Source organism: Macaca nemestrina, chromosome 11 (genome assembly GCF_043159975.1).
Source record: "Macaca nemestrina isolate mMacNem1 chromosome 11, mMacNem.hap1, whole genome shotgun sequence".
NCBI classification, from domain to species: domain Eukaryota; kingdom Metazoa; phylum Chordata; class Mammalia; order Primates; family Cercopithecidae; genus Macaca; species Macaca nemestrina.
Window position 1 is genome coordinate 122,322,549 of NC_092135.1, and position 72,089 is coordinate 122,394,637.

At 39.8% G+C, this 72,089-nt stretch overlaps 1 long non-coding RNA gene across 2 annotated transcripts; it reads left to right on the forward strand.

Moving 5' to 3' along the window:
* The first annotated feature begins 8,579 nt into the window (after positions 1-8,579).
* On the forward strand, positions 8,580-47,035 carry LOC105481319 (uncharacterized). 2 transcript variants are annotated; one of them, XR_986897.2, is made up of 4 exons: positions 8,580-8,651; positions 8,743-8,842; positions 21,052-21,259; positions 45,747-47,035. It is a non-coding gene; the product is annotated as an uncharacterized lncRNA (long non-coding RNA). The 2 variants fall into 2 exon arrangements; XR_011610079.1 differs by lacking the exons at positions 21,052-21,259; positions 45,747-47,035 and adding an exon at positions 12,620-12,902.
* Positions 47,036-72,089: the final 25,054 nt, after the last annotated feature.

Sequence of the window (72,089 nt, forward strand, 5' to 3'; positions counted from 1 at the left end):
CCTATCTGGTCTAAGTACTTCCTACTCTCTCTCCCCACCTCCTTCTGTTCCAGCCACATTGTTCTTCAAGCTCCTTCTTAAACATGCCCCGCATATACCTGGGTCGTCAATGTTCCCTTTGCCTGGAACACTTTGCTATTATTTTCTTCATTCCTCACTTATTCAGGTCTTTTCTCCAAGGTCGTATCTTCAGAGTTAACTTCCCTAACCACCATGTGTAAGATAGACAGCACCCCAGTCATTCTCAAGCACTTTATCTTTTTAAAACATTGTATTATGTATTTACTTGTTCCATTGCCTGTTAGTTTCATTTCTCATCAGAAAGACACATCTTTCTCTTTTGTTCACAGCAGTATGCATAGAGCTTAAAACATTTCCCAGCTGAGTCAATGCTCAATCAATATTTGTTGAAGGGATAAATGGATGAATGGGTAAATGATTTTAAAACCCACGTGCAAATGAAGAAAGCAGTCATTAGAAGAAGAGCAATGTATCGTCTACTAGTTCTGCCTTGGGAGATGATCTGGAGAAGTGTCGGGGAACTGACAGAGAAAGAGATCACAAGGGGGTGGACTTGGATTTTGAATTTAAAGATTATATTGAACCTGCAAACTTACAAACACCCTGTATACTACAAACTTGTTGTGTCTTCTTATACAGTCGTAGTCAGTGCCAGTAAACTGAGAGTTTTGGCAAATCCTCAGTAACTCACCTATTCTCTGTAGTGGACACTGTCGCATGGAAGGAGATCCCAGGATTCCCCAGGCGTGTTCTCCTGGTATCGTGGCTTCTGACTTGCCTTGGGTTACTGAGCCAACTTGTTACCTTCGGTGCTCTGTCTGCTTTTTGCTTTTACCAAGGAGAATTGATTCCACTCGAGGAAGTTGCAACAAGTAGGAGAATCAACCAATGAAGAAAAGGATGAATTCACTCTCTGAGAAAATATTACCCTAACCAAGCCCATGGAGCTCTGAGTATTTGTGGTAGATTGTATGACTGTTCCAAACACTACACTCTCTCCCAGTAACACATCCGTACTCTTTGCCATGTGACTGTATGATGCCTCCTAGTAAGGTAGGTTGGGAAAAGCTTCTTGCCTCACTGACTTTCAGGTTGGCCATGTTACTTGCTTTGGCCAATGAAATGTTAGTGCAAATACCATGAACAGAACTTTCAGTGTACTTGTTTTGTTTGGCTTGCCCTCTTGTGCCGTATTCCAGGAGAGCTTCCCAGGGTGACAGATACATGCAACCGATTTAAGCCCAACCTGTAGGCAGAAGCAGAGCTACCCAGCTAATCTGCAGACTTATGGGTAAGAATAATATATGTATGTTATTGTAAACCACGGATATTGGAGTTGTGTTTTTATACCATAAAAACTTGATTAAGACAGTTGTTGGAACATTTTCAGTGATATTTCTGATAATTGTGCCTTGTATATCAAGCAAAGTTGCTATAGCTTAGTTATGTTGTGTTACACACCCATTTTGCCTAAATCCTACATCAAACTATGAGAGTCAGACTTTTCACCTCTGGGATGACTAGGAGGTAAGCTATCCTTCTTGTTCTGTTCCAGGGAGCCTGTCTGCTTTAGAAATGCTGCCTGATGGACCAGCACCAAGGACATTTCTTCAGAAGAAAAGCTCTGTGTCTTTCCCATTTCTCTCTTACATTCTTTTACGTAAGGCAGGTACTCAGTAAATTGAACTGATTAGTTGCACTGACCAATAAGGTAGTCATTATCACATCTGGCTATTTAAATTTAAATTATTCACAATTAGACAAAATAAAAATTCAAGTTCTCAATAGCCACATGTGGCTAGAGGCCACCATATTAGACAGCACAGATATGGACCATTCCTATCATAACAAAGTTCTGTTGGACAGTGGCTATGTCTAGATTCTAGAGGTGGGGTAATTTATTAATTTTGAAGGCTGGGAGAAGTAAATTCTTTGTGGTTTGTTGATATGAGTGCTGGGATGATAGGATGGAGAGAGGAGAAAGGGAATAAAAGAAAAAAAATGAGCTCTGTAATCTCCTTTTACCTTTGGTTTAGACATAAATAATCTTTATGAAACACTGCCTGGTGTGTTGGTTATATTCATTTTGCTGATTCTTCTAGAAACATTCTAGGGCACACAGTTCACCAGTCACATTTACTGATAAACGGGTATGTGTGTATGGTTCTTCCAGAGGGTATCTCAACAGAACAACCATGTTTCAATTCATCTCCCAATGCAGGGAATGTTTCAAGGTTTGTAATCATAACCTCCAACACCTCCAAAACTAGAGACAAAAAGAACAACAGAAATAATGAGAAAATGTGTTCAGTGCTGAAACGAGCACTCCCAGCCCCAGGTCAGTTACAGCAGTGGCAAGCATTATGTTTGTCTCCACAAGATTAATCAAGCTATATGGGCAAAGACTCAGCAAGTAGAAGGCAACAGAGCAGGGGCTAAGATCAGCAATTTATCTGAGGCCAAATACCACAAAACAAAAGGAGACTCATTATGTAAACTAGCTACAGGTGTATTAGTTCCATTTCTGAGACTTCCAACAGGTTTTCATACATTTCACATTTAACATCAGTATTAACCTTAATATAAGAGACACTGCAATAATTTTTTTATAGTACTTGGAAATGAAAATTCTCAGGAGGAACTTTTCAAAGGATTTTTCAGTTCCATTTTTCTTATAGGAAAAGTTTCATATCTAAGATAATACAATCTGCTCTTAAAATAGACTGAAGAGTCTCTATTCCTTTCTGAACTTTTGGGTCATCTTTGGTCATTGATCCCAAGGAGTGTATTTCTAAGTACTCAGGTTTTCTTCACTAGCAACAGTCCTTGGACTCTGTCATCCCTAGTAGCTGTCTTACACAGTATCCAGCACTCTTTAGCTAACGCTTGCCATCCTTCCAACCCATTTTGCCTAAATCTTATCAAACTGTGAAGGTCAGATTTTTCTAGACCTTCTAGGACTTCCACTGCAATGTATTTTGAGCCTCATCAAGACCACCAATCCAAGGACCCCATAACTTTCTTATTATTTTGACTTCCTTTCTTAGCGTCTATTACACAGTCCATTATTACAACTACTATCTTCTAAAAACCCTTAGATGCCATGCCCCTGTCTCTGATGTACATCTCTGATGTACCTTCCAGGGAAGACTCTGAACCTGGTTTTGCCCAGTTTTTGCTTCTTTTAACACTGCCAACTGGATGGCTGCGCTGGCCAACCTCTACTGTGCACTCAACACACTCAACATAGTCCAGGATTTATGCCACCTTGCTACATTTTAAGATAATAATTTCAACCATCCCATCTCTCCTCACATCAACCCTCCAGCCCCCTTAAATAACAGCAACAATGTTGCCCTATTCTTCATTAAGAAGGTAGAAATTATTGAATGGTGCTGGACTGAACTGTATTCCCCCAAAATTGATATGTTGAATACCCTCACCCCCACCTCCAGGGTGACTATAGCTGGAGATGGGGCCCTTAGAAAGTAGTTAAGGTTGCATGGGGTCACTAGTGTGGGGCCCTAAGTCAATGGGGCTGGTACTCTTATAAGAAGAGCAAGAGACCCCAGAGTGTTCACTCTATCATGTGAAGACAAAGCAAGAAGGCAGTCATCTACAACCCAAGGAGATAGCCCTTGCCAGACATCAATGCCACTGGCACCTTGGTTTGGACTTCCTGTCTCCACAACTGGGAGAAAATTAATATCTCTTATTTCTGCTACAAAGTCTATAGTATTTTGTTACAGCAGCCCAAGCAGACTAGCACAGATGGAAACCATCACCTTATCACCAACAAATCTACAAACCTCCACACACACCCATCTTCCTTTCCTTCTCACCTAGTGTAAGCAGAGGTCAATCTCATGACTACTGCTTCTCAAGAAGTCTTAAAGCTTCTCGAAGACTTTGTTCCTTTGATCTATTCTTTTTGCTCTTGTAAATCAATATCTACTTCTCTGCAGAATTATTTGCAACATCCTGCAAACGTGCTTCAGTATCTCTCATGTTAGAAAAAAATTATGTCCTCATCTTTCTCGTACTGCCACCACAGTTATTGATTTCCATTTCCAATTCAATCTCTTGAAAGAGATGACTACACATTGTTTTCATTTGCCCACCTCTCACTCACTCTTCCCCTACTGCAGCTCATGCTAATTGCTACATTTCCTTGATAAGTTCACTGTTGCAATTATCTAATGCTGCATATCAAAGCACGTTAACTTTGTGGCTTAAAACAGTAACAGCTCACAAATCCTCTCATTGGACAGGATTCAGTAGAACCATCTGGGTGGCTTGAGGCTGTAGACAAGAATCATCTGAAGGCTCACCCATTCCCATGTCTGGCAGTAGGGTCTGAGAAGGTCAAAACACATCGGACTCCGACAGCAGAGGCTCTTCCAGCATCTTTCTATAGCTCTGTGTGGTCTCCATGTGAAATGTCCAGTATGGCAGCTTCACTCTAGTCAGATTTTTTACATGTTAGCTCAAGAAAATGAAGGAACATGCCCCAAAACAGAAGTGCCAGCAACTATGTGTGTAAAAAATTAAACTAAAATTCAGTGGTGTAAAACTACCATTTCTTATGCCCACTAATTCTGTGCGTCAGGAATTCAAACAGGACAGAAGGATGTCCTATCTCCTTGCCATGTCTGGGGCCTCCTCTGGAAGATTCAAAGACTGGGAACTGGAGTAGTCAATGTAAGCCAAAACGTCCGTCAGAATATCCACAGAAAGCCTCTCCATGTGTCCCCACCCAAATCTCATCTTGAATTGTAGTTTCCATAATCCTCGCTTGTGGGAGGGAACTGATGGGAGGTAACTGAATCATGGGGACGGTTACCCTCATGCTGCTCTTCTTATGATAGTGAGTGAGTTCTCACAAGATCTGATGGTTTTATGGGGGCTTTCTCCCTTTGTTCGGCACTTCTCTTCCCTGCTGCCATGTGAAGATTACCCTGATTGTAAGTTTCGTGAGGCCTCCCCAGTCATGTGGAACTGTGAGTCAACTAAACCTCTTTCCTTTATAAATTACCCAGCCTCGGGCAGTTCTTTGCAGCAGCATGAGAACAGACTAATACACCTGGGCTTCCTCAAGATGTGATGACAGGGTTTCAAGCACGAGCCCTGAGAAAGAGAGAGAGAAAGAGAGAGAGAGAGAGAGAGAAAGAGAAAGAGAGGATTGAGACCAACTCACGCTAAGTCATTTTATGACCTAGCTTTGGAAGGCTGCATATCAAAGCTCCATTTTGGGACTGCAGCCATTTATAGGGCCTAAATATTATATTTGTCCTAATGAGTCCAAAATTTATTCCAGTTTCAAAGATTTACCCTAAGCTTTGATGTCTCCACTTACAACTGATAGGTTTTTCAAACTTATCAAACGTAAAAAAGGTAACTGTAGATTTCCCCTATCATCCTCTAGTCTTATACATTTCAGAAACTACCATGATCAAGCCAAAATTCTGAGAATTGACTTTGCATTTTCCATTTCCCTCTGTTCCTTCCCTCCAATTCATCAGTAAACCTGGGTTCTATCTACAAAATACGCTTCAAATACATTCTGTTTATTTTTTCATCATCACCTTAACCTGAGACACCAACATCTTTTTCCTGGATGACTAAGGTAGCCTCCTAACTTGTAGAAAGCAACAGGAACATGTTTGTGAACATGTAAAGTTTTTCATACCCTTTGATCAGCCTTCCCTCAATGTCATCTAAATAAAACACCCAGGACTGTGTTGGGGTGAAAGCTCCTTGTCTCTGAACACCACTGGCTTCCACCTTGCAATGCCTCTCTGATGATAGGAGCCCAGAGAAATGGCTCCCTATTACGTTTGTCTCAATGGAATTATGTACTATTAGTGAAAAAATATTCACCTTGCCTAGAAAAGCATGGTGAATGTAAAAGAGTATTACATCTTTTTCTCTGTTAACCTAACAACGTTTTTCAAGATACACAGATCTTGTTAATTAGGTACATTTCCCTTGATTTAATAATTTATCAAAAATTGCTTACTGAATGCCTTTTGTATGCCAGGCCTTATTCTCTAGTTGCTGGGGAAACGGGTAAACAAAACAGAGCTTCAAACAAGGAAAGGGCAGACAACAAAAATCAAATGTGAAACGTGTCAAGAGGTGATAAGAGCTGTGCAGAAAAATAAAGCAGAGAAAGGGAGGTGGAAAGTGGCAGGACAAGCACAGGGTGTGCACTGGTTTCCATCTGTTGGTCAGGAAATGCATCCTTTCAAGATGACGTTTGAGCAGAGAACTGGATGATGTGAAGGAGCAGTTATGTGGGTATCTCAAGACAAGTGTTCCAGGCAAAGGGAATAACAAGTCCAAGGACCCTGAGGCTGATGTGTGCTTGGCATATTCAAGGAACCACAAGGAGGCCAGTGCTGCTGGAGCAGTGTGACCAAGGAGAGGCTGGTGAAGGATGAGGCCGGAGAGGTAGATCAGAAGGACACTGATGGTTCATTGAGCAGACTGTGTAATAAGGCTAAGAGTATTTTAATGGAAGGGGTGCTCTTGTTTTCTAACCTTTGGTGCATGCCAGAGGTAGAGAGGGTGTGTTATCAGCCACAAAGAAACCTCCAGTGTAGTAGGCATATGTGTGACATTGGTTTCCCTTATGAACCCCAACATCTATTCAATATATGCAAAGCACAAGATGCAATACCTGGATGTAGCAGTTTCCCAATAAATGAAAACTGTTATTGTTTCTTATCAAGTTTGGAGTTCATTGGAAAGTCTAGGTTCAAGTCCCAAATCCAGCACTTACATCTTGTCTGTGTGACCTCCAGCAAATCACCTAACTTCTCTGGGCCTCTCTGACTATGGCGTCAATAAATGGATTGATTGACAAAATACATGGCATAGCATAGTGCTTGGTACATATTCAGGGCTCAATAACTTTCTTATTGTTATCATCAGGGAGTTTCTAAGCTCCTCCCTTTGTTGCAACAGCATGGAAATGAGAGATATCCTACAGACATAGTGGACATTTTTATGGGCATTTCTAGACCCTCTTCCCCACAACTGTTTTCCTTGCTTTATTAATGTCTCTGTTCACTGGGCCCCCATCACTCTGTATTCCTTGTCCTGCTTTATTTATCCTCCATCACAGTGATTGACACAAAATCTGCTGGACATCTACTTCAGTACTATATGTCTCTTTGGACTAAAATACAAGCTCCCTGGGGGCAAAAGGAGCCTTTTCTTCTTTAGTTCATTGACTTAGCTCCAATGCATAGAATAGTGCCTGGAGGATAGTAAGCTCACGAGTAACATTTGTTGAATAAATAAACAAACAAACAAAAAAAAAACAGATTTCAGGGGGGCTCTTCCATCAGAAAGAATGGGTAATACCCTAAGTCACATACCTTGACCTAGCCATTTAGCACTCTGATTTTCCTAATACAGAGCGACGTTCCTTTACATCATTATCATGAACATTAGGGAACCGAACATCTTGGATTTCAAGTCTGACAATTTGGAGAGCTCTAGAGTTAGACCAATTTACTTTGCCAGAACAAGCAGCCAACCCTATCTCTACACCAGCCTCATGTGGCCCCTTGGGGCCTCACTCTGCCAACCACCCTGTGAGCTGAGACCAGGTAGTGAGTGCTGTAAATTTCTTCCATTAGTGACTGCCAAACAATCCTTTCCTCCACAGAATTGGCTTCTTATTTAATTAAGTCACATATTTCTATTTGTAATTTCTCCAAGGGGTCATTTCAGATATTTCACTTCCTGAAATTATAGTGATTGTATATTTTAGGTTACTTGCAACCCTGCCTTATCCACCAGAGATTGGGCGTAGAAAGATGGAAGAGACGTAAGATTTCCTTTGGCTGCATTTGGTCTAATCAGTATGAACTTCACAAAGAACATCTTGCTCATTTCCCCAGAACCAAGAGAGACTTATGGAAGCTGTTCTACAAAATAGCAATTGTATTTTATTTGTCATCACTGTATTTTCTTGGGGAAGTGTGGCCTGGGGTTATTTTTGCACTGGGTGGCAGGTTTGACTTAAACCTTCACACATGCTGCCTGGGGGTAGGGATTTATTCCGGCAAATAGCAAAGAGCAGGTCTCTAACAATTCTTGTGATAAAAACTTCCACTTTGGAGCTGTAACGTTTTGGGTTCTTCTGGTTAACTTGAATACAGCTGTGTGACCCAGCTGGTCACCTTGTTTTTCCTCTAAGGTCTGCAAGTCAACCACTGAAACCACTGAGAGTCATCGATGGAAATTGCCAGTGTTTGCAAAATGTCTCAGAAAGAAATCTTACCTTTTAATTCTTCCTAAAGTAAAACGAATGAGCTGCATTCCGTTCCCACCTTGTTTGAGTATGAAAATTCAGCTTAGCAAAATGCTAACCCTCAGCCCGGTGGGATCAGAAATTTTGTGCCCCGGGAGGTATCCCAGGAAAGCTGCTTTTGGGGGAGCTCTGGCTGGCAAAGCATGGAAAAGCATGCAGGACACTGCTGCCTTCTTCCAGGCAGGCAGAGTGTAAGGGATGAGATCAGCTTTCCTGACTAGAGATCTAATTTAAATAATGGCGGATTTATATAATAGCAGATTCGTTTGCTGTCTCTAGATCAAGATTGCCAGAAACTGCAAGGGTAAGGTTTGCATTCATAATAAAGCTGGGGGCGGGGGCGGGGGTGGTGGTGGTTGTTTCCACTAAAAGAACTGTCACTCATCCTGGGACAGGAAACGTGGGCATCCCTTCGGAACTGAAATGGAGAGGGACTTCCTACACGCTTTATCCCGGGGCAAGAGGTCATGGGCGGAGTAGGAACAATTCTGACAGGTAAATGTGATCAGTGAAACCTCTAGGTGCACTGGGGATGTGCCCTGGGGACAATGGGGGTGTGTGTGTGTTGATTTCAAAAAGTTATGTAAGTAAAACACTACAATGCAGGCCCAGGCCCAAGGTGGTGGAAAGCAAGCCCAGGTGAGTGCAGCAATGAGAGTTAGCCTTCCTCCACCACCCCACCCCTGTGTGATCCAGGGAAGTCAGGAAGGGGTGGAGAGATGGGGGTCATCAATGTGTCCCTCCCATCTCTACTGGAAGTAAATCTTTCCCTTTCTTGATCTCCACAGTGGATAGTGGCCCAAGGGTAACAAATGTCCAGGATAATTCACTTAGATTAAGTTGACAGACAGGAAATAATAAAAAGAGATTAAATTAGCCGCAAGGTTGTGAGTGTGTGTATCTGTGTGACAGATAAGGTGGTCAAGAGAGAGCTATGGGGTAGCTGAGAAAGTTGACTGTGCTGACACTCTGGAAAGGTGAGCTTACCTTGAGAGAATCCCAGATATGTATGAGGTTCTTCCTAAATGGAAAGCATGCAGTACAAAACGCAGAAATGGCTTTTAGTTCTCATAACAGATGCCTCCCCCAAGCTGAAACCCAGGCTGGAGCCCTGCAGCTGATACTGGATCTTTTATGTTGTTCTAAATTAAATTCAGAGCAATTCAGCCTCTGCCACGAGTACTATTATGTGGGCTTTACTTTCACTAAATCTATGTTTATGGGAACATAAAATACATGTTGTTCCTATCGTCAGATTTTATTATTGATGATGATCTCTGATTCGTGCCCATCAACTGCCCTTTTAATCACTGTCAGTCATTTAAAATAAGGTCCTTCCTCCACTCAACTGTATTTAGGGCTAATTAAGAGTAAATAACTATTCCCAGCAAGGAAGGCAGAATCCAAGCAAATCTTTGACAAATGCAGCTTTCCCTTTGGAGAAACATATTCTTGTCTGCTGCCAGTAAATATTTCCATACAACCAAAAGAAACTCTGCATTTTCCCCCCATGGAGAATGTCATGCTGCTTTAATACAGGTAGGGAAAAATAAATACCATTGAAGGCCAGGAAGGAAAACACAAGCAGCATTTAATTGAGAAAAAATATGTAATTCTCCATCTCTTTCAGTGTATCCCAGCTCCATTTGCTTGCCGTCCTCAGCTGTATGAAGCAAATGAATGCAATCACAGGCTTTTAGCTCCCACTCAAGTCTGACATTTCCCCTAAATCTTCCCTCCTCCCTCCACTCCCACCCTCTCTGTGATGCAACACAATTCATTCATTATACTTTGAAGGTTACAGTCGATTGCTCCAAGACAAGAATGCAAAATGGATAGGACCAGACTTCCTGCATTTCGAAGGTTCATCTTGATTTCGGTTCCACAGGCTCTTCGGAATGTATTACCCAAAAGACTCTGTTAAATTTTGCTTTGACTGGACCTTTGAATTTCCCCTTTTCATTTAAAGATGAGACTTGTGGTTACTTTGCGAATTATAGATTTTAATATTTCTTATATTTCCATTTTCCATTGGACTCTTACAGCTATTTTTGTGAATTTCTTCTAACTGATAAAAGTTAAAATGAAATGCCTTCCCACCCAGGAGACGAAGAAGAAAGGAGTGCATTAAAAGACACATAAGCTCAGAAAAATTGGGCTGGATGAAGGAAAAAAAAAGTACACTTTGAGCTATCCATATGGAAATATAAGAAATATTTCTTATATTTATCCCTATTTATGGAAATGTAAGAAAGCTCTATTATAAAATGTAGAGTTGGAACAAATTAACATAATGAAGAAACAAGCAAGGGTTTTTTTTAAATGCAAACACATTTAAATAAGAAATTTTGGCCGGGTGCGGTGGCTCAAGCCTGTAATCCCAGCACTTTGGGAGGCCGAGACGGGCGGATCACGAGGTCAGGAGATCGAGACCATCCTGGCTAACACGGTGAAACCCCGTCTCTATTAAGAAATACAAAAAACTAGCCGGGCGAGGTGGCGGGCGCCTGTAGTCCCAGCTACTCGGGAGGCTGAGGCCGGAGAATGGCGTAAACCCGGGAGGCGGAGTTTGCAGTGAGCTGAGATCCGGCCACTGCACTCCAGCCTGGGTGACAGAGCGAGACTCCGTCTCAAAAAAAAAAAAAAAAAAAAGAAATTTTATATGCATTCAACAGAGTGGTTGAACATCAACAATGTAATGCTCTGTTCAGTCTTTCTTACTCATTTCTCCAGCTAGTTTCTTTTTTTATTAAACTTTTAAGTTCATGAGTACATGTGTAGGTTTGTTATACATTTAAACTGCATGTCACGGGGGTTTGTTGTACAGATTATTTCATCACCCAGGTACTAAGTGTAGTACCCATTATTTTCCCTGATCCTGTCCCTCCTCCCACCCTCTACCCTCAGGTAGGCCCCAGTGTGTGTTGTTCCCCTCTTAGTGTCCATGTGTTCTCATCATTTAGCTCCCACTTGTAAGTGAGAACATGTAGTGTTTCGTTTTCTGTTCATGTGTTAGTTTGCTAAGGATAATGGCTTCCAGCTCCATCCATGTTTCTGCAAAGGACATGATCTCATTCTTTTTTTTATGGCTTCATAGTATTCCATGGTGTGTATACACCACATTTTTTTAATTCAATCTGTCATTGATGGGCATTTAGGTTGATTCCACATCTTTGCTATGTGAATAGTGCTACAATGAGCATACATATGCATGTGTCTTTATGATAGAACAATTTATATTTCTTTGGGCATATCCCCACTAATGGGATTGCCAGGTTGAATAGTAGTTCTGTTTTTCCAGCTAAAGTTTCTTAACTCTTGTTTTTGTTGATTCTCCAAGGAGGCTAGAAACATTAATAATCTTTAGAATTATTTTTAATTGATTCACTTAAAAATCATAGGCAGATTCCAGCTTACTAAGTGATAGTTGGCACCAATGTGCTAAGTTTTGCTGCATATTGATTATGATATCCTGGTTCAATTATTCTTTCCACAACTCTTTGTTAAGTATGTATCATCTCTCAGGTAGAGCTCCAAATGCTGAGAATACAGAAGCAAAAAAAGCGAAATACAGACTCAGCCTGCAGAGCTTACATTCTGATAAGGAAGATATCCAGTAACAAATGGGCACATCATATTTCATGAGTCATTTGTGCTATGAATAAAGGCATAGATCTTATCAGGTGAGGCTGGCTATTTTACAGAAGGTCACTAGGAAAGGCCTTATCCAATAGGTGACTTTTGAACAAAGACTGTAATAGGAACGGCAGACAGTGGTAAGAGATAGGTTAGGGAGATGAACATGACCAGCCTTGTAGACCATGGCAAATATTTGGACCTTGAATTTGAGGGAGAATGAAAGGCTTGGCTCATCAAAGTTGCATGATTTCATGAAGATTTCTCTGGCTATATGGAGAACTGGCTCTTGGGTAAGATTGCCATGTAAAACTTAGGATGCTCAGTTTAAATCTGAATTTCAGATGAACAACAAATAATTTTAGTATAAGCATGTCCCAAATATGTCATGGGGCATACTTATACTAAAAACAATTTATTGTGAGGCCAGGACCCCTAAAATAAAATGCTGCAGTCACTGACCAACCTGAGAGTAATCCTTGCGTGGTTCATTATTCTCTTGTCTTTCCAATCCCTTTTCCTCCCACTCTCCAAGTAAACTCTTCCAGCTCATGGATTTCCAGTGAAGGTAAGGCTGCGACTTTGGCCAATGACTTTTTCCCCATCTATCTCTCTCTCTTTTTTCTTTTTTTTTAGATAGAGTCTCTTTCTGTTGCGCAGGCTGGAGTGCAGTGGTGCGATCTCGGCTAACTGCAACCTCCACATCCCAGGTTCATGTGATTCTCCAGCCTCAGCCTCCCAAGTAGCTGGGACTACAGGTGTGTGCCACCACAGCTGGCTACTTTTTGTATTTTTGGTAAAGACGGAGTTTCACCATGTTGGCCAGGTTGGTCTCAAATTTCTGAACTTGAGTGATCCGCCCATTGCCCCAAAGTGCTGGAAATACAGGTGTGAACCCAGTTTCATCTATATCTTTAACAAGCCCCTGCTTACTTCCTCATTGCACAGCCTCTATCTAGGCTTCTGACTAGTGGCTCTGTCCTCCCTTCAATGACATGCTAGCATCTCAGAGTATTGAGATTGTTCTCCTATCCCCAAGGCAATGCTGCTGGAACTTTGTGAGGACACACACACCCACAGACACACACACACACACACACTCAGAGAGAGAGAGAGAGAAAGAGAAAGAGAAAGAGAGAGAGAGAAATTGGGCCACTAGTCATTGTTTCCTAAGCACCCAGGGCTAACCTGCTAAGTGTACTTGTGTATACTTAGTCAGACCGTGACTCTCCCTGATCAGTAGTAGCTATGAGAACAAGATGATCCTCTACACAATAGCAACATGCATTAATAAATAAGATATCACAAACCGTTGCAGACAATGAAGGCTCATTCTTGAGACTACAGGTCAAAGATGGAGAGCCAAGCAGTAGTTTTTAACGAGAAATGTAAGAGGCAATTTTCTGTTTCTTAGCATTTAAGAAAGCCAAAGTTATAGACAGCTGAAGAACTAAAGCCGGTTTCCTAGTGTAACGTATTAGTAGGCTCAGGCCACCATAATGAAATCTCACAGATGGAGTGATTTAAACACCAAACATTTATTTTCTCAGTTCTGGAGACTGAAGTCCAAGATCAAGGTATGGGAAGGTCTGGTTTCTTCTAAGGCTGGTCTCCCTGGCTTGCAGATGTCTCTCTCTTTCCTCATGTGGTCCTTCCTCTTTGTGCACGCATCCCTGGTAGTCCTTGGTGTCCAAATTGCCTCTTCTTATAGGGACACCAGCCATATCAGATTAGGGCCTACCCTAATGGGCTCATCTTAACTCAATAACTTCTTTAAAGACCCATTCCAAATACACAGGAGTCACATTCGGAGGCACTGGAGGCTAGGGCTTCAATACTTGCATTTTGAAGTGACACAATTCAACTCATGACAAGTGAGGATACACTTATAAGGACAGTTGGAGTCCCCAACAGCTGAGTGACTGAAAATCCAAATCGGACTCCCGGAACAACAGAATAATAGGGCTCTCTACTAGTGGTCAGGACGAGAAACAAATGAATGGAACACAGGGTCAGATACTCACCTGGGCCTGGCATCCCTCCAGTCTCAAATGTGAAATATCTATTTTCTCAGTGGATGAGTAGTCACCTGCTCTTTTCTCATGGGGAGTCAACTAGTCCATAAGGAATACAGAAAGATTAGGAAAGCGTGTATAACACATCATTCAAAATTTAATTCTAAAGACCCCCTGATCTGTAAAGTTTGATAATCATCAACCATAGAATGTTAAAAGGGTTTGCAGTGGTTTTATGACATGGCAAAGGGTGTAATAAGCCTTTTGATAATGGGAGAGTAGTAAGCACAAAAGAAAAATTTGGAAACCACTATCCAGACTAGTGATTTTAAAACTGTTCAAATAATATTAATCTGATGGCAGAGGAGAGCAAATGCTGGCTGAGAGAAGAATGCCTCAGTCAGCTTGGACTGCCATAGCATAATACCATCACCTGGGTTGGTGCAGACATTTATTTCTCACTGTTAAGGAGCTGGAAGTTGAATTTCAAGGTGCCCAGTCAGGTCCTGGTAAGGGACCTCTTCCAGGTGGCAGTTAGCTGACTTCTTGCTGGTTCCTCCCATGCTGGAGAGATAGAAAGCTCCAGACTCGTTCTCTTCCTTATTTTATTTTATTTTATTTTATTTTATTTTATTTTAGACAGAGTCTTGTTCTATTGCCCAGGTTGAAGTGCAGTGGCGTGATCTTGGCTCACTGCAACCTCCACCTCCCAAGTTCAAGTGATTCTCCTGCCTCAGCCTCCCAAGTGGCTGGGATTACAAGCACACACCACCATGCCTGGCTAATTTTTGTATTTTTAGTAGAGACGGGGTTTCACCATCTTGGCCAGTCTAGTCAAGTGATCCACCCGCCTCAGCCTCCCAAAGTACTGGGATTACAGGCGTGAGCCACGGCACCCTGCCTCTTCCTCTTCTTATAAGGACACTAATCCCATCAAATGGGCTTCCCCCTCATGACTTTGTCTAAACCTAGGCGCCTCCCCAAAGCCCCACCTCCAAATACCATCACATTGGCCATGAGGGCTTCCACATGTGAATGTGGGGAAGGGGACACAAAATTTAGTCCATAATAAGAAAAGAGAAATGGGTGATTGTACTTTATCATAAAAATATATTTTAACTCTACATTCAGTTCTATAATATCCCGGCCCGCGGGATCGTCAAGGCAGGACCTGGAAGAGGGGGTGGGAATTTGGGGAACAAGAGACACAAGAAATGGAGACAAGACAGTGCTCTGATCAAGTCTCGTTTAATGGCGGTAATGCAATGCCTTATATACATTTGGAGAGGAAGAGGCGGGGCTAAGGCGGAAATGACCTCATTGCGGAGGGCGTGGCCAAGTAGGTTTCGGTTTCTCCGGTCGGACGTCATGTTGCGCTTGCGCTATCAAGTAACAATTTTTCCTGGGCTCAAGAAAAGTGAGTGAAGAAGCAGGAAGAGCGCCATCTTTTAATGGCGGTATTAATATAGGGAAGAAGGCAAAACTAGGGAGGAGGAGGTGTAAGGTGGAAATGAATATAGCTCAGGCGTTTTAATCCCTAATTATCATTCGCTATGGCCGGGGCGTGCAGCTCCGGACAGGTCCCCCTTTTATATTTTTATGACAAGAAAACCCCTCGGGAACTGCGCCTGTCTTAGGTTGGGTCAACTCACCCCCACCTTCTAGGCCCGTCATGGGATAAGGCAGCAGCAAAGGCAGCCCTCCTGTCTTAGGCTCCGATGGAGATAGTGTCCTCTTACCCATCATTGACTGTCCAGTTCAGCACACAGGGGAGGTGGTCTCATTAAGGTAAATAAGACTCACCATTCTCAGTCATCTCAAGGCGATGATAATGGACCTGTATAGGTTTGGCCTGGAAGGCCTCGATTTGTTGTCTGACAAATGTCATAAGTTTATTAAGGATTATAGGCCCGAGAGTGAGGAAAAGTAGAAGAGTGAGTAAAGGACCAAGAAATGGCAGGAGATAGGGGAGAAGTCCATTGAGTTCAGTCCATAGTGGATTAGCGGCCAGGTTTTTTCTGCGCTTTTCTAGTTCTTCCTGCAAAGTTTTTATCTTGTCTCTGACGATTCCGGATTTGTTGGCGTAGAAACAGCATTTTTCCTGTAAAGCCAAACATATCCCTCCCTGTTCTGCCGTTAACAAATCTAAACCTCTTTTATTCTGGAGAACTACTTTAGCTAGCGAGTCTACTTGGTCTTGTAAATTTTGTATAGTACTGGATAAGGTCTGTACATCTGAAATTAATTGATTAGATAATTTAGTATATTGGGTTAGTGAGACTCCTAGGCCTGTGGCTCCTGTAGTAAAAGCAGTGGTGATTCCGAGTCCAGCCAACAAGGGAATAAATTGTATGGCTTGTTTTGATTTATAAATAAAATGTTCAACAGTGGGGATGGGGATAGGCTCATCTCCAGGGATGATATCAATGTCGGGGAGAAGAGTGGCCAGAACACAAAGCCCTGTCCAATTTGTAGGTAGAAACGTATATGCCATGTTGTTTCCACAAACAAAAACCGAACCATTTATAGCACACAAAGGGTTAGTGGCATTGATTATGGAGGTACAGTTAGCAAACACAACATAGCCTAAATCAATTTGTCCTGCGGGATCGTCAAGGCAGGACCTGGAAGAGGGGGTGGGAATTTGGGGAACAAGAGACACAAAAAATGGAGACAAGACAGTGCTCTGATCAAGTCTCGTTTAATGGCAGTAATGCAATGCCTTATATACATCTGGAGAGGAAGAGGCGGGGCTAAGGCGGAAATGACCTCATTGCGGAGGGCGTGGCCAGGTAGGTTTCGGTTTCTCCGGTCGGACGTCATGTTGCGCTTGCGCTATCAAGTAACAATTTTTCCTGGGCTCAAAAAAAGTGAGTGAAGAAGCAGGAAGAGCGCCATCTTTTAATGGCGGTATTAATATAGGAAAGAAGGCAAAACTAGGGAGGAGGAGGTGTAAGGTGAAAATGAATATAGCTCAGGCGTTTTAATCCCTAATTATCATTCGCTATGGCCGGGGCGTGCAGCTCCGGACACTATAACAGTTTTTTTTATTATTATTTTGATAAAAAGCCTATGTTACTTTTGTCTCTCAAGTCCTTCAAGAAAGTTCATGCTCCAACAAGGGGCATCATGTTTATCATGGAACCAAGGCAGAAAGGTCGGAAGGGCTCCCTGGTAAAACTCCAACAGGCCTACGCACTGGCAGGAACGAACAGTGGGATGGAGCCACAGGGCCTGGCCCCTCCTCTTCCAGTGTGCAAACTGAGATTCAGACTACGAGGTGGGAATCACACCAGCAGGGACTCTGGCTTTGCAGATGGTCCCTGTTTCCCTTTTTACCCAATAACACTCTGCCTTACTCACCCTTCAAATTGTCTGCAAGCCTAAATTTTCGTAGCTCTGTGACAAGAACCCCGTCTTTAACTGAACTAAGGAAAAGTCCCACAACAGAACTTTGCCTGACCTCTGGCATCATCTTCTCAGCTCTCTGCTTATCTGTGCCTCAGCTGGAGACTCTTGACCTCACAGGCTTATGTGTCTTCAAATAGAAGGGAGTAAGACCCTTCAGATAAAGTCTAACTCATAACCTCATTAAGCCTTGGCCATGGGTCTTGCTCCAGGCATTCTATGAGTACATGAAGGTCTAGGTTCTAGTGCAGACAAAGACAGACTTCCTCCTTTCTCATCCCAAGGTAGTAGCTCTACAAATCTCCCTGAATATCCCAGGAGCTCCCACCATTTCTTTGTTAGTTAATATTATCAGTTGTCTGTGTACAATTAGGATGCATAACAAGCAACCACAAAACCTCTGTGGTATAAAACAATAAACCTTTTTTTTTTTTTAAGCTCATGACTCTGGACTTGGCTGGACAGTTCTGCCGATCTTGGCTAGGCTTAAATAAGCAGTTCTTCTTCTTTTGGCTAGGGGGGACTCATAAGTCTGCACTTATGAGTCGTGCACTCGCTTTTAGTTCATGTGGAAGGGTCTTGGCTGAGATGACTGGCTTTGCTCCACATGGTCTCTCATCCTCCAGCCAGCTAGGCCAGGCTTGTTCTCATGATGGAGAGAATAGAGAGCAGAGGTGTTATAAGCCCTCATAAGGCCTGGTTCCGAGGCAAGGCCACATTCTATTGACTAAAGTAAATCAAAAGGCCAACCCAGATTGAAGGAACAGGAAAACAGACTATACTCTTGATGGAAGAAGCAGCAAAATCACACTGCAAAGGGCACAGATTCAGGGATGGGTAGAGAATTGAGGTTGTTTTCTCAGTCAAAAAGTAGGCACTCTGAGCCATCTATTTTAGGAGCAAAATTCTATGTTCATTTTATCTTTTTCCGTATTGGTTACTTATGAAGGCCAAGGAATCTCATTGGAACTCCGGACAGAGTATTGCTGTGGGAAGATTTTAAGCCCTCTTTGGATACGCATTTTAGCAACTTATGCACACTGGTTGGGAGGAGGAGGGGGTGTGCAGATCTTCTCTAATAATGACTGCCTTGAAGACTGCTGACGAATTTGCTCTGTTAGATTGAGCCGAATCCTGGATAGAAGTGAGATAGATTTGTGAGAAATTTATTAGAGTTGTGACAATTTGGCATCTGCTAGGGCAAAGATTTCAATCATGTGGAGAAAGAAAAGATTGTCAAAAATGTGGAGGAAAAAGATTATGTAAGTCAGTGATGCTTAGATATATAGCAGGAAAATACATCATATTTTGGAAGCTAGTTTAAGAAACTTCAGTAATTATGAGTCAGATTTATAGCTCATAAAATGTAGTTTTTTCGGGAGATCACATCTCACAGTTAAAAGAGAACATACTAAAGAAGTGTATCCCTTCATTTTAAACTAGATGTCATTACCTTAGTCAGATGTTTACTTCTCTTTATCTACAACTCAAGATGAATGTTGGGGAAAGGAGAAAAAGGACTTCCATCATTTTAGTAATAGTCATGCAAAGTAAATTTCAGAATCTAAAAGGAAGGGACACAGAACTATGTTAATTGGATATAACATTTCATATATGAGGCCCTGTGATGGGCACATTCTGTCATTTAATCTCCACCATAATATTGTGGGATAGGCACTACTAGTCCCTGATTTTACAGGTGAGGAAGCAGAGGCTCAGAGAGGACAACTGGCTTGCCTCAATTCCCACCACTAGTTAGATCCGAAGACACCAATTCGACCTTAATCTCTTGTTATCCATTTTTCCTTTTTCTGACTGCAATTATTCCACTGTAACAGACAACTACTGAGACAGCCAGGTGGGAGGGGAATCCCTGGAAAAACTCCAGGCAGCCTGTGCACTGGGAATGCGCACTGGGGTGGAGTCACAGATGTTCGCGCCATTTGCAGTGGGGAGGAGCCTGACCCCTCCTCTTCCTGTGTGGAACCTGGGATCCAAACTTCGAGACAATGAGCACTCTATCAGGAACTCTGGCCTTGGGGAAAATCCCTGTTCCCCCTTTTTTCCCTTTTGACCCAATAAAACGCTGCTTTACTCGCCCTTCAAACCACCTGCGAGCCTAAACTTTGTGGTCATGAGACAAGGACCCCATCTTTAGCTGAACTAAGGAAAAGTCCTGCAACACAACCATCTTGGATAACCTCTTTCAAATCTTTGTAATTTGAAAATTTTAGAAGTTATTGAATTGGTTTTGTTCTTTGTGTGTTTGTTTCCTGAAAGACAGAGAAAGGAAGCCTCTTTAATGCCACATGAAGGCCTCACTTTTTCTTCCTAGTCTTGCTCTGGAATGATCTTTGTTAAACTAAAGACAGAGACCCACCCTCAGGGGCAAAAGCCAGCAGGAATGATAAGTACCAGTGATGCTGTGACTCCATAGTTTACAAATTTGAGGAAGAGCTTCGGTCCAGGGCAGACTTGGGGAAGAAAAGTGACAACCACTCATCTAGGCAGATATCCTGGGGTGCTGCTGGGGTGATGGTGCCAGCATCTGTGGTAAGGTAATTCCGAAGAACAGCAGGACTCATTCATTCATCCCACAGGCCTTCCCAGACAGTTAGGGGAAAGACTTTCAGATGCATTTCCTGTTAGCTAAAAAAAAAAAAAAAAAATCCCATAGTGTGTATTATCCAAATAGTATTTTTAAAATTCCTTTTTGTGTTTCCTCTAAAAGTACTTTCTTTTGCAAGAGATTTTCCGGATGTGATATCATCCTAAATATTCTTTGACCAATTTCATCACCAATTACTTCAAATCTAGACAGTTTGTCCAGCTTTACAAGGTAGTTAGGGTCACTCCAGGAACCAAAATAGTGATGACAGGAACACTTTGATTCCATAGCCAGTGGGAGTCACCTGCAATCTGTCTGCTGGATGAACATTTACTACATAACTCAGAGACAGAATTAACTGACTCTGGAGTCATGAGGAACATGTATAAATAAAGCAGTTAAGAAAATTACAACTGGAAACTTGAAATAATGACTTGACTCACTAGTTCTTCCTGAGTTCTTAACAGTAAACTGCCCAAAATTGTTGCAGAAGTTGACATCTCCAAAATTGTCATTTGGTTTCCTGAATAGAGTTCAGAGTTCAGTACTTCCTACTTCCCTGTCTCAGTTTTTCCTTAATGATTCTCAACCAGAGAAAGCAATACCCCCTCAATCCCTGCTCCCAGATTCCCCAAGGTGGGGTGTAGGTACAGAAAAAGTTAAATCCAGCTTTACACAGATTTGCTCTTCTATAAGATTCTTGCCTCAGAGATAAGAAAAAATGAGAGAGAATGTTGGCATCTTGTTGATGAGTCATTAGAGACAATGCTAAGTCATTCTTAGAAAAGGATAAGGAAATAGACATTCAATATTGAAGTTTGGAGTTGGAGACAGTTCCAGAACTTATTATGGAAATGGCATTTGCCATAGATAAAATCTAATTGAAAAAGACAAGTCTCCTAAGAATCTTTTCGGTCCTGTGAAATTTGGCAGCTTCTATCAAAAGAGCGGGAGGTAGAGACCAGCACCTTCGGCCAGAGTGGCTGGTAATTGATGTCTGTGTCCCTGGTTTGAAAATCCCAGCTTTGTAATCAAAGGAAACCCTGGCTGGCCCTGCCCACTCACTGGACTCAAGAGTCCTCAGCAGTCCATGGAGACACCAGTTACAACCTCAACAGCATGAGGAGGAGGAGAAAAGCCCCCCTATCCATGGATAGTGAGAGAGTGGCTGCTGGAGCCTTTGGAACCACCCTGCCTGGGAAACCTGGGAATCTGCCCTCTCCTGACCAGACCTAGACAACACAGGTAAGATTATAAATGGCATCAGCATTTCACAGACCCAAGAAAAGCTCGGGAGGGCAACAATGAGTGAGATCTTGGCAATATTTTAGGTAAACTGGGGCTAGCTCTATAGCTGCCAAGTGACCGTGATTGTGTGTATCAGAAGAATCCCACCCCACTGTGGATGTGAAGTTGATTTAGCTCTGGCAGCTGTCTCTTCATTGATCATCGGGCCTGACTTGACCCACGTGGCTGGCTCAGAGGAGGCCCTTTCCCTCCCAGACCAGCAGCCTCTCTTCTTTGACACTTTGTTCCCAACAGATACAACTTCTGTTACTAAACCTCCTGGGATATGAGGCCGTTCCTCCCACCTCCCCGCACCCACTTCCTACAGAAAAGGGATCAGGATCAACCAGGCCTTTGAGCCACATTTCAACTCTCAACAATGATTTGTTTTTACAATAAGGAGTGAGCCAGCACATGCTCCTTTGGAATTTGAAAGGAATTCCTTTGCCCAGAGGGGTGATGACTTACTTGGGCATCAATTCCCACTTTCCTGCTAAATGTTCTCCTTAGGAAGTAACCCAGAAAAACCATGCTTAGTCATCAACAATCAAATGTTTAAAAATCATGAACTTGTCTGAATCACCTTTCTGGTAAGGAAATAATCAACTAGAAGTCAGTTTGAGGCAGTTGTTGAAGAATAGTAAGCAACCCTCACCTTCAAGTCAGCTGCTTGTTTTAATTAGTGACAGTGGAAAAGCATTAACAATTAAGGCTTACACTAAGAAAAACAAAAGAAAAAATAATGCAGTATCAGGGGGAGATACAGGAAAAAAGGAAAAAGGAAAAATGAACAAGATTATGAAAGCCTGCTGTTATTCATATATTTAAAAATTCCACGTTTTTATAAAGTTCAGTTTAGCAAAGTTTTTTTTGGAGTGTTTACTGTGTGCTAGACAATCTGCTAAGTTCAGGAGGTAGCAAGATGAATAAGACCAAGTATTTCTCCTAGAAAAACTATGCTAAGCACATGGTAGACATTCAATAAATGTCAATTCTCTTTTTTCTGCTAGTGAGAAAAATTCCGTATTCATGAATATTTATTGTGATTGCTAAGGGGTTTTTTAAAACAATCTACTGTGGCAGAGAAGGCTAGCTATCCTCCTAAATACATTCTCCTCTTATTTGGGCACAGTGATAGACTACATTTCCCAGCCTCCTTTGCAAATAAATGAACCGTGTGATTATATTCTAGCCACTGCCTTGTGATCAGAAGTAATGAGTTGCTTCTGTGCTTAGGATTTGTAATATATGGTCATAGCTTCACCATGTTCACATTTTGGGCTACCATGGCATAAAAAATAAGTTGTTCTTTATCCTGAGGCCCTTCTCTGAAGAATTCTTAAACAGGAAGATAGGCATGATCAAATTCACTATGAGTAAAATCGTTCTGGTAGCTGGTAGGAGATGAATTGCAGGACCAGCAAGGCCATAGGGCAAGCAGAGCAGTTTGCTGGCTATTACAGGAATTCAGGAGAAAAATAACGAGGGCCTGAAGTAAACTGCCTCTGGGTATGAAGAAGAGAAAGCTAATTAAATATAATATTGTCAGTTCTCAGTTGCTAAAAGTTACTTGAAGGCAGATGAGGATGGAAAATGTAGTAGCTTTGTCTCGATCCCATAACTCACTGGATACAGCCAGGGAGAAAGGCTCCCACCACTTTTTTCACTTCCTCCTCTTTCTCCAGCTTCTCCTCCTCCCCAGCTCTGGTAATTTTCTATTTTTCAAACATCAGGATACACCCTTGAGTGAACATACAAGGAAGACAATGTTAGTGGAAACTCCAAATTATATGATTGCACTCCACAGCCAAACCATAGTCCAATACCGCTACAAATTATTTATAAAAATGCCTTTAGTCAGCAATTCTATGATTAGCCTTTGGAAGGAATCTTGCTGGAGAAAAATACTAATCAACAGAAAGCATGCAAAAGGAATACTTAGCAGAGTGCTTTACACTAGATTGGTTAGACTAGAAGACAGGAAAAAAGATGAGAAAAATAATTTAACACAGAATTTATAACAATTTTTGTAATAAGAGGAAGATGTGTAATTTTCAATAAAGAACAAATTGCAAAAGGCTTAGGCATCAGATTAATCAGGCACCAAAAAACTGCAAAAGGCTTGATGGTCTAAACCATTGCCAGGATACTGTAGAGATGCATTTACATCCTTGATCTTAATTAGGTAACTTAGATCTTTGCAATAGTCTGCCATAGCAAAGCATGCTAACATTGTCAGTCTGAACCTCAGAATTGGAAATATCTTTTGACTTTGATTTTATAGATATCTTTTTCCTTAATGAAACTGCGGAGGGAGAAGCTTTGCAAAAGTTCAGAAGTATCTTGTTTCCCATTATGTAGCTTTAATGTCTTTCCTTTGACCTCACTTTCAGCTGTAAGAGTATGGCACATCTTTAGCTACATATGAGTATTCCTGGCACTTAATATTTGATTGATTTGTAAATCCTAAATTCACTATCCAAACTTTTAGGAAAAACTACAAGTCTTACTTTTTGACAAATTTGACTTGGGAAAGAGGCAAACCATTTTGGCAGTCTGAGAGGTTCTAGCTTTGACTATAAGGAAAGGAAATTTTTAAAAAAATACTTTTCTGTCTCATGGTGTTCTTAGCAGAGAGAAGAATGTTTATTCTTTGAAGATAAAATGTAGAGTCAGATTAAGAAGGGAAACATCTGCCAATAGAAACAGCAATGAGAATTAGTTATGTGTCCTGGAAAAAAATAAGATTTAGCCCAACTATGTTGATATTACTTAGTAAGATTGGACAACAAAATTGGCAACAATATTTCTTATTGAACTATTTTATGGAAATCCTATGAAAGTAATTGAAAATTGAAACATTAAATTGCTTCAGCAGAAAGAATGTGTATTTCTTTTCTTCTACCCTCAACATTTTGCAAATCTATAGTAAGAGCTTGGAAGAAGAATACAAAAAAAAAGCACCTCAATATGTGGAACAGATATGGAAGTTAACTGTGAAGCAAGGTTTTATATAGCAAACTTTTTCCCACTGACTTTCTTCTTAAAATGGAATGAATATATTCTACTGCTTCAAAACAAAAATGACTTCCAGATGGAAATAAAAATTGAACCCAAGAATGCAACATCTTTTCTATAGCATACATTTAAAGTAAATTAAATTGGCTATGTTACTCACATTAACACAAAAGATACACACGCCAAAAGTGAAAATTATAGAAATGTCAAGCCATTGTGAAAGGGAATAATGCCTTAAGATGTGGCATTTCCAAGCATCTAAGTCTTCACAATATGCTCATAATTCCTATAGATTCAAGTCTATCCCACTTCAAGTTTCTTCTTTATGATTTGTTTTTAAGCTTGGTGTCACTTACTAATCTCTATCAATTCAGTTTACATTGAATTTAGGGGTCATTGATCAGTAAATTACTGAGATCAGTTATAACCACTAGGGGAACAATCCACTGTGCCATGATGGCTGTTTATACTTAAGTTGTGGTTGGCAAACCTTTTATTACAAGTCTTAGTAAAGAAACTAAGATTAGGCATCAAGAAACTTTTATCACAATTTAATATTGCTATGATATCTAAGCATCCACTCTAAGTAGGAATGTTTCATTCAATTACAAATAGACCAAAATAATCAGCCGAAGATAGATGGGACTTCTTTTAAGTATTTCACCACAAATAGATTGAGAAGTATTGGTCTACATTGAATTAGGAGATATAATCATCTTCCAAGTGTGGGGACAGGAAGATGCCAGATGGGTAAAAGAGAAATATTTTGATCCTCCCAAAGTTTATTTTTTAAAAAACTAAAAGGTTTCCAAAGAGCAATGGGCACCACTAAAAGCATAATCCACCTTCTAAATATATAACTTGGAGTATAGTCAGGGGAAAGCCAGAGCCAAATTGTCAGTCTGGCAGCTAATTTTCAAAATTCAGTATTAATAATGAGTAACACAATGCATAGTCAATAAAATCACTCAAAATTATATTATCCAGAGACAATCCTGCAATATTTTGAGGAATACTTTCCTCAATTATTTCTCATATCATACAGTTGACTTAATTGATCATAATTATTTTCAAATTCAATCTACTTCTCCATCAACATTGTTAATAACTGCAGAATATTCCATTTTATTAATATTCTATAATTTATTTAAACGATCTGCTACTTTTAAGTATTTAGATTATTTAGTTTAATTATATATAACACCATATATCTTTTTCCATTCTTTCCTTTTAATCTATTTGTGTCCTTATATTTAAAGTATGTTTCACATACGCAGCATATAGCTTGGCCTTACTTTTCTTTTCTACTTTTATTTTAGGTTTGAGGGTACATGTGCAGATTTGTTATAGAGGTAAATTGCATGCCACTAAGGCTCGGTGTACAAATGATCCCGTCACCAGTGTAGTAAGCATAGTACCTGGTTGGTAGTTTTCAAATTCATGCCTTCTTCCCGCCCTCCAGCCACAAGCAGTGACTTCTTCAGTGCCTATTGTTTCTATTGTGTCCAATGCCTATTGTGCCAATTCCTTCAATGCCTATTATTCCCATCTTTGTGATCATGTGTATTCAATGTTTACCTCTCACTTGTAAGTGAGAACATTGCAGTATTTGGCTTTCTGTTCCTGCATTGGTTTACTTAGGATAATGGCCTCCAGCTGCATCCAAGTTGCTGCAAAAGACATGATTTTATTCTTTTTTATGGCTGTGTAGTATTCCATGGTGTTTATGTACCACATTTTCTTGATTCAGTCCACTATTGATGGGCATCTTGGTTGATTCTGTGTTCAATGAACATGCAAGTGCATGTGTCTTTTTGGTATTAATTTTCCTTTGGGTATATACCAATAGTGAGATTGCTAGGTCAAGTGTTAGTTGCAAGTTCTTTGAGAAATCTCCACACTGCTTTCCACAATGGCTAAACTCATTTACGTTCCCACCAGTAGTGTATATGTGTTCCCTTTTCTTTGCAGCTTCACCAGCATTTGTTGTTTTTTGAATTTTTAATATTAACCTTTCAACTGATGTGAGATAGCATCCCATTGTGGTTTTTACCTGCATTTCTCTAATAAGTAGGGATGATGAGCATTTTTCATATATTTTTTGGCAGCATGTATCTCTTCTTTGAGAAATGTCTGTTTATTTTCTTTGCCCATTTTGTGGAGTCATTTGGTTTTTGCTTGCTGATTTAAGGTTCTTTTAGATTGTGGTTATTATATCTTTGATGAGTGTATAGTTTGCAAATATTTACTCCCATTCTGTAGGTTGTCTGTCTGCTCTCTTGATAGTTCATTTTTCTATGCAGAAGCTCTTTAGTTTAATTATGTCCCACTTGTCAATTTTTGCTTTTGTTGCAATTGCTTTTGGGGACTTAGTCATAAATTATTTACCAAGGTCAATGTACAGAATGGTATTTCCTAGGTTTTCTTCTAGGGTTTTTAGTGTTTTACATCTTACAGTTAAGTCTTTAATCCATCTTGAGTTAATTTTTGTATATGGTGTAGGGAAGTGGTCCAGTTTCAATCTTCTGTATACAACTAGCCAGTTATCCTAGCACCATTTATTGAATCCTTTCCCAATTGCTTGTTATTGTTGACTTTGTCAAAGATCAGCTGATTGGAGGTGTGTGACTTTCTGTTTTCTCTGTCCTGTTCTATTGATCTGTTTTCATACTAGTACCATGATGTTTTGGATTGTAGCCTTGTAGTATAGTTTGAAATCAGGTAGTGTGGTGCCTCCAGATTTTTTCTTTTTGCTTAGGATTGCCTTGGATATTTGGGCTTTTTTGGTTCCATTAAAATTTTAGAATAGTTTTTTTCTAATTCTATGAAAAAATGTCATTGGTAGTTTAATGGGAATAGCATCGAATCTTTAAATTGCTTTGGATAGTGTGGCCATTTTGACAATATTGATTTTTTCAATGCATGAACATGGAATGTTTTCAATTTATTCATGTCATCCCTGATTTCTTTCAGTATGTTTTATAATTCTCATTGTAGAGCTCTGTCACCTCCTTGGTAAGCTGTATTTCTAGATATTTTATATTTTTGTGGCTACTGTGAATGAGATAGCATTCTTGATTTTGCTCTGAGCTTGAATGTCATTGGTGTGTAGAAATCCTACTGATTGGGTTGGGCACAGTGACTCATGCCTGTAATCCCAGCACTTTGGGAGTCTGAAGGGGGCAGATCACCTGAGGTCGGGAGTTAGAGACCAGCCTGACCAACGTGGAGAAACCCCGTCTCTACTAAAAAGACAAAAAAAAAAAAAAATAGCCAGGCATGGTGGTGCATGCCTGTAATCCCAGCTACTTGGGAGGATGAGGCAGGAGAATCTCTTGAACATAGGAGGCAGAGGTTGCGGTGAGCCAAGATTGCAGCATTGCACTCCAGCCTGGGCAACAAGAGCGAAACTCCATCTCGAAATAAATAAATAAATAAATAAATAAATAAATAAATAAGAAATCCTACTGATTTTTATATATTGATTGTGTATCCAGAAATTTTACTGAAGTTGTTTATCAGTTTTATAAGCTTTCTGGTGGAGTCTGTAGTGTTTTCTAGGTATAGAATCATATCATCTGCCAAGATAGTTTGACTTCCTCTCTTCCTACTTAGATGCCTTTCATTTCTTTCTTTTTTCTGTTCTGGCTAGGACTTTCAAGTTGAATAAGAGTGGTGAGAAAGGGCATCCTTGTCTTGTTCCGGTTCTCAAAGGGAATGCTTCCAGCTTTTGCCCATTCCCCCAATATTATTTTACATCTCATATTAGTCTCTGAGTATGATGCTGGCTGTGGGTTTGTCATAGATGGCTTTTATTATTTTGAGGTATGTTCCTTTGATGCCTAATTTGTTGAGGGCTTTTAACATAAATGGATGTTGAAGTTTATTGAAAGCCTTTTTGCATCTTTTGAGATGATTATGTGATCTTTGTTTTTAATTCTCTTTATATGGTAAATCACTCTTACTGGTTTGTGTATGTCAAACCAACCTTGCATCCCAGGGATAAAGCCTACTTGATTGTGGTGAATTAACTTTTTGCTATGCTGCTGGATTTGGTTTGCTAGTATTTTGTTAAATATTTTTGCATCTCTGTTCATCAGAGATATTGGCCTGAAGGTTTCTTTTTTCATTATGTCTCTACCAGGCTTTGGTATTAGAATGATGCTGGCTTCATAGAATAAGTTAGGGAAGAATTCTTCCCCCTCAATTTTTTTTTTAATAGTTTTAGTAGGATTGGTACTAGCTCCTTGTATGTCTGGCAGAATTCAGTTTTGAATCCGTCTGGCTCAGGGCTTTTTTGTTTGGTAGGCCTTTAATTACTGATTCAGCTTCAAAATTTATTATTGATCTGTTCAGGATTTTAATTTCTTGCTGGTTCAATCTTGGGAGACTGTGTGTTTACAGAAATTTGTCCATTTCTTTTAGGTGCTCTAGTTTGTGTGCATAGAGGTGTTTATAATAATCTCTGAGGATCTTTTGTATTTTTGTGGGGTCAGTTGTAAAGTTGTCTTGGCCATTTCTGATAGTGTTTATTTAGATCTTCTCTCTTTTTTTCTTCATTAATATTGCTAGTGGTCTATCAATCTTGTTTACTCTTTTGAACAACTAACTTTTGGTTTTGTTGAGCTTTTGTATCTATTTTTATATCTCAGTTTTATTCAGTTCAGCTCTGATTTTTTTTTTCCTGCTGCTAGTTTTGGGATTGGTTTGCTCTTGGTTTTCTAGTCCCTCTAGGTGCGATGTTAGGTTGTTAATTTGAGATCTTTCTAACTTCTTGATGTGAGTGTTTAGCACTATAAACTTTCCTCTCAACACCATTTAAGTTGTGTCCCAAAGATTCTGGTATGTTGTGTGTCTCTTTTCATTAGATTGAAAGAATGTTTTAAAATTCTGCCTTAATTGTATTCTGAAAAGTCATTCAGGAGCAAGTTGTTTAACTTCCGTGTTATTGTATGGTATTGATGGATCTTCTTGTTATTGATTTCTATTTTTCTTGTGCCGTGGTCTGAGAGTGTGGCTGATACGATTTCTGTTTTTTTTAATTTGTTTAGACTTGCTTTGTAAACAAACATGTGGTCAGTCTTAGAGTATGTGCTGTGTGCAAATGAGGAGGATGTATATTTTGTTGTGGAATGGAGTGCTCTGTTGATGTCTATTAGGCTCAAATGGTCATGTCGACTGTAAGATCAGAATATCTTTGTTAGTTTTCTGCCTCAATGATCTGTCCAACACTGTCAGTGTGGTCTTGAAGTCCTGCAGTATTATTGTGTGGTTGACTAAATCTCTTCATAAATCTCTAAGAACTTGTTTTATGAATCTGGGTGCTCCAATGTTGGGTGCGTATATATTTAGAATCATTAAGTCTTCTTGTTGGATTAAGTTGGGCCTTACTTTTTCATCCTATCTGACAATCTCTGCCTCTTCATTGGGGTGCTATACTATCTACATTTAATATTATGATTGATATAGTTGAGGTTTGAATCTACCATCTTGTTTTGTTTTCTATTTTTTCCTTCTCTCATTTTTTCTCTTTTTCCTCTCTTCTATTGCACTCATTATTTCTAACAATTCTATTTAATCCCCTTTGTTGGCTTATTAGCTGTAACTTTCTTGTGTTTTTATAGTAATTGTTTTAAGATTTATAGTATACATCCTTTACTTCACATATTGCATAAGAACTTTAGAATATTTCTCCCCTCCTGGCCTTTGTGCTATCTTTGTCCTACATTTTGCTCCTATGTATATAACAGCTTCACATACATTGTTATTATTTTATTATTTTTTCTCTAAACAGTTATTTATTTATTTATTTATCTGAGATGGAGTCTCGCTTTGTTGCCAGACTGGAGTGCAGTGGCACCGTCTTAGCTCACTGCAACTTCTGCCTCCCAGGTTCAAGCAATTCTCCTGCCTCAGCCTCCCTAGTAGCTGGGATTACAGGCGGGCGCCACCATGCCCAGCTAATTTTTGTATTTTTAGTAGAGACGGGGTTTCACCATGTTGGTCAGGATGGTCTCGATTTCTTGATCTTCTGATCCACCTGCCTCAGCCTCCCAAAGTGCTGGGATTATAAGCATGAGCCACTGCGCCCAGCCAACAATTATCTTTTTAAAAATCTTCAATAATTTTAAAATGATTTTCATCTTCATTTTCATAAATATTTGGTTTAGTGTTCTTTTGTTACTATTTTTAGTGTTCTTTGTCTACATTTTTAAAACTCAGATCAGATTTTCATTTGGTATCACTTTTATTCTGCCTGAAGGATTGCTTAAACATTTCTTTTACTGTTGGTCTGCTGGTGAATACTTCTTTCAGTTTTTGTGTCTTAAGATGTTTTTGTTTTGCCTTGATTTTTGGAAAATAATTTCACTGGGTATAGAATTCTAAGTTGACATACTTTTTTCTTTTAATACATTAAACAAAGTGCACTGTCTTCTGGTTTGAATTGTTTCTGGTGAGAATTTGCCATCATCCTTAACCTTGTTTCTGTTTCTGTTATGTGTCTTTTTTCCTCTGGCTGCTGTTAAGATTTATCTTTATCACTAGTGTTCAGCAATATGGTTATGAGATACTTTACATTTTTTCTTCAAGTTATTTTGCTGGGGTTTGCTGAGCTTCTCAAATACATGTATTTACAGTTTATATCAAATATCAAATGTCAAAAGTTTTCAGTCATTACTTTTCAAATATTTTTTCTGTGCTCCTCTGTCTCCCACATGGACTCTAATTTTAGATAGATAGATAGATAGATAGATAGATAGATAGATAGATAGATAGATTTAGTATATTAGTATATATTTTATATATATGTATATAATTAGTATATACACACATACACACACAACTTAAATATGTCCCATAGTTCACTTAGACTCTCTTTCATTACATTTTTTTTCTTATCTCTGGTTTTATTTGGATAGTTTCTTTGCTATGTTTTCAAATTTACTAATTATTTTAGTCAGCCCAGGTTGCTATACAAAATACCACAAACTAGGTGGCTTAAACCACAGACACGTATTTCTCACAGTTTTGGAGGCTGGGAAGTCTGCTGAGTTCCTGATGGAGGCCCTCTTCCTGGCTTGCAAACAGCTATCTTCTCACTGTATCCACACATGGCAAAGAGCAAGTAATCACCCTCTCTTCCTCTTCTCATAAGGGTACTAATCACATCATGAAGGCCCAATCCTCATGACTTCATTTAACTCTAATTATCTTCCAAAGTCCTCATCTCTAAATACCATTACATTTGGGGTGAGGGTTTTAATATACGAATTGAGGTAGAAGGACACAATTCAGTTCATAGCACTCTTTTCTTGGGCAATATCTAATCTGCTATGAATCCCATCTAGTAGGCTTTTTACCCCAGATATTATAGTTTCCATTTCTAGAAGTTTGATTTTCATGTTTTTCATATCCTATGTCTTTATATCTTTCAGGAGTAACCTTTTTTCTTGTTTCTTGAACATATGAAATACAGTCATAATAACTTTTAATGTCCTTGTCTACTATATTCTATCATGTGTGTCATTTCTAGACTGGTGTCAATTGATTTCTTTTATCATTACAGGTCGTATTTTCTTGCCTTTTCTTAGCATGCCTTAATTAAATAGCTGTCTTTTTGATTTTTAACTTCCTGAGTGCTGGATATTTTTGTATTCCTTTAAATATCCTTGAGCTTTGGTCTGAAGCATAGTTAAATTACTAGGAAACAGTTTTTAATCATTTCAGATCTTGCTTTTAAGGTTTGTCAGAAAGTTCCAACCAGTAGTCTTGGTCTAATTTTTCTCAACTGCTGAGGGCTATTTTTAGTAATTTTAATTTAGTAATTTCGTAATTTTACTGAAGCAAAAGCCTTCTGAGTCCTCTATGTAAATCTCCATGAATTCTTAAGATTTCCCCTTTGGGTCGTTGGAACATGAACTATTCCCAGCTATATGAAAACAGGCAGTGTTTCCTCTATATCCTGTCAGGCAGCTTTTTTCCTGTTTTCAGGTAATTTCCTCTCATACAGGCCCTGCTCTGTACTCAGCTAAGAACTGAAGAACACATCGTTAATGTGTTCTCCCTGTGCTGCTCCCTCTTTTCTGGTACTCTGCCCTGGAATTTCAGGCCAAGACCTACCCAGGCCCTTGTCTGTAATTCCTCAACTCAGGTGGACCCAGGTAAGAAGTTTGAGCTCCTCCAGTTTCCCCTCCCTGTGTTGATTCCTGAAATCTCCATCTAGGCGATAAGCTGGGGTTATCATGGGTCTCACCTCACTTGTTTCCTGTTCTTCAAGAACCACTGTCCTTTCTTGCTTGATGTCTAAAGTCTTTAAAAACTTTGTTTCATTTATTTTTTTCTGGCATTTTGGTTGTTTCAGGCTGGAAGGTAAATCCAGTCTCTGTCACTCCATCTTGACCAGAAGTGCTTTTTTATTGATTTTTAAGTTACTTTATATATTAAGAATCTTAACCTTTCATCTCTCTTATATATTGAAAATTGGAAGCTATATTTAACTCAGTCTCTATGGAGTTGGTGCTGAAGTCCAGGTCAAAAGCAAAAGAATTTAAAAAGTACAAAACTCATAGGGTCACAAACTCTGAACTAGACATAAGTTAAATTGGTTCTGTAATTTGGAAGTTGTATAATGGTGATATGACATATACTCACTTGGATTGCCCTTTATGGGACTTTGATAAATATACACTGAGGAATAAACTTTCCTGTAAATAAACTAGGTCTATATCTTCAAGTAAATTTCATTTGAAAGAAGCTAAATATGAAAACATTAAATGTAACTATTTATTTCTTCATATAATAAATATATATTAGCATTTACTATGTGCCAAGGGCTTTTCTAGACACAATAAATGTCATTTGATATTAAATATGAATTATAAAATAAATCTTAACACACATCCAAAGAAGAGAAAGCACTGACACTTCCTAGGTTTCTCTACAATATTTGGCAAAGAGGTAGTTAGAACTAACATATTTCAATTCATTAAAGCGCATATCTTTTTAAGCGTTTTTTGCCCTGACAAGTTGAAGAAAAACAAAGCAAAATTGTTTTTTTCAAATGAGGGCAAATAAGAGTTTATTGCAAACATGTCATTCAAATATCAAATTGGATTGACTTAATAAAAGAATATGAAAGGCTGGGCGCAGTGGCTCACGCCTATAATCCCAGCACTTTGGGAGGCTGAGGCGGGTGGATCACGAGGTCATGAGATCGAGATCATCCTGGCTAACACGGTGAAACCCCCGTCTCTACTAAAAATACAAAAAATTAGCTGGGCGTGGTGCCTGTAGTCCCAGCTACTCAGGAGGCTGAGGCAGGAAAGTGGCGCGAACCCCGGAGGCAGAGCTTGCAGTGGGCCGAGATGGCGCCACTGCACTCCAGCCTGGGCAACAGAGCGAAACTCCATCTCAAAAAAAAAAAAAAAGAATATGAAAATATTTGGCCTCTAGTAAATTATGTACAACATCAGTGTATCAGACATTCAAAGAAATTTAGTGCATCACAGATAGCTAATGCTGTCATTTAAATCTCTACAGTGGTTTTTTCAAAATGAAAGTTATGACATTTCTAGAGTTATAGATGATGCAAATAGAGGGTAAAACCGTAGGTTTAGATTATTCATTTGAATATGCTTAAAATTCAGCACGAAATCCCAAGGTAAAGTCAGATTCCCAAAATTTCACCAAATTATTTCCATTGCCAATTTAACATAATCAATATAACAATTACCAGTATCCACTATAATAAATTAATCTATTACAAGTTAATGACCACACCTTACTCACTAGTAGACTCGACTTTGGAATATTAGGTTGGTGCAAAAGTAACTGTGGTTCTTGCCATTACTTTCAATGGCAAAAACCTCAATTACTTTTGCACCAACCTAATAATTTTATGTTTACAGAAAAATTGCAAAGGCAATACAGACATTTCCCATCTACTCCTCACATACTTTCTCCTGATGCTAACATCTTAACACTAATAACCATGGTACATTTGTCAAAACCTAAAAACAGTACCAATGTTGTTCAACTGTATGAAATCCCTCAAACGCTATTTGAATAATGAGTTTTAACATGTCTTCTTAAGAAAAAAACACTACCATTTTTAATTATGTTTTAGAGACGCAGCCCTACATTGGGTCTCTTCAGGAGAATTGAAAATCAGTCTACTTGAACAGAGTTTATGATGAAATCTTGGATGAGAGCTGATGCATCTCACATGTTGGGCTTAACTTTAACTGGTATCGGGCACAGCAGCCCTGTGCTCTAAGTGTCACAAGACTCCAGAAAAGTTTATTTTTCTAGTTTTTCTGACAGAATTTCAAAATGTCTTAGATCTTTAAAAAACTAATTCACGGCCGGGCGCGGTGGCTCACGCCTGTAATCCCAGCACTTTGGGAGGCCGAGGCGGGCGGATCACAAGGTCAGGAGATCGAGACCATGGTGAAACTCCGTCTCTACTAAAAATAGAAAAAATTAGCCGGGCGCAGTGGCGGGCGCCTGTAGTCCCAGCTACTCGGGAGGCTGAGGCAGGAGAATGGCGGGAACCCGGGAGGCGGAGCTTGCAGTGAGCCGAGATTGCGCCACTGCACTCCAGCCTGGGCGACAGAGCGAGACTCCGTCTCAAAAATAAATAAATAAATAAATAAAAACTAATTCACTTGGACCGGGCCCGGTGGCTCACACCTGTAATCCCAGCACTTTGGGAGGTGGGTGGATCACGAAGTCAGGAGATCGAGACCATCCTGGCTAACACGGTGAAACTCCATCTCTACTAAAAATACAAAAAAATCAGCCAGGTGTGCTGGTGGGCACCTGTAGTTCTAGCTACTCAGGAGGCTGAAGCAGTAGAATGGCGTGAACCTGGGAGGCGGAGCTTGCAGTGAGCCCACATTGCGCCACTGCACTCCAGCCTAGGCTGCAGAGTGAGACTCCCTCTCAAAAGAAAAAAAAAAAAACAGAAAAAAAAAAACTAATTCACTCAAGTTGTATCTAGTCTTAAGTTTTCTTTACAAATATGAGGGCTTATTATTTGGCAATGTATTTTTTCCTGTTTATGTACTAATGCATATGTAAGAGTAATCAAATCACACTTACATTTATATTTTTGTGAATGGCCCTTATGAAAAGAATAAGATTTCATGCAATAAGAAACTATCCTGAAAAGTCCAAGATGTATAGCTTCTGTCCCCATAGCAACCAACTAACTGGTTGCACCTGGCCCTCCAGGGTAATTAATTTCTTGTATGCTGGGATGGTCGGCTGCTTCCCAAGGCCAGCAAAAAAAAAAAAAAACAAAAAGAGGAGGAACAAAATGACCTTTCTTTAAAACAAAACAAACTTAAATCTCACAGAGAGGAATTAGGCATTTGGATTTCCTCTCATTTTAATCTTGCAGTAGATTTTACATTTGAGGAATAAAATGCGAGGTCAGATTTTGAGTTCTGTTGAATTTATTTTTCAGAGAGATCAATCGCATTAGCCATGTTTTTATGATCTTGAAGATTTTTTTCTTGCACATGAGTTAGTTTAGCTGAATCAGTTATCTGTATGGGAACACGTATCTGCAGAGTGTCCTTCACTTAAAAAGAGAAAGAAAGGCAAGTATCAGAGGACCTATATACCAAGTCTCCAGAGGCCGGTTGTCCTTAACCCTGGGGGCACATTAGAATCACCTGGAACACTTTTAAAACAAACCAGTGTCTGAGACCCACTCTTCTGAAATTCTGCTTTATTAGTCTGGGGTGGGGCCTGGCTGGCATAATTGTCAAAAGCTGATTAAAATGTACAGCAATAGTAAAGAATCAGGATTAAATAGTATACTAATACAGCAAACTTTGACCCAATGGAGTAAATTTCTTGGTAGATAAAGATTGGGTAATTTATTACAGTTACTAAAGTGAATTACTCTTTGTTCCTAAGGACTCCTGTGCTACAAATTAATGAAAACTTCAGGGAATGTTTAAGATAGTAGATACAGAGGATAATGTCCTTTAGTTGTCTTTTATTTTTTCTAAGTGTGATAAGTGTGTAGGATATACCTTCTCTCTGAGGACGTTACAATGTCTGAATCTCAGTGAGCCTCATTTTAGGACATTTTTTCAGCTCCAAAAGTCAGTTGTTAAATTTTTGGAAATTTTGAAAACTATTAAATTGTTAGTAGCTTGAGATTTTGGTCATGCTGACAGTATTTACACCGTGAAAGTCAGCAAACATTACAGATCAGGTGTTTGTTTCTTCTGGAAAGTCGGTGGTTAAACATCTACCTGCTATGAGAATAAGATCAAAAGGATGAAATTTGACTAGGCTTCCAATATTTTTCAACCCCGTATTTTTACAGATGTAAAACTGAGGCTCAGAAACCTTAAGTGACTTGTCAAGGAAATTGCTGGTGGAACCAAGAATAGAAGCCAGCTTGCTAGAGTGTCACATCTGTCTTGACTCTGGTCTACACTGCAGAGTGTCACATCTGTCTTGACTCCGGTCTACATTGCAAACGCTTGTCAAATGTAATCTCAGTGTTTTACCCATAAGCATCTGTCCGCACTGTTATTTTAGAGGTACAAGTGAGGTAAGAGGCAGGACTCAACTCCAGAGGCAGGCCTCAGACACCAGACCAGATTGAGGACTAACTAAAACAGGGAAGAGGCGAAAGCACCTCTTCCTAAGACATGTGCACCAAGTGTGCCCTGTCAGTTTACCGTCGTCATGGCAACATCTGGAGGTTACCACCACTTTCCATGGCAACGACCTGATAACCCAGAAGTTACTACAAGGTACCTTTTTCTAGAAATTTCTGAACAATTTACCCTTTAATTTGCATATAATTAAAAATGGTTATAAATATGACTGCAGAACTGCCTCTGAGCTGTTCCTCTGGGCACACTGCCTGTGGGGTAGCCCTGCACTGCAGCGAACAATACCTCTGCTCCTGCTATACACTGCTACTTCAATAAAAGTTGCAAACACCACCAGCTTTCCCTTGAATTCTTTCCTGGGCAAAGCCAAGAACTCTCTCCAACTAAACATCAATTCTGGGGCTTTCCTGTTCTGAATCAGAAGGTATATGCTGTTAAGGTGCCAAAATTCTGTAATAACTATGATGCATCCAGACAGTGGAGTACTATGCACCCACAAAAAGTATGGGAGAGAATTTTGTGTACTGATACAGAAAGATCTCTAATGTATATTCTAAAGAAAAACAAGCAAGTTGTAGAACACTGTATGTAGTATGCTACCTTTTGTTTATGATGGGAGAAATAAGAACATACATGACTGTATTTGGAAGAAAAAAAAAAAGAAATACTGGAAAGATAAACAAGAACCTAATGAAAGTGACTCCCTGACAGGGTGGAGGCGTCTACTGAAGATAAACAAAGGCTCTGAAAACTGACAGCTGGTAACAACCCACAGTGTTCCTTATAAACATAAACAATTTCACAGAATTTCAACATCACATGAGGTCATACCATGACTATGATAAAACCAAGCCCAAATAAGACCACTCTGTAATCATATCTGAACATGGACAGAATCAAGGAAGCCATGCAATCACAAAAGTAACAAAATATTTTTCTCTCTCTGATGAGTAACTACTGCTTCTTTACCATTGCAACTCAAGCTTCACTTTGTTCCTCTTGGCCCCTAGCCAAAAATTAAGATTCTCAATTACTGAATTGCCTTCACCACCTAATAGCACCTAACTGGTCCAATGGGTGAGTTTAAACATCCAAAATAATATACTGAAATATACTGCAATTATGAATATCCAAGAATATACAATAAACTCATAAGAGAGGAAGAAGTCTATTATTCTAATTTTATTATTATCTAATATAATGAGCCAAATAACTGTATTCTCAATGAGCATCAAAAAACTAATTGAATGCAAGACCAATCAGAAATGGAACAAGAAAGATGTGCTGAAATGGAAGTGAGGTAGACAAGACTTATTTATCCACAAAAATTGACTGAGGGCTTGACATTTTCTCTAGTTAGAAATAAGTCGTCTTCGCCTTCAGTCAACATGAATAATCTCAAAATAAGTCTTTGACCTTCTTGCAAAGTTCTTTTTTTTTTTTTTGAGACGGAGTCTCGCTCTGTCGCCCAGGCTGGAGTGCAGTGGCCAGATCTCAGCTCACTGCAAGCTCCGCCTCCTGGGTTTACGCCATTCTCCTGCCTCAGCCTCCTGAGTAGCTGGGACTACAGGCGCCCACCGCCACCTCGCCTGGCTAGTTTTTTGTATTTTTTAGTAGAGACGGGGTTTCACTGTGTTAGCCAGGAGGGTCTCGATCTCCTGACCTGGTGATCCGCCCGTCTCGGCCTCCCAAAGTGCTGGGATTACAGGCTTGAGCCAAGTTCTTTTAACTTTGTTTCTATAATGAGTTCATTGGCATTTTTTCCCTTAGTACTCAGTCTCTGAACATCAACAATGTGCCAGGCACCAAGGAGTCAACAATGAGTAAGATTTGGTCCCAGCGATGAAGGAGTTTGCTTCCTAAAGGACGAGGCTAACCTGCTCCCCTCCTTCTCAATTCTGTTTAGACCTCTATTACCCGGGAAAGTGTCTGTGTAGTTATTTGATCAATGTCTGTCTCCTGTCTCCACACATGACTCCTCCTGGAGGGCAGGGACTATGCACATCTCCATTACCTGTACACGCCTAGTGCCCAGAAGAGCATCTGATACAAGTAGACACTTGTACTTGGTTGAATAGCATCCCCCCCAAATTCACATCTACCTGAAACCCCAGAATGTGAATTTATTTAGCAACAAGGTCTTTGCAGACATAATTATTTAAGATGAGGAGTAGAGCGAGCCTTAAATCCAGTATGGCAGACGTCTTTATAGGTAGACACACAGAGGCTCACACAGAGGGAACGAGGACCCGTGAGGACAGAGGCGGAGCACAGAGTGCTGTAGCTGTCAGCCAAGGAAGGCTGAGAATTCCAACAACCAGAGGCTAGTAAGAGGCAAAGAAAGAAAGAAAAAGAAGGATTTGTAATGGCCTTCTCATATTTTCAAGGTCTTTTTGAAAGTATAAGAATGCATGTCTCTAAACGACTTGAAAGCACACGGCATGGTGTTCAAAGAACAGGACTTCCAGTGAGACTCTCTGGGTTTGGGTTCAAATGCTACCACTTACTATATGGTGAGTCTTAGATCAGTAGAATTAACTTTATGATCACTTTCTGTATCTGTAAAATGGGCAAAGTATAACTACCCTTGAGTGAGCAGAGAATTAAATGAGATTATACACATGAAGTCGTAAGCCAGCATATTGGATAAGGCAACCACGTGCCCCAAGGGGCAATGAAGCACTTGGAATATGGCTCTTCCAAATTGAGATGTGCTGTTAGTAAAATATACACCAGATTTTGGATACTTAGCATGAAAAAATATATAAATATCTTGTTAATAAGCCTTTTATATTAATTACATGTTAAAATGAAGAAAATTTTAATAGATTGGGTCCAATGAAAATATATTATTAAACTTAACTTCACCTGCTTTGTGTGTGTCATCTGTTTTTTGTGACTACCAGAAAAATTTAAATTATATGTATCATTCAAATGTATAGCACTCACATTATACTTTTATTGTCAGTGCAGGAATAAATGGTGCCCGGACGCAAAATTACCTCCATCTAAAAATATGTGCAGTCGGGCGGGCGCGGTGGCTCATGCCTGTAATCCCAGCACTTTGGGAGGCCGAGGCGGGCAGATCACAAGGTCATGTGATTGAGACCATCCCGGCTAACACGGTGAAACGCCGTCTCTACTAAAAATACAAAAAATTAGCTGGGCATGGTGGCGGGTGCCTGTAGTCCCAGCTACTCTCCGGAGGCTGAGGCAGGAGAATGGTGTGAACTCAGGAGGTGGAGCTTGCAGTGAGCCAAGATCGCGCCACTGCACTCCAGCCTGGGCGACAAAGCGAGACTCTGTCTCAAAAAATAAATAAATAAATAAATATGTGCAGTCATTAAAACTGAGTGTTAGACACCGATTCTGAAGCAGGATGTGAAAGGTTCTATCGTGTTGTTGGTTCACCTTGATGGCTCTTCAAGCCATTTGACTTTCCTTCTTCAGGATCACCATTTGGTGAGCACTTACTGTGTGCCAGGCTTCCTACTAAGTATTGTGCACTCACCATTTTAACATAATCCTATAGTTTGTGAATAACATATACAATTTGTAATACATAATGTGTGCTATTTTGAGCTGACATCAAGACTTCTATTATGATAATACACATCACTTGCTCTTGAACTATGACAATCTTTCTGGAGTGAGAGAGAAATGGTAGTCACAGCAAAGGTGCAGGACTTACATGAGTCCACGTCACAGCCATAGTGAATACACCTGACCAGGGTATGTCCCTAAAGGTGTGACACACATCCGAACATTATATAATTCAACTTGGTGGGAAAAGTGCAAGGATCTTTTTTGGAGAGAGAGAAGACACCTGGAAAATCTATTCAAGCCTGGAATTTCCAGGAAGCACCAGTAACCCCTTTAAACCTTAAAACTTCCTGCCCTCCAGACATGAAATATGAACCTATTTAAATAACGTTTCTTCTCTTTTGAGCTGAGGTGCTGAAAAAACCCTCCCCACCCAGCTCTTTGACATTTCAATTGAATTAATCCCTAAGGGAATTGTAATTTTCCATTATGAAGTGATCTAATCCTTGGCATCTATGAAGAGGAAAGAAAACGAGAGAACTAAGTGTCAGTCTTGTTACTGCTGGGGTTACATTTATGTTGTGTGCTCTGCAAAAACAAGAAGGGGCATGAGATTTTTTTTGGCACTGACTTGTAGTCCCTGAGCCAAAAGGAGGAAAACCATTATGAGCTTTGGATAAGGCCTTAACCTTCCCCACCAAGAATTTATTTTAGGACCTCGTCTATGGAAGATACAAGCGTGATACTGCCTCTTTTTCTTTTCATTAGGAGCCCAAATGACTTCTTCCTTTTTATAAGAGTGAGAGGGAGAGAACTTGTTGAGTCAGGTGCAGAGGGAGAGAACTTGTTGAGTCAGGTGCAGTGAGAGGTGAGAGTGGGTGAGGGATACTGGTTAGATGTCTCTGCATTGTCCAAAGATAAGATATAAGCAAGTTTAGGACTATGTAACAGGAATTTGAGAGAGTTTTGCAATTCGGCTGCATATTTATAAGAATGATATTTCCAACCTAGAAACTTTTTCAAATTTCTGTGGCCAAGTCTATACACCTACTTCATTTTCCCTCATCCTCATCCTCATTCTCCCCTTCTGTATAATAGGAATGTGTCTCTCCAACCACGAAGACTCTGGTGTCCCACGTGCAGGCACATCCTCTACCGGCACATCCTCTGCAGCGGGGTCTTCCTCCTTAACTCGACTTCCTTCTCCAATAGTTGTCCTTTCTCACTCTATCCCTCATGGTTGAGGTGTCTATGAAAGCTGTTTCTCTTTCCTCGACTTCTACATCTCAGTGTCCTTAACCACATTTCCACTGACTCCGCCTGAATCATTCTCACTGAGAAAGACCGGGTCAGCAAATCCGACGACATGAGAATGGTTTTGCCATTCTCATGTCATTTGGAATCCCAGTAAGCTTCCACTCAATCCATTCCCACCATCTTGTAATATTCTCTTTCCTGGTGACACAGAACTGTCTTAGCTCTCCAGCAACCTCTCTGCCCACCCTCAGTCTGTTATGCTGGACTTTTAATGTTGGAGTAATACAAGGCTCACTACTAGGCCCAATTGTCTTCTTCTTTGATAACCATTTCCAAGACTATCTCATCCATGCCTGGGGCTGCAATCATCCAATTAGACCTCTCAAATTTTGTCCCCGCCTCAGGTCTCTTCTCTCTTCGAAGTCTAGGCAAATGATGTATCTGACTGCCAACCCAGCTCTTCCGCTGGAATATCTCACAGGCACCTTGGGCTTAATGTATTCAGAACTGGGTTCCTAAGCTCTCTCCCTTCCCTGCTCCCCACCACACCCCTGGTCTTGGCCTTCCTAAATCTGGTTTTCCTCCAGTGTACGCCACCCCAAGACAATGGCCGCACCATCCACCCAGCTGGCTGCACAAGTAGGAACCCAAGCCTCTTATTTTGTACTTATTTCTTCCTCACTCCTCTGTCTAGTCGATCACCAGTTTCTAATTATTATTTCATCTCTACTGCAACCACCCTACTGGGTTCATGCAAAAGCCTACTTACTGCTTCCCACACCCATACTCACTCTCCTCCAAATGAAATTCCACAATGCAGCTCAGAAGGCATCTCAACATGCTCGTCACATTAATTCACTGTTACTTCAAGCTCTAAAATCACCTTCTATTTCTGTTTGAATATTTCCCCAATCCTTAGGACAGCCCACAAAAATCCTGTGTCATCTGGCCTGCCATCATCCAGCCTTGTTCCCACCTACATCACCCCCAGTTCCTCTCTCTCCAATCACACCAGTCCTTTTAGATCCTCCACAGAGTCAAGCTCGTTCCTGCTCAGAGTCCCCACTCATGTTTCCTCCTCTGTCCTCCCATCTTCCTCCCCATGCCTTTGCAGCCTTTAGATCTCAGCAGGATTTTTTCTCCATAAAGTAGGTTCTCCTTATCCTCCAACAATGCCGGTTCCCAATGATACATGCTGATAAAAGAAAAACTTCAGCCGAATTAAATTTAAAGGAGTTTATTTGAGCAATGAATGATTCGCCAATCAGGCAGCCCCCAGAATCACAGCAGATTCAAGGAGACTCCAAAGTAGTGACGTGGTGGAAGAAGATATATAGACTAAAATAAATAAATAAATAAAAGGGAAATGACATACAGAAATTGGAAGTGAGGTACAGAATGGCTGGATTGATTACAGCTTGGCATATGCCTTATTTGAACACAGTTTGAACACTCAGCAGTGTATGAATGGTTGAAGTACGGCCACTAGGACTGGCCAAGACTCAGCTATTGTTACAGGCACATATTCCTAAGTTAGGTTTTCAATCTTGTCTGCCTATTAAGTTAGGTGGCAGTTTGTCCACAAGGACTCAGATATAGAAGTATCGAGTCCTTCTCAGGCCATATTCAGTTTGCTTTAACAATGCTCTTCCATATAATGTATTTGAGTTTCCACTCTTGTATCATTATAAGCATTATAAGAATTGTAATTAAATTACTAATTTTCTTTGGGAGGCCGAGGTGGTCGGATCACGAGGTCAGGAGATCGAGACCATCCTGGCTAACACAGTGAAATGCCGTCTCTACTAAAAATACAAAAAATTTAGCCGGGCGTGGTGCTGGGTGCCTGTAGTCCCAGCTACTCGGGGGAGGCTGAGGCAGGAGAATGGCGTGAACCCCAGAGGCGGAGCTTGCAGTGAGCCAAGATCGCGCTACTGCACTCCAGCCTGGGCGACAGAGCAAGACTCCATCTCAAAAAAAAAAAAAAAGAATTGTAATTAAATTACTAATTTTGTATTTAGCACTTTTAAGCTCATTTCACCTCTCCATGAGGGCAAGGGGGAAACTGCTGAACCTCTGTACATTGCGTATAATCGTTGCGTAAGAAATACCTGTTAGTTAACTAACATCCAGATGGCATAGGGAGAATATGAGAATTTTATTAAATATATTTCTATAATACTACATATTTTATTATCTGTTAAAATGAGTTTAAATAAAGTTACAAATATTTGACTTTAAAAATTGAGCGATTAAAGTATCTCTGAAGTCAATTCATGATTATGTAAGTTTACAGCAAGCTAATTTGACCTGTTGCTGTCTATCACATGATGCTAAGCAGTTGAGGCCAACCTAGCAGAATAGGGACCAAAGAGAGAATTAAAGAAACCCAATAATAGAAGCAGTTGCCACACTGAAGCACTATTGATAACTTTGCAATTATGGTTATCTTCCTGAGAAGTACAAATACAGATATTGTCTATCAATCCCTTTCAATGAAACTAGAGCTGTGGTTTTTTTTTTTCATTATTGCCATTTAAAGAGACATTTTTAGACATTTTCCTACCCACTGCCCCTCCCGTGAAATTCTTATACCACAGATATATTGTGTATCTGTGCTGTATACATTTAAAAAGTAAAAATTTTTCATTCCCCAAGGACAAATTGTGGTCCCTTTGAAGGTGATGTTGTCCCTGCTGACAATATATGAACTAGACTGATTATTTTAAGATAATAGTGCATAATCAACAAATTAATAGGCACCTTTGAAATGACTGTCAGGTGACTGAAATGAAGACCATGTCTTTGCTATCCTCTCACTGCTAGATATTGGGCTCTGGTTAACTGGCCTGTGCTATGGAGTAAATTATCTCTCGTTACAGTTCTACTCTGCTCTACTTGGGCACTGTGGCTCAACCCTTTTGCTTTCAGGGACAGTATTTTGTCCAGAACCAATTGTTCTATATAGGATCCCCAAATGACTGCAAACTTTAGACAGCCTAGACTATTATTGAACACAAGAAATCTTGAGAATAGAATCATAATATTATCACAAAGGAAAGAATTTCTGGGTAGAAAGTAGTGGGAAGTTTTTGCTTTGTTTAGTGTTAGTTATAAAATAAACTATGGAGGACATATCAAACATTTTAAGTAAATATACTTTTACATGTAAAACACTCTATTACTCACCAATGATCATATTACTAAATATATAGCAATCAAACACAGTTATCATTTGAGTCTCTCTCTGCAAGTGATACATTTGCTACATTTCCACTGCCAAAAATATTTCTCCTTGGGGTTTTCTTTTATTTTTTAAGGAAATCTTTCAAAAATTAAGAGTTGCATGGTTATGAGTCTCACTTTTCGTTGACCAAGGCTTAAGGCTTTGAGGGACTTTGGACTGGAAACCATGGTGATGACTCTTGTAAATATCACATTAGCATGATAAGCAGCAGATTTTGATTTTGCAGTGCGATTATACATTGCATCCATTACTAAAATAGATTATTGAGATTATATTGAAAGTAACTTCAGTAATCGCAACTTATAAAATGAATCTTTTGGAAAGACCTTGTGTTCCAAGGGTGTTTACTGCTCTAAGAACCAAGCTGGTGTACTGCTGGACACCTCATTTGACTAGTATTCGGACCCCCTACATAAAAGAGTTTTTTTTAATGAATAAAAAAATTCACAAAAGAAAATAATGTCATCTCACTTGATTAGCTGAAACAACATAAACTTCTTGGAAGAAAACCAGTAATGACAACAGTAAACAAATGGTACATTTTATATGCATCACTTTTTTTTTCTGTGCTGACAAGTACCTTTTTAAGGTGTTCTGTTTTACGGGAAAGCACCAATGATTAAATACTAGTGAAGATTAAATTGCCTACCTATCACCTGCTTACAGGTATTTTGTATTTCTTGTCAATAACAATATCAAAAGCAATTTATTAGTTTGTTTTTCTCTTTTTTTGTAGGTCTTGGACAGGTCACAACTGTGTTACCTTCAATGAAAACAGCAGACAAATCTTATTTGTAATATTTTTTTGTGATTCTCAGACTTGCCAAGGATCAATAGAAGCATTTGCCTCTTGTCACATTCAGGCCACTGAACAGGTGGCCTGAACAGCCTGGGCTACTGAAATGGCATTGAATTCAGAGCCAAGATATCTGAACATTGCCGAAGTAAAATACTACAAAGAAAATGAGACAAAAGTGTAGGTGATCGAGAGCAGGATTGAGAAGTGTAAGAAAGATATTAGAAGAAAGACTGTGGGCAGGGTGCAGTGGCTCACGCCTGTAATCCTAGCATCTGGGGAGGCCGAGACAGGCAGATCACTTGAGGTCAGGAGTTCAAGACCAGCCTGGCCAACATGGTAAAACCCCATCACTACTAAAAATACAAAAATTAGCCAGGCGTGGTGGCAGACACCTGTAATCCCAGCTACTCAGGAGGCTGAGGCAGGAGAATCACTTGAACCCGGGAGGTGGAGGTTGCAGTGAGCCAAGATCGTGCCACTGCACTTCTGCCTAGGTGACAGAGCAAGACTCTGTCTCAAAGAAAAAAAAAAAAAAAGAAAAGAAATACTGTGATTGTTGGTGGTGTCTTTAAACTTGCTTTCTTTTCCCCTGAGAATCTGAATTTCTTAAAATAGCTAAAAGAATGTCTCCAGTCTAACAAGGAAATTATTGAAAACTTATTCTTCACGTACCATATTTCTAAGAAATTAATTGTCATGCAAATTTATTTGATCTGCTGAAGTTATCAGTTCCTTGACATAGACCTAAATTTTTTCTGACACAGCAAAATAGCATCTTCATTTGGTCTGTGTGCACGATAGACTTCCTAACTTTGCTAAACAAGCGCGTGTTCTCTAGAACTAGCCTCCAATGAACATAATCAAAATTGCATAAAGAATAGATTTTTAATGTTTTCACCACAGAAAAAGATAAGTTGCTGAGGTGATGGATATAAATTTCTTAGTTTGACTGAATCTCTACAATGCATAAATAGATCAAAACATCACATTGTATCCTATAAGTATATGCAATTATTATTGGTCAATTAAAAAATAAGTTTGTAAAAAATCTTGAATAGAATGTAAGCAGAGAGAAGAAAGAAATCCTTTCCTGAATCGAAAATGCCAGTTTCCAAATGTGTGAATCACTAATGCTGAATAAGAAGCACCGTGCTATCTCATTTCAGCCATTTCCTCTTTCTCTATCTCACTTCTTTCCTTAAAAACTTAAAATGGGCTTCCTAACCTTTCCCATTATGCCTTTCAATATTAATAGTAATTTTAGCTTATTTGATATTTTTCTTAAAAATACAACTATTTGAACAGTGTTGCATTATTTAAGACTAGTAAAATTCCAAATATTTTCAAGACAAAATAACAAGCTGTATTGCAGTAGGTTTTCAAGTAGAATAATAAAGTTTACATGCAAGAAAAATAAAACTTTTGGCTTGGTTTGTAAATATGTGTCAAACTAATGTATTCTTGCCCACAATATTTCCGATAATATCCCATTCTGTTGGGCTTAACTAAAAGTTATTCATCTGTTTTTAAAACTTAGATTCTCCCACGCATTGGAAATTGTTACAGATGTATTATGGGGAGCTTTGGGCAGAGGTCCCAGGAATACCCACACTCTGTCCTAGCCCAGCTACTCCTCCGATGAGATCCTATGGTAAGTAGGTAAGCAGGGAGGAATGGAGCCAGCAAAATGTCTTTCCTAGTGGACCCTGGGGCGTAAACCTGAATGCAGAGTATTAGTGAGAGACACAATAGACAATCGTCAGTTGCCTTTGTCTCAAGCCACCTATGGCCTCAAAATAAGGAAACTGGAGAGGCCTATTCTTGCCTTCCTATCAAGCCCACACTTGCAACTTCCCTGTAGACACAGTGGGAGGACGAAACCTCAGTGCAGAGCATGCCAGCCTCCACAAGGAGGAAGAGAGTAGTGGGAGTAATGAGAGAGGCTGCCTCCAGTGTCCAGAGATGCCCACTCAGGGCTATTCAAATCTACCCAGTAGATTTGAATCTGGGTTTGGTCTAACCCAGAAGATCTGAGAGCCCCATAAAACACTGAAGAAGGTAGCTAAGGAAGAAGCAAGATTTCTCCTTCCTGTATCCTAGGAGCAAAAATATAGCCACAGGAAACGAAGAGTGGAAGAAACAGATTGGCCTTCTCCCAACTCTGGTGGAAGAGACACAGAAAGAAGTGTGACTACAGTGGGCGTTAGTCCCAATACTGTGCCTTCATCATAGACACCTTAAAAAAATGTGGCCCAATTAATATCCTAGACTTTGGGCCTGGCGTGGTGGCTCATGCCTATAATCTCAACACTTTGGGAGGCTGAGACAGGAGGATCACTTGAGGTCAGGAGTTTGAGACCAGCCTGGGCGACATAGTGAGACCCTGAGGCTACAGAAAATTTAAAAATAAGCCAAGTGTGGTGACATGCACCTGTAGTCCCAGCTACTTGGGAGGCTAAGGCAGAAGGATCACTTGAGCCTACTAGGAGTTCAAGGTTGCACTGAGCTATGACCTCACCACTGCACTCCAGCCTGGGTGACGGCAAGATTCTGTCTCTAAAAAACCTAAAACTAAAAAAAAAAAAATCCAAGACTTTGGCTAAGTCATAGCCACATTTCATTAGGAAATTTGGGGGTTTCAGGACTTTGATAGGAAAAACTATGGACTTCAAATCTAAATTTTTGTCACAATTTTACTCTAAAAGATATTTTTACATATTACATACAATATCTTTGCATCTTCATGTATGATATGCCTGCCTACACACACACACACACACACACACACACACACTGATGAATACTCCTCCTCCCCCAGTTTTGGGTAGGAAACTACCTTTAAAGTTATTCAAATTTATTAGCTTCTGCTTACAGTGAACATTGAGGTTAGAAACCATCTATTGCTCTACCAACCCAGTAAATATGAACAAAGGATTATGAACCAATAAGAATGAAGTTGACTCAGGGTGATCTGTCCTGCTTCATATATCCAGCAAATCTTGGCTAATCTAAAATTCAAAACAGATGGACAACTGAAATTCTTTTTTTTTTCTATCTTTGCTACATTCCTTGTTTCCATGTTTCCAACTATGTCCATTTTTCCAACTATATTCCTTAATTAAATTTTTCAAAAAGCATATCAAGTACCTTCTTTGGAAAAAAGTATTAAATAAAGTAACCTAGTAATGCCAAAATGTAAGAAGGAGGCTACTAGTGTATTTATTTTTATACATTCTCTAGAACAATAAGTATTTCCTGGCAGATGCTAAATGAGGTAGTCTTAGCAATCTAAGGTTTTTATCTTACATATATTATTGGAATATTTTGAATTCTTTTTTTTTTTTTTTTTTTTGAGACGCAGTCTTGCTTTCCAGAAGATTTCCCCCTTAATTTTTCACCAATTTACGGGTGGCCAATTTGGTGACTATAATCCCCCCTTAAAAACGGAAACAATTTACAATCATGAATTCTAGCCGCAAACAGAACCCAAGGCGGATCTTTTACCTCACAGGGAATCCAGGGAAGGACTGTTTTTTGGAATTCGTGTTTGGAAAAAAGCCAAACTCCATGCAAGTCTGATAAATCCATTTTCTGGCTATAAAGCAAAACATCAACCAATGTAGCCAGTATGATGGTTATTAATGTGTATCAACTTGACAGGGCACAGGGTACCCAGGTGTTTGGTTAAACACTATTCTGGGTGTGTCTGTGAGGGTGTTTCTGGATGAGATTCACATTTGAATAGGTGGACACAGTAAGGCAGATTGCCTTCCCATTGTGGGTGGGCCGGATCCAATCTGTTGAAGGCCTGAATAGAACCAAAGACTGAGTAAGAGAGAATTCCCTCACTTTCTCACTTTCTCTCTCTCTCTCTCTCTCTCTCTCTCTCTCTCTCTCTCTGTGCCCGTATTTGAGCTGGAATATCCGTCTTCTTCTGTCTTCAGACATGAATTCAGATGGGAACTTATGGCATCAGCTCTCCTGGTTCTCAGGTCCTCAGACTTGGATTGGAAATATACTAGCAGCTCTGGTGGGACTCCAGCTTGCCAACTGCAATCTTGAAATTTCTCAGCCTCCGTAATCACATGAGTTAGTTCCTTATAATAAATCTCTTTATATATATATATATATAGAGAGAGAGAGAGAGAGAGACAGAGTTCTTTGTATCTTTATGTACAATATACCTGCGTGCACGCATGCGCACACACACACACACACACACACACACACTCTCTCTCTCTCTCTTTGTCTTTCTCTCCCACGAATAATCCTCTTCTCCCAATTGTGAGTAGGAAACTACCTTTAAAGTTCTTCATATTTATTAGCTTCTGCTTACAGTGAACAATTCTCTTTCTCTCGCTCCCCAGATATGGTTTTTTGAATTCATGTTTGGAAAGAAGTCAAATAGGGAGAGAGACAGAGAGAGAGAAAGGGAGAGAGAGATTGAGAGAGAGACTGAGAGAGAGATATATATATATAGAGAGAGAGAGAGATTGAGAGAGAGATTGAGAGAGAGATTGAGAGAGATGTTCTGTTTCTTTTTCTCTGGAGACTCCAGGCTAACACAGCTGGAAATGACATTTTTGCTGATGACCAAATAAGATGTTTTACAATTTTTAAGTACTCTAATTTACACTTTACCCATACCCTTCTAGAACAAATTTGATTTCTGTGTTATCTTAGTGTTATTTTTAGTCATGTCCAAACTATTGCCACACAGAAGTACTGAAACTATGTCCTAGGATCAGGCACTGTCAAGGCCACCACGTGCCCTTGAAGGAACCCCCCACTCCTTCCTGTCAGCACTTGGATCCATCACTTCTTCCCCCTCTACTCACAGTCTGCTGGAATATGTTCATTCTCTCCGCACCCTTCTTTATTTAACTTCTCAGGATCTCGCAGGTCTTTCATAGCAAAGCTTCCTGTAGGAAGGACACAAACTCAGTGTCTCTGCTCTTCACCATTGCTAAACCCTCAGTTACTTTGTAACTAGAACCTCTGTTCCAGAGGTCACCAATATTGGTTGGATGACTAAATCAATTAATCACATTATGAATAATAATTTAGAAGTTTGGTTCATTGAAAGTCTATCAGCTATATCAAAAATTTTACACATTATCATGCAATTTAGTTACCAATTTTAAGAACCATTCATTTCATAACAGCGCCGATCATAATCCCAAAAGACACAGCTTCAAACACCATAATCCTGAATGTTGAGATTCCTAAAATCTAAATCCCTAAAGTCTAAAATCCATAACATCTACTTGAATTTCCCAACTACAATGATAGATTTAAAATTAGGTGTGCTCAAGGCTTCTGAAAGTGAATTTCAAGGTGTTACCAATAAAGTTGGGTTTTTCCATTCAGCCCAATGCATTCAGTGGAAAAATCCAGAGGAGTGGATTGGCCACGTAATATGGCAATGACGAAAATTTCAGTTTAAAAATGTGTCATTTGTCTGCATTGGCATTCCTTCCAGCTGACATAATTCCAGGAACTTTTTTTTTTAACTTTTATTTTAGGTTCAGGGGTACATGTACAGGCTTATTACATAGCTAAACTCTTGTCACAGGTGTTTGGTGTATAGATTATTTCATCAGCTTCAGGAGTTTTTAATGAATTAAAGCCAAATTTTCTTGAAGACGCCAGCAAAGATACTGTCTGGTTCCAAAATAATCATGAGCATGGTAGGATAAGAAGACACTTACACAACAGTGTTGGGTTCCATCACCAGGATTGTTTCTGCCAAATTTGTGGTCTGTGTATGAGTGCATGCAGAATGGAGTCCCGTGTACCCAAAACAACATAGAAATATGGCACAGAAGATGGAAAAATTTAACAGGAAATGTTCATGTCAACGTACATTGAATCATAGAAGAACTTCAAAAAGAGCAGTGCCACCTAGAAAACGAATGTGAATGTATTTTGAGAAAAGTCACGTCCTAAAAGACAAAAAGCAGCTATTCATTGTGATGCAAGACTTCAAAATGTGGTTAGTGATGGTAAAAGTTGACCAGCTCTTCTGTGCTATCTCCATGCAATTGCCCATAATCTATCCCTTTAATACACTTTTTCATATGTCAAACTTTTATTTTAGTTTTCCTGTTTGTCTATTTTGGGGTTTGTTTGTTTTTAGCTCTTTTCCCCACTGTTTTAAATTGTCAGCATTACTTTTTACAATTTACTATGCTAGGTGTTTCATCTTCACATCATTTCCAAATAAATTGTGTAAAAATTTTTAGAGAGCTCTAATTCTTTTTATGCACTTTTATTTTGCAGATTTGACTCCATGAATGTGCGTTATCCAACTTTAACTTGGTATGTAAGCCTTGTGCATGTACTTAAAAATATTGAAACTTCCTCAATAAATGAAGAGGTTTCTTTTTTATACATCTGCATTTTGGAAAGGTAAAAATTCTCCAAGATATCAGTTCTTTGAGCAACTGCATATGTGGTGGTAACCCATCAAGATTTTCAATCAATCTCATCAAAAGACTTGGGTTGTACATCTTGATATTTCAGATGACCACAATTATATAAACTATTTCATTATTAATAGAGCTCATCTGCTCATAACTGTGACTGGCATTAGTATGCCTGAGTTATCTACTTGTAAAACTATGTGTTATTATTGCCTGTTTTACCGTGGAAAGTGGCCTTTGAAGTGTCCTGTCATGCTTTTCTATGTTTTTCAAATAAATTCTCTTTTAAACATGTAAATAAGATCTTTAAATTAAAAAAAAAAATTTTTTTTTAATCATGTTTTCAGGATTTTGATCTTTTGGGATTGTGACTTTCAGGGTTTTAGGCTTTAGGGATTTTGATCTTTGGGGATTTCAACATTCAGGATTACAGCATTTAGGATTTTTGCTTTTTAGGATTATTGCCCAAAGCCATATCATAAATAGCTTGAAGTTGCTAGTTACATTTAATTTCAAGCAGGCTAGTGGAAGATAACAAGAACATTTAGAATAGGAACATTAGGGGACTTCCTTTGGCCAAAACTACTCCTGAATAGTAAAATTACTTCTCTGGTAGAGAAGCTACAAGTCAGATTATAGAGCCGTAGGTGAGCTGTAGAGCTAAGAGAAGCAATAGTGATCACCTTAACCCTCTGACATTGTATAGATGTTAAGGTAATGGCCCAAAAAGTTAAAAACATAATTGGGAATAGAATTATGGTGTTAAGAGCACACAGAATTGAGAAATGATCTAAAAAAAAAAAGTCTACCTTTTGCCTAGGCTGGACAATTTGGAAGATTTCATATGATCTAAATAAATTAAAGACTAAAATTTTGTTTTCCTGGCCTAATTCTTTTTCTCTCTATTCATCTTTTTAATACATAATAGAAATGTACAATCAAAACATTTAGTCACTGCGCTAGTGAACAAAAACTTCTATAGTCTGACCATAGGGACACTCGCATTTACTACACATAAACCCATAACCACAGTAGCTCCTAGTCTATGAAAGTATACGTTGCATTATAACAGGTGTCTGTTGTCTTGGGAATTGTCAAATTCCCATGGTAGAAACGTGTGCTGTATCTGACTGGTCACATCAAAGAGGTCTGAAATCCAGGTTTTAGCCTCCATCTTTTCTCAGGGCCTGAATCTCTTCACCAAACATTTATCTACTGCCTATTCTATGCCAGTCATTGTCGAGATTTTATGACAAACTAAACACTATCCCTGCTCTCAATAAGCTTACAGAATACAGAAAGACAAACGGAAATGCAGGGCCTGAACCTGACCTCTTCCAATAAGACTTTTTTAACTTAAACCATGTGTTAACATTAACGCCGATCCCTTATTCCACTGGCACTGGTTGTCAACTCCAAACTCCCTTTTGAGATCTTTTTTGAGGTATACTACACTCTCACTGCCTTCAAAAATTACTTTGAATTGAATATTCCAAGAACCTATTAATAAGAAACCCCTTTTAAGATTTTGGCTATAGAGGGCTCCTTCACGCCCAAAAGCTAAGTGAGCTTTTCCAGTAGAGTTGGGCTTAATCCTAAATCCTCAAAGCTATATTGTGATAGCACATGTCAGAAGTTAGCAGGAAAGAAGCCTTAAGCATCAACCTCCTAAGGCATCCGAATTCTGATAATTATACAAAAGAGGCTTTCAACATTTACCACGTAGCAGAATCACAGGAAAAAGTTTCAAAACTCCAGATCTCCAAGTTCCACTCTCAGACATTCCAGTTCAGCCTACCTGAAGATGACTTCAGGTGGTGGTGGTGGTGTGGTTTTAAAACTTTTTAGATCTCTGTAGGCCATTCTAGGGTACAGCCAGGTTTGAGAACTGCTCTATACAGAATTTGAGTAGGGTGAGATGCTTTCTTAGCCTCAATAATGCTTGATTGATGACTAAGAGTACTAAAGGCTCATCTTTCTTTACTCTGCTTCTTGAAACCCTGAGAACTCGATACTTCTGTCCCTTTTAGCAAAGTGATTTAATTTGTACATGGCAAGCTCCTCAACTCATTCACTCTCTCTTTCCATTCTTGTGTAAAACCCTTACCTAGTGATCCTCTCATAGTGCTTTATCATGCTTAATGCAGCCACACAATTTGCAGAGTGTTTAGTGCATATCGTTGATGTCCTATATTCGCATTTCACAAAAGGAAAATTCAAAGTTTTGCCAAGCGGCACTTTTCCTGCTCCCAATTTTTGCTGGTCCCAGAAGGATCAAATGAGGATTCCATGAATTGATGGTAATTTACAGAAAGGAAGACACATTTTCCTATTGGAGTATTTTATTTATAACTGTTACATATCTTTCATGTGGCAAACCCAGTGAGGTGTTAGTTACTCCTGCACAAAAATCAGTGTTGACCTGAGACCTCAGTATTCTCTATAAGAAACAAGATGCCAATTACCGTTAAAATAGTATACATAGGATGACTTTTGATTTCTAACGAAGTTCATCTCAAAAACTTATTTTAAATGCCTAAACTGATTGCTGTTATAAAGTGCAAATCCTTTGGTGACTTGCCTGGAGATCAACACATAAAAACTATCAGCTCATCCAAGTGGGTTGCAAGGCCTATTTGGAGTGAGTTAATATCCCTTGTACATGGCACAGAGTTCACGAAAGCATCAGTTTGTTCAATAGTTTTTTGGCATTCAGTTAGATGTTTGATTTGGAAGGGTTTACAAGTAAGAAAGCCTTAACTGAACATCTACTATGCTGTCGGCACAGTGCTAGAACCTTTGGGAGGTGCAAAAGATCGACCCTTTGGGAAGCAACGGTTGAAGAAGACAAAACACATATGAAATGAAAAGAGTAATGAGTTTCTAGTGGAATTCTGAAGAGAGGGAGGAGGTTAATGAGAACAGGAATTATGAGGAAAGGCTTCTTGAAGGAGATAGGAATTGAGGTAGGTCTAGAAGATTGTATAAGATTCAGGAAAATAGAGATAAAAAGAGTGCACCTTAGGCCAGAGGAACCCCGTGTTTGCAGAAGTAGTGGCAAGGATGTGTGGGGCCCACGGGAATGATCAAGCAGGCCTCCGTGTGACCCTGAGCTCGTTACATAACCACTCTGAGCCTGTCTGATCATGTGTTCGATGGAGACATTAAGAATAAGCTGGCCGGGCATGGTGGCTCACGCCTGTAATCCCAGCACTTTGGGAGGCTGAAGCGGGCAGATCACGAGGTCAGGAGTTTCACACCAGCATGACCAACATGGCGAAACTCCATCTCCACTAAAAATACAAAAATTAGCTGGGCGTGGTGGTGCGCGCCTGTAATCCCAGCTACTCAAGAGGCTGAGGCAAGAGAATCACTTGAACCCGGGAGGCAGAGGTTGCTGTGAGCTCAGATCACGCCACTACATTCCAGCCTGGGTGACAGAGCAAGAATCCATCTCAAAAAATAAAAAATAAAAATAAGCCAATCACAGTAACTCATCAGCTTGTTGTGAGGATTAAGTAAGAGCGGCTCTCGGAACAGTGTGTAGAACAGGGGCCAAGCACGTTGGCTTATGCCTGTAATTCCAGCACTTTGGGAGGCCAAGGCAGGCAGCTCATCCGAGGTCAGAAGTTCGAGATCAGCCTGGCCAACAGGGTGAAACCCCCATCTCTACTAAAAATACAAAAGAAATTAGCTGGGCATTGTGGTGCATGCCTGTAGTCCAAGCTAATTGGGAGGCTGAGGCAGGATAATCGCTTGTGCCCGAAAGTAGAGGTTGCAGTGAGCTGAGATTGCGCCACTGCACTCCAGCTTGGGAGACAGAGGAAGACTCTGTCTCAAAAAAAAAAAAAAAAAAGAATAGTGTGTAGAACAAAATGCATTCAATACAAAGTAGCATTGTTACTATACCTACTATCACTGTTACCATTATTATTTAGTCAAGATAAGTATCCACGAAAAAAGTGGAAATAGTCATTGACTATAGAATGTGGCTAGATGGTAGAATGTGGCTAGATGGTAGAATGTTGTAAATTTGAGAAGATGAAATAATAAGGAATAGTAATAATAAGTTTTTGAACAGGGTGGGGGCAGGTTAATGAAATAAAATAGTCAATGAGGATCAGCTCTGCAGGTATGTTTGGGCTGTATTATGGGACAGAAAGGGACATTCTGGCATTCTGTTACTGACCAAGTCATTGATGTAAAGTCACCCTTTCATGAAGGAATCACCAACTGCAGCCATCACGCACCCGGAAAGGGATCTGGGCAGAAATCCGTGACTTTTCTTACCTCACATGTTAAAAGTCATAAAAGTCCCTTCTGAGTTATTCTTAGAAAGAAAAATACATTCGCTAACAACATACTCATTAGGAACTGACAGTGCCTTCCCTGAACAGCCCTTTTAGCAAGGAAGTTACAGCATTATGACATACTGATATATCTATTTCTAGAGTTCTTGAGGGGTTTTTGTTTTGGATTTGGTTCGGTTTTGGTTTTTGAGGAGGGAAAGAGAGGAAGTGACTTGACAGTAAAATACACCTTCATGACAGAAATAGACCACGTGGTTTTAATGAGGGAGGAGCATAGTGGCTCTTCAGCTTAGCCGTAAATCAGGGCTTTGTGGGGCCCGGCCGGCTCTGACAACTGAAGCTCAGCCTTCCCACGTTGGGGAGAAGTCAGCTGCTAGTCTTCATATTAACTGCAGACTAAACTGCAGAGTACAGCTTGGCTTTCCAATCACACTCCACCCTACTTCCACCAGCAAACGCAGAAAAATAGAACTGACCCCCAGGGAGGCTGGGAAAGGCTCTGTATTACTTTCCGGCTTAATAATTCTCTCTACCCCCATCATCTCAATTCATCCAGCAGAAAGGCACTCAGATCAACGTCTCTTATCTCCAGGGGAAAGAGTCTCAGAAATTACAAAGTACCCTAAACCAATTTCCTATACTACTTTTGTGTAGAAAAAAAAAACTATCCTGGACAGAGGAATGCAGACTGGGTTCCTGCCCAGTTGTATCCAATGCAATATTCCTGACGGAAGCCACAGAGGCAGGACACACACACATACACCAAGAATCCTCACATTTTTCCTGTCTCATCTGACTGCCTAAAGTGTACACTTTTGTCGATCATTAGCATAAGAAGAATAAATGGCCTTTGTAGAAATGTTTTTAAAGGAGTCAAAAACCCAATATTTCAAATTTGCTGTTTTCTTAAAATCTTTGAAAGTTTTACTGTGGATGAAGGTCAAATGCATTTGCTAAATTATATATTTTTAAATTCTACTGGTTGAGTCATCTGTGAACTTGGGCATCCCTAATGGTAACTTTGCAGAGAGAATCTGCAGCTGACTCCTAATACATTAAGTGTTACTGGAGAAACAGAACATGATGAAAGAAAATGTACTCATCTTTTATGAGTCTGTGTTCTCAAATTCAATAAGACTTTCTTACTGTGGGATTAAAGACAAGATAAGGATAGACAGGAGTAGTTAGTACAGAAGATAGGGTCTTAAACTCCACTCTGCAGAAGTATTGCCTGAGGAACCCAATTCCTGGATCCCAGTCAGAGATTCTGAGGTGGAAAGGAACTGCATTTTCAATATAAGTCCCAAGTAATTTTGTTTTTGTTTTTTGGGTTTTTTTTTTTTTTTTTTGACACCAAGTCTCACTCTGTCGCCTAGGCTGGAGTACAGTGGCGCGATCTCAACTCACTTCAACCTCTGCCTCCTTGGTTCGAATGATTCTCCTGCCTCAGCCTCCTGTGTAGCTGGGATTACAGGCGTACACCACTACGCCCAGGGAGTTTGTTGGTTTTTTTGTATTTTTAGTAGAGACAGTTTTGTCATGTTGGCCAGACTGGTCTCAAACTCTTGACCTTAAGTGATCCGCCCGCCTCTGCCTTCCGAAGTGCTGGGATCACAGGCATGAGCCACTGTGCCAGGCCCATCCCACGTATTGCTGATGCAAATTGTCCTTGATCCACACTTTGAGAAATTCTGGTGGAGTTTAACCACTTTAGAAGCTGGTATTGAAAGGCAGGACCACCTCCCAGCACATGGCCTATATCGTGGCATTTCAGGGGATTCAGCGTAGCTGAGGCCTCATTATGACAAGGCACGTATTAGGAGTATTTGCTTGAGTGAGGGAAAAAGCCTCAAAAAAATCCATAATTTGTCAAGTGTTGGGTGTTACATGACATCATATTAGGTATCAGGGAATTAATACACATTCTTCACTCCTACCTGGCTCTTCAAAGGACAAACATTAATTTTCAACTAGAGCTATATAACCACCTGCCTTCCCGTAGGGCACATCAAAATCCCACAAATCTATTTCTGATCTCTTCTCAGAATAAAAGATTTTTTACCTAAGAAATTTCCATGCTGTAAAGATTTTAAATTTGTAGTTACCAACCCACATATTTCTAAGAATGTTACGAGATTTCAGTCATGAAGCAAAAGGTATAATAAGATCTCTTATAAATAACAACAACCTTGGAAACTTAAAAAAAAAATAGGCATCAATGAGAAAAATCTATCCTTGACCATGCCTCTTGCTACTGCTCCCTAACTCCAAAGCACACCCCAAGAAATTATTGGGGATGATACATTAAAATCAACAAGCCAACAGGTGCTATGAAAAAGAATCTGGAGTGTGAAGAGTAAGGTATGAATTTTAATGAGCTCATAAGCTTCCTTTAAACGTTCTTCCCGGAAGACACTTTTGTGCCGTCATGTTCAGAACAGGCTCACATCTGCGCTCTGCTTCATATGGGCTGTGTGACTTCGGGCAGGTGAGTTGGCCTCTCTGAACATCAGTTTCCAGATCTTTAAATGTGAAGCTAATAATGTCCTACAAGTATGGTTATTAAGAGTAAATAAGATAAAGAGGGTGGATGGTTAGTAAATCCCATATTTTGCCCACGATGGTGTGAACATTTAATTCAGAAAGAAAGAAAAGAAAAGAAAGAAAAGGGGATGAAGTAATTTAATAAACTTAAAGTCTTCTTTTTAAAGTAGTTCAGAAAATGTAATATATGAGATCACAGTGGTTAAGACACAGCTTTTAGTCAAAGAAACTCAGTTTTAAATCCTGATCCAGTCCCTTAGTAACCTTGTGGTTTTGGGCAAGTGATTTAAAATCTTTAAGCCTGGGCTTCTCATCTTAAAAATGTGACTAAGATAGATATACTGTTGAGAATTTCTAGGAGAAAGAGTATAAACTACTTAGTCTAAGGTCTGGGAGAAGATAAGCCCTTGCTCTGTGATAGTCCTTATTCATATCATTGTTTCACTATTATCATTATTAGTCATTAACAATAAGAGACAGATGGAGGTCCTTGAATGTTCCTCACCTTGCAAGCTTATTTTGGTGCAGGTCCCATAAGTTTGCAAAAGATCAAATTACATGACCTTGGCCTTCTGGCAGAACAACTTTATCAGTCTCAAAAGTAACCTCTAAACTCTTTTTCCAGATCACTGGAGGCTGCCCACATAATATTTGGCTTCTAGGTCTTGGAATGATTGTCATTTTGCAGAGAGCTCCTGCCAGCTGAATTGTAGACCGGGCATGCTAGTTACAAAGTCGGTGAATCTTCTAACCCTTTAAATAAGAAAGTGATTTAATCTTCACAGTTTAAATCACAGGGGAATGCCTATATCCCTAAGAATCCATTGAAATCTGATAAAATGTGGGCCTTGCATACTGTTAGAGAGATAAAAATGTATATAGATTCAACTCAATCATTCAGGCTAATAAAAGAAAGACTTATAAATGATATGCAAATTAGGTAACACATACGCAAATCATAAGCCAAGCTTTCTGTGAGTTAAACAATCAAGAATTGTCTCTACCAACGATTTCCAAAGAGAATTAGGAGGAAAGTATAACTGTCATCTGGTAACATGCAGGTAAAATATCCAGGTGTATGGGGAAGGGGGAGGGGAATAAAAGGATGTGGATGATTCTACCCTTTCAGCTCCCTGGAAAGTGTGTTTGAGGAGAGGAGTTGGGAGTTTCTGCTCCCAGCCAGACCGTGTTATTCCCAGCACATGTTGTCAAGAGTTAATGGCAGCTCCTTTCTCAGAATGACTCTAGCTTTCAGATGGTTCTGAACTCAACATTTATTTTAGATATTCTGAAGTGTTCACTAGTCCAGGAATCTCTAATTCCTTGGAAGATAGCCATATTTACAAAACCTGTTTTCTCTTTTCTTGGAAAGACCATTTTCCACCCATGCTTGGAGACTTTTTTTCATACATGCTTCCTGTGCCAGGCCCTATGGGAGGCACTCCACATGCAGTATTTTACTGAATGTCCAAGACTTAGGCACATGAGCCTTAAGAGACCTGCAGGAGTAGGGAGACGACAAATCTCTCTCTTGACTCCAAACCCATGTTCCTTCTCCAAACGTTAATGAAAAACTACAAGAGAATGATGCAGAGTTCCGCCCTCTACAGAGGCAGGCACGATCTAGTAGCGGAAATAGACCCATCTGACGCCAAATGAGATGGAGAAGATAAACACTGCCAATGAAATACCAGCGGTGGGGGGGGGGGGGGGTAGCAATTAAAGGAAGGAAAATTGCATCTACTTGGAGCCATCAGAAGAGATTTCATGGAGGAGGTGGTACGTGAACTGTGCTTAATGTATCTGTTGGAGGGGAGATGGGAGAGATTCCAGAGAATAGAGCAACAAGAGGTAAAAACATGCAGGGGAGTTCCAGAACCACAAATAGAAGACTTTGGCCAGAGCATGAGTTATGGACATTGGAAGGATAGGACTTTCTAGAGTAGTTACTAAACATATGTTATACTAGTTAATTCTGTTGGTGAATAAGAGATTTCTAAAAGCTCTTTATCAAGAGAAGCGGTGACAAGAACTGTGCCTGAGGAAGATTACCCTAGAGCTGTGAAAGGAAGGAGTGGATTGGGGGAGATGGTAGGCTGGAAGATTCATCAGGTGGCTTGTTAAGGGTCTGATGAGGATGGCAGAGAAGGTGGGAGAGATGGCTGGGTGGTGCGTGAGGGCCCCACCACCACTGTCTTCACTAATATTTCCAGCACATAGCACGTCACCCGATACTACATGAGTACCATTGTGGAATGGATGGAAACCAGGCAGGAAAAGAGTAAGCAGGTGAGTGAACCAAGGAAGGAGGAGGAATAGAGCGAGGGAAAGTATTAGAGACCATGCTAACTAGGACTTTGGGAACTTGGGTTAAATATTCTCAACTTGTAAATGTCAATCCAAAAAAAAAAGAGTGTATATAAAAACTAGTAAAATCTGAGTGGGATCTGCTGTCTAGTTCATTGTATTCTGTCAACGTCAATTTCCTCGTTCTGATAATGTGCTATGTATGTAAGATGCTAACATTGAGGGAAGTTGGATGCAGGGGACATGAGACTTCTCTGTACACTTTTGGCAGCTTCTTGTGAGTTCGTAATTAGTTCCAAACAAAAAGAAATGTTTTTTAAGTCAACATAAGTTGCAAAACACTTTCATTGCCTTGTTCTGTTAGACGGCTGTCCTTGTTCTTGTTTCCTCTCTTTGGCAGCTTCCCAGGCTAAGGCAGGACAGGATAACCTGACGGGTGAGATGGCCTCCATTAGGAATCTCAGACTCAGTGACATGCCCATGAATCTCTGATATTCTTCAAAAACATTGCCTTAATCTCTCAAAAGAGTTACTGTTTTTTTCTGGATGTATCAAAGTTTACAAGTTTTCCACTTCAAAACCTTTCTTATTCCATGACCCAATACATTAAAAGAGCTTTAAAAATGTATTGTCTTTCTATTAAAACTTTCTTTTATATTTCCAGCAACTCAGAATTGTTCAAATTATTAAAATTCCCCATGTCTCACTCTTCAGTCCATGTAAGACATAATTCAATTTTTTTCTATTTACTTATAATTGTTACAATGAAATAGGTCGAGTTTGAAATACTCATACTTATTGAAATAGCTTTTTAAAATTTTTTAGATAAAAGATTGTAATGAAATAGTTAAATTCCATCCTACAGTGAATCTATTATTCTGAAATAGCTCCTAAGTATATTTAGGATAAAAGATGAGAAAGAAGAGGAAATTGTGGGCAACAGACATTTTTCATCATTGAATTTGGAAGAGCTCTACACTGAACAAGTGCTACTCAAAGACTAGAAGTTTGAACATTATTTAATTATAAGGAAATGCTACACCATGTATCTTTGTCCATAATAAATCTACAGCATCTAGACATACAGTATACACCTAGTAGAGCTTTCCTTTCTCCACTTTTCACCATCTCTTTTTCCCCCTTCTTCCTTCATTTTCTTATCTTAGAGAATGTGTCATCCTTATTATACGGGACAACTTCCAATAAAAAAAACCTGCCACGTTTTCTAGGAAGTAGGTTCATCTGTTTCTTAATTTCAAGAGGTGCATATAACCTGTAGGAAAGAAAACACATTGAACCTTCACGTCACTTGAGCTTCAAAACCTAAATGTAGAAAACAGCTCTAAATGAATAGACTCTAGATTTCTTCAAAAAGTTGTTACTGTGGAAGGAGTTATGGTCACTACTCTAAAGTTTTCTAAACATCTTATGAATCTAATTCTGTTCAGCATTTGTATAATGCTTCTGTTTTCCAAATGCTTCATTTAAGCCAACTCATTTAACCACAAATGTCATATGACCATCCTTAAATCTTAAAAAGATATATTAGGATTTAAAAACATTTTTATACATTATCACTCAAACAGTATAGTGTGTAAAAAAGTTTGGAGTGCCATTTATCATTGATCAATATTCATGAATTTTTCCTGAAGTTTATTTTTTTAACTGAATAAGTTATATAAGTTGACGTTTTATGATACTATGGTCTTAAAGAGATCATAATACATTACTCTTTAAATTTTCTCTATGCCATTATTCCTCCCTGATTCTTTTTTACATCTGTGTGATCATTTCAACCACCTACTTTGCCACACAAAATCCATGTTTCCTACAAACTCAGAATGCTGTTAATTCTTAATTACTATCTCCTTTTAAGATTCCTTAATTATATGCTAAAATAAGTGTACGCAAATAAAATGCTTAGAAGAGTGCCTGGCTCACAATCAGTACTTAATAAATTATAGATACAATTATTATCATTAAGTTATATTTGCTACCTCTGCTTTATGCCTTTTCAAAGCATGATTTTAAAAATTCTTTAACTGAGACTTTTAATTTTTATTTTTTGGCATTATTTAATATTTTGCTTTGTAAATCTACCACAAGGAATAAGCGCAAAGATAAAGAACACTAGAAGACAGAGAAAAACCAAGCAATCCCCCCGTTCAAAACTGGTTTTGAGAAAAAAGCATTTTAGAACTTCTCCAACCTTCATTGCCTACTGCCTCTAAATAACGGCCGGAAAGATGTGTTGTACCTCTCATTATTAGTCTGCAATCTATCAGGCTATGTAAACTATATAGTTCAGCAGTTCTTCTAGTTCAGAACAAATTAGCTTACACAAACAAAAAGCTGAGTCACTCCATAAGAAAACCAAGCCTTCCATTTTTATTTTTGGCATTGAAACCCCGTTGCCTAGAGATTATGTTTACTGTAGAGTTAAAGAACGTTCATTTTCTTGGAACACTTCAGAAGAGGGGGTAACTCACTGGGATGATGAGGTCATTTCTGAAGTTAACTGGGAAAGAAGTGAGTCTCTTGTAAAGGGAAACAAGAACTTACACGGAGCCCACGTGAGCCACAGAAAGGATCTTTCTTGGGTTTTTTGTTTGTTTGCTTTTGTTTTTGTTTGTTTTTGAGACAGAGTTTCACTCTCGTTGCCCAGGCTGGAGTGCAGTGGCATGATCTCAGCTCACTGCAACCTCTGCCTCCCGGGTTCAAGCAATTCTTCTGCCTCAGCCTCCCCTGTAGCTGGAATTATAAGCATCCGCCACCACGTTCAGCTGATGTTTTGTGTTTTTAGTAGAGATGGGGTTTCACCATGTTGGCCAGGCTGGTCTCGAACTCCTGACCTCAGGTGATCCACCCACCTTGGCCTCCCAAAGTGCTGGGGTTACAGGCCTGAGCCACCGCACCCAGCCATCTTTCTTGGATTTCACCATGTAGACAGTAGTTTCCAATAGTTCAGTTTAGGCCATTTGCTGACTTAAGGTCACACATATGCCCTGAGTTTCTGGAAAACCTGCAGGTCAGCTTAACTTTGGGACGTTCATTGTTCCTATTTATGCCACCTAAACCACCTAATAGGCTGTGACCTATATAACCAATAGAACTCAACAAAGATCAAGCAATCGAAACTAAGCAAGTTTGAATCCTTCATTCACAAAAGAGGACCTGAGAGGGAACCTAGGTGGGCACACTCTCTACAGAAGATAAACGCTTTTCTTATTATCTGGAATGCACTTCCAGTTTATACTGAAGCTACATCTCTGCAGTTTGCAACTTTTCACTGGAATAAAATCTCTTTTTTCTAAATTTCTTTTCAGGGAACTTGTTCACCGGGTTAAACTGTATCCCCCCGCAAAAATATAGTGTACTGGAGTTCTAGCCCTTAGTACCTTAAAATGTGAACTTATTTGGAGATAGGATCTTTGCAGAGGTAATTAAGTTAAAATAAAGTTAGAGAGGGCCCTAATCCGATACGACTGGTGTCCCTATAAGAGAGAAAATGTGGACACAGGCAGAGAGAGAGAGACGTATTGACAGAGCATGACGTGTAGGCATGCACACAGGGAGAACATCATACAAAGATGGGCTGTGCTGCCATGAGTCAGGAGACTACCAGAAGGTAAGAGGGAAGAATAAGACCGATCCTTCCGTGGCACTTTCAGGGAAAGCATGGCCCTGCCAACACCCTGACCTCAGACTTCCAGCCCCTAAACCATCAGACAATACATTTCTGTTGTTTAAGCCACCCAACGTGTGGTACTTTGCTACAATAGCCCCAGAAATACATTGGTGAAATTAGGCTGAGTCAAGTTCTCATTGTCATTGGCGTTAGATTCTACGGACCTTGCTTTCTTCACTGCAGTATCAACCACTGATCATCTGTGACCTTTATGGCTGATTGAATCAAGGAACTCCAGGCCTCAAAAAACGGAAGACTGAATGGGACCAGATGGACATTTCAGAGAAGATCTGCACCAGAAACATTGATTGTGAGGTAGCAGGGAATGTCATAAGGCCAAAAATACAGAGATGACAAAATTACAGAAATGGAGAACAGATCAGTGGTTGCCAGGACTTAGAGAGGGAGGGAAGGATGTGAGCATAAAAGAGTAGTGCTAAGGAACTCCTTCGTGGTAACAGAGCAGCTCTGTGGCTGTTAGCTCTGGTGTTACACAGATCTATACGTGGGGTAAAATCATAGAACTATGCACACAACATGTAAAAAACAAAGAGTGTATTCAAAATCTGGTGACATCCAAGTAATATCTGTAGTCTAGTTCATTGTACTGTTCTAATGTCAATTTCCTAGGCTTAATAATGTATTACTGTTATATAAGACGTTAGTTACCACTGGAGGAAGCTGGGAGATGGGTACGCAGTGTCTCCTGGTAATATTTTTGCAATTTCTTGTGAGTCTGTAATTCTTTCAAAATAGAAAGTGTTTTATCAAAAAGAAAGCTTGGCTGGAACCTAGAAGCTAGAGGTCTTAGTTCATTAATTCCTACTACTGCTGTGGCTTCAGCCGTTGACCTTGATGGCTCTTACGTAATCACTTGTTAACTTAACACTATAGTTCAGAATGTGATACTTTAATAATCACAGCCAGTTTTAAAAAAAGATGTCAAGGGTAGAGAGAGCAAAATGTTAAGCATGTACGGTGGAACTTGTTAGAATTTCGGTTCTTAATCTGACTCTCATAATTTCTGATCTGATTCGAACCCTGTTAAATAGCTAACACACTCCAAAGTGGCATCCGGGTTTCATCAGTTGTCAGCTGGTGGCTGCTGCAGTTTTCACATTGAGATTATCTAATTCTGTGCCAGCATGATTTTCACTTAAAAAAATGAGTTTGTGAAATGTAATCATTGATTCTAAGAAGTGTTCCAGACTTAATCATTAGTATCTTTTAAACTTCTCCCTGGTGCTTCTTTAGAGATGTAATTGAATCTGATGCTCTTCAGTAAAATTTTCAGGAAATATTCATCTATTTCATTTTCAAAATTTATTTTTTAAATGGTGATACTTAAAATACATTGGTAGCAGAATAACCAAGCTATGGAACAGGATTATGGATGATCCCATTGATGTATGAAATATCTATTTGTGGGTACATGTGCATTTATTTTAATATATGAATAGGAAGAATAGACATCGCACTGTTAACGATGGTAACCACTGGAAGAATGAGATTGCTGGAGACTCATTCTCTAAGGAATAAGTATATTTCCAGAATATTTAGTCTGGAATAAAGACTAAAGTGATATTTGATGCCCTTCCCAATCATACTGGTCAATGATGAGCATGTGTCCATCGCATTCTTCTATCACTACACACACAAGCACACACACAGTGTCTATGAGCAGATCACTCACTCTACAGTAATGATGCTGAGGAAGTCTTAGATGGTAGGGAAGAATCCCAGGTATTATTTTCCTTTGTTTCTTTACCTCTTGCATTTTCATCCAGCCTAACTGTAGCTGTACATCTCAATCCAGCTAAATCATTATATCCTGTTCCAGATTCTTTAACCACCCCCCACCTTTTTTTTGGCAGCAGCTTCAGAACCCTCCATCTCACCTCTAATGTAGAGAATGTGGTGTTTACAAGTAGTCTGTTGTGTTTGAACCTTAGCTTGGTTTACTCCTATGGCACAGAGTCTTCTGTGGGAGTCCTTCCTCTCAGCTTCAACCCGATCCCTGTGTCCCTCTGTTCTGCTAGTGATGGCCAGGGCAAAGAATGCCCTGCTTAGCACTGCGGGTGAATTATGAAGGAGAGAGGAACCTAAGTACCAGCAGCCTGGAAAACATGCAACAGGGACTGAATATGGTTATACTTGAGCAGAGCAACCAGACCACAGTGACATCAATAAGGACATAAAGAAGAAAGAATAGGAGGTTGCTGCCTGATGTGGTTTTTGTACATCCAGGTTCCATATACATGTATTCAAGTCTAAGAAGTAAAGGGAGACCCAGAACTCTCTAGGAATACAGGAAAGAGAAAGACAACGTACGTGATAAGTCACTAATCTCCTAAATAGGCATGCGTGGAAAAGGAGTGGGTGCTACCTTTGCAGATAAAGCATGGCTGGACAGGGGGCAGGCAGTGCTGCATCTGGAGAGGGTGCCACAAAGTAGCAGGGTCGTAGAAGTCTTCAAAGACCATGTCACACTGCGCAGTTGACCCTCTGCAGTCACTGACCCAGGACAGAAGATAAGTTTGTTGACAGTCTGAGCCCTCTTCTTTTGAAACCCTCCCTACATAGAGAACAGGGCCAAAGTCAAGACACGATCATGACAAAAAGCCCAGGCCCTCACCCTTTATGCCAGAAGCTGAAGATCAGTTCATCAATGACCAGCAGGATTGTGGTGAGAGGACCTCAGCTCTGAAAAATTCATGCTTCATAAACTTGAACTCTGATGACAGATACCAACCTTGCCCCTGGAAATTGTGTCTGGGAATGCTCACGCAGGTTTTTGCAGTCTCAGGGATTTCAAGAATCCACTTTAAGAACTTCGCTACATGGCCGGGTGCAGTGGCTCACGCCTGTAATCCCAGCACTTTGGGAGGCCAAGGTGGGTGGATCACGAGGTCAGGAGATCAAGACCATCCTGGCTAACGCGATGAAACCCCATCTCTACTAAAAATTAAAAAAAAAAAAAAAATTGGCCAGGCGAGGTGGTGGGCGTCTGTAGTCCCAGCTACTCCAGAGGCTGAGGCAGAGAATGGCATGAATCCGGGAGGCGGAGCTTGCAGTGAACTGAGATTGTGCCACTGGACTCCAGCCTGGGAAACAGAGTGAGACTCCGTCTCAAAAAAAAAAAGAACTTCACTACATTTCCTCAAAAAGAACTTCACTACATTTCCTCAAAGAAGGTTAAAACTCAGTAGAAAAACAGGAAGGTCTTAGTATGGAATTTAGAATACTTAAGAAAACTATGGGAGATGTGAAGTTAGAAAAAAATTAATAACAAGCGAATGCCAAAATTAATAGGCTTAGTAAAATAACAAAATCTCTTTGGACCAGACTTGTAACAGAAAATTCATCTCGTGAAGCTCAGTGTTTCTCAAAAGAATAGAAAGATCCCAAGAGTTGGGGGTGGGAGATGGGAAGCTATCCTATATGAAAAAGTGAAGGAGGAGTGGGAAGAAGCCGAATTAATTATGCAAACACTCAAAATACAAATTACAATTATAAGAAAAAACTTGGTCAGCTCACCCAAGAGAACACTATGAGGTAGCAGGCAATTGTGCTAAAATGAGAAAAATAAAAACCAGAAATTAGATGCAAACTGCAAGCCACAAACAAAGACATGTACAAAGTTCTTCAAATACATATGGGATGAGAAACAATTAGAGGGATGTTGGCCTTTCAGATTGCTTTCTAATAAATGATGAGAAAAATCTCTTATCACTGTACAGGGATCCAGTTGCAAAGTTTCTGGCAGTCAATAAACGATAATGGTAACCATCATAATTATAATCATAATATTACCAATATACTGTAGGTATGAAATATAGGAAGGCCTTAATCATAAAACTTTGTATTATTCATTCATTCCCTCAACACCAGTTTTCTGGGCATTTCAGTGCACATCTTAAATTAGTAAATGCAAGCCAGATGCAGTGGCTCACACCTCTAATCCCTGCACTGTGGAAGGCCAAGGGGGAGGATCGCTTGACACCAGGAGTACAAGACTAGCCTGAGCAACATAGTGAGACCCCATCTCTACAAAAAGTACGAAAATTAGCCAGGCATGGTGGTGCATGCCTGTAGCCTCAGACACTTGGAAGGCTGAGATGGGAGGATTGCTTAAGTCCAGGAACTCAAGGCAGCAATGAGCTAGGATTGCACCACTACACTCCAGCCTGGGTGACAAAGCAAGACACTGTCTAAAAAAAACCCACATAGATCACTGCATAAATATAAGTCATTTATTAATGTTTCTGCTTGCCCAGTATTCATTCCCCCTGTTCTGATAAGAGAATTCCTTGTCTCCCTTTAGATATCACTCTTTATCTGGGTCAGATGTGGTTGACCTCTGCTCCAAGTTTTTGGAATGTCTCCCAATCCTGACTAACGTAGTCAGAACGCCAGACTCTTCAGCCATCAGGGGGCTCATGGATGAATCCACAACCCAAGCAGAACAATGAAAACCCACGTTGGAATATTTGCTGAATCGATACCCCTCTGAGACATGGGGTACCAAGGATCAGGTAAGCCTGGAACAACCGGAGTCATCTTGGCCACTACAAAGACAGAATATATCTAAGAGTAAAAGCAACAAGAGGAAAAATCATCCTAAGGACAAAGCTTGAGTCTAGGAACACAGCCATGATGAAACAACCCACTTTTATCTCTACACGTTTTAGCTCTGTGAGCCACTGGTTCCTTCTTCCTGCATAAGTTGGTGTGAGTTGTAACCTTGCAACCCAGAGTCCTGACGAGAAGAAATGCTTGCCATGTGCATGCTACATGCTGGAGAGATACTGGGGGTCTGAGACAGATGGGGTCCCTGCCTTTATGGAGTCCAGAGTCTACCAAGGAAGACTGCCATGAACAATTAACTACAAATGCATTGAGAGTTATCAGGGAGGAGCATGGGTTTCCAATGCCAAGTTTTAACCACAGGTGCATCTCACTAGGTTTGAAAAATGAGGGAAGACTTCCCCAAGAAACTGACGCTTATGAGACTTAAAGGATAAAAAGAAGTTCATCTAGTTTAAACAGATGACATTGAAAAAGCAAAATTCTTGCATACATACAAAACCTGTGAACAAATCCTTACTCTGTATTTTTAAAAGGGCAATTTTAGTTCACTAATAAAACAGGCAATACCAAAAATGCAAAGTCAAATATATACATTATATAGAAATCAATGCACCTATAAATCAAATATATGAGATATATTAATTTCTTTATATAATAAAAAATCATATATTAAAAAATAGCTAAAGAAATGTAGATGTCCTCATGAATGCACAATTTCAAAAAGTATTTCAGTGATGGGTACCATGGGGGAACTAACAGTACTGGGTCAGTTTGGATGGTAGGATGGCAGGATGGTATTCTGCTCAAAGGTTGATGCATTAGTTCTGAGGGCTAAAAATTACTTCTCTGGTCTTAGTCATGTAAGCTTGAACCATCAATATTTTAAATCCAAAAGATGATGAGATTGTAACTAGATGATCTCTAAAAGCTCTTGCATTAATTAAACTCTATGACATGTCTCCAGTCTGGTTTGTCAAAATTTAATTTTGACATATTAAAATATAATTCAGACACTAACAGCTCACTTTCCCAAGTTCATATTTTGCTAAGCCCTTTATATTGCTTATTCTCCACTTGTAGCATTGTAACCTATCTACAGAACTTAATTCTTAAAGAAGGGTAGGACCTAAAGTCCATGTTTCTCATTGTGAAATGCAGAACTTGGGCACAGTGTGATGCTTTAAAAAATCAAACCACACTCCCAAAGCTCCTAACAGAAGTATATCTGGATTGATAAATTAAATGAATGAGGTATGGTATAAAATAATGTGTCTAGTTTCAAAGCACACATAACAAGTGGGTATGGTCTTTTCAAAGAAGTGTCCTTGAAAGATGGCTCCCTCATCCCAGAAGTGTGCCTTGGCCATATACAAGTTATTTTTGGAAAGTGCTTTTTTGAATTGCCATTACAGACATTGCTCACTGCCATTAATAGTGATAAAATTTTTCCTTAGTATGATTTTTTTTAACACAGTGAAAAGTCACTTAGCTCCAAGTCAGATGAGTTAAAGTGGGCAACTGAGCCATAGAATTCCACTTTGATCCAAAACGTGAAATGGTGAGCTTTATTCTCCAGTGTGCAAACTAACTCTAGAGCAGTTCCAAATAAGATCTAAGGAAAGTAAGTGTTTTGAATAATGACAATATTATAAGAGTAAGTATGTCACCTGCTAGGATGATTACTCAAGTACACACTCTAAGCTGACTGACACATAGATATTTTTTTCATTTTCTTTTTTTCTTCTTCAACTTTTGTTTTAAATTCCAGGGTACATGTGCAGGATGTGCAGGTTTGCTCCACAGGTAAACATGTGCCATGGTGGTTTGCTACACAGATCAACTCATCACCTAGGTATTAAGCCCAGCATCCATTAGCTATTCTTCCTGATGCTCCCTCCCCCAACATCCCTACAACAGGCCCCAGTGTGTGTTGATCCCCCCATGTGTCCACATGTAGATAAGTTTTTAACACCTAAAATACCAAATTGAATATATGTGGAATTAAAACTGGGGGTCCCTCTGCTATGGTTTGAATGTATGTGTCCTTCCAAAATTTATATGTTGGAAGCTAACTCCCAACGTGATGGAATTAAGAGGCGGAGCCTTTGGGAGGTAATTAAGCCATGAGGGTTCACCCTCATGAATGAGATTAATACCCTTACCAAAAAGGCTTGAGGGAGTGAGGTTGTCCCTTCTCCATCCCTTCTGCCACACGGTCATGCAGCAACAAGGAGCCATTGTGGAAGCAGGAAGGAAGCCCTCACCAAACACCCAAGTCCACTGGCACCTGGATCTTGGACTTCCCAGCCTCCAGAACCATGAGAAACAACTTTCCACTGTTTGTAAGCTACCCAGCCTCAGGCATTTTGTTAAGGCACCACAAACAGACTAAGACCTTCTCCATTACTATAATTCT